The sequence below is a fragment of the Astatotilapia calliptera genome, chromosome 6 (assembly GCF_964374335.1).
Source record: "Astatotilapia calliptera chromosome 6, fAstCal68.1, whole genome shotgun sequence".
In the NCBI taxonomy this organism is placed as follows: domain Eukaryota; kingdom Metazoa; phylum Chordata; class Actinopteri; order Cichliformes; family Cichlidae; genus Astatotilapia; species Astatotilapia calliptera.
Window position 1 is genome coordinate 18,127,971 of NC_137427.1, and position 72,089 is coordinate 18,200,059.

At 40.5% G+C, this 72,089-nt stretch overlaps 3 protein-coding genes and 1 long non-coding RNA gene across 12 annotated transcripts in view; 3 read left to right on the forward strand and 1 right to left on the reverse strand.

Moving 5' to 3' along the window:
- Nucleotides 1–3,688: 3,688 nt before the first annotated feature.
- Nucleotides 3,689–35,227, forward strand: atf7ip (activating transcription factor 7 interacting protein). 8 transcript variants are annotated; one of them, XM_026170715.2, is made up of 15 exons: nt 3,689–4,630; nt 25,688–25,740; nt 26,638–27,153; nt 27,290–27,347; nt 27,531–27,740; nt 28,601–28,782; nt 29,014–29,151; nt 29,276–29,347; nt 29,438–29,508; nt 31,147–31,211; nt 32,744–33,424; nt 33,513–33,614; nt 33,702–33,779; nt 33,943–34,028; nt 34,292–35,227. In XM_026170715.2, the coding sequence occupies exons 3-15, from the start codon at nt 26,644–26,646 to the stop codon at nt 34,751–34,753; spliced, it is 2,715 nt and encodes a 904-aa protein (XP_026026500.2). In that variant the 5' UTR covers nt 3,689–4,630; nt 25,688–25,740; nt 26,638–26,643; the 3' UTR covers nt 34,754–35,227. The 8 variants fall into 8 exon arrangements, with proteins under 8 accessions (XP_026026500.2, XP_080158994.1, XP_026026494.2 ...); XM_080302868.1 differs by having other exon boundaries at nt 3,689–4,640; nt 27,290–27,740; XM_026170709.2 differs by having other exon boundaries at nt 27,290–27,740.
- Nucleotides 35,228–41,407: 6,180 nt separating this feature from the next.
- LOC145429161 (uncharacterized) lies at nt 41,408–43,114 on the reverse strand. The gene is made up of 2 exons (XM_080302213.1): nt 43,000–43,114; nt 41,408–42,785 (listed from the first exon to the last, which is right to left on the reverse strand). Exons 1-2 carry the CDS (start codon nt 43,112–43,114, stop codon nt 41,614–41,616), a joined length of 1,287 nt encoding a protein of 428 aa, XP_080158339.1. The 3' UTR covers nt 41,408–41,613.
- A 236-nt stretch (nt 43,115–43,350) lies between these two features.
- Nucleotides 43,351–44,614, forward strand: LOC145429444 (uncharacterized). The gene is made up of 2 exons (XR_013909671.1): nt 43,351–43,909; nt 44,005–44,614. It is a non-coding gene; the product is annotated as an uncharacterized LOC145429444 (long non-coding RNA).
- A 13,429-nt stretch (nt 44,615–58,043) lies between these two features.
- grin2bb (glutamate receptor, ionotropic, N-methyl D-aspartate 2B, genome duplicate b) overlaps nt 58,044–72,089 on the forward strand; it is a 136,830-nt gene continuing 122,784 nt past the window's right edge. For both annotated transcript variants that reach the window (XM_026170716.2, XM_026170722.2), the window contains exon 1: nt 58,044–59,539. In XM_026170716.2, the coding sequence (XP_026026501.2) occupies nt 59,531–59,539 (9 nt within the window). In that variant the 5' untranslated portion in view covers nt 58,044–59,530. The remainder of the gene's footprint in view (nt 59,540–72,089) is intronic.

Sequence of the window (72,089 nt, forward strand, 5' to 3'; positions counted from 1 at the left end):
CCCTCTCAGAGTACCCCCTCTGTATGCTTGCAGAGACCCCTACAGTAGGGAAACATGCAAAACGGTGTCCAAACCTTTGTATTTTAGCTTTATTTATGTCTTACACAGCATCCCAACTCTTTAGCTAACTTAATAACTTTAGCTAAAGTGAATAGTTAGTCTAATTCATTAGTGCAGCATTACTGGATAACTTAAAAACTTTACCTATGAGATCAAGAGAAGGCGGGTCAATGCTGGGTGTGGTTTGAAAACTTTGTGTTATTGCATTTTATTTTTGCTCATATGTAGAGATATGTTCTCTACTCTTATAAAGGTCCATTTCAGTAACAGATTCAGTGTTTTACATAAGCTGTTTTCACAAATCCATATGGAATAACCAGTTATGGAAGTTAGGTCAGGCGTGATGCTGGCTTCCAGTACTGTATTTTTAACTTTAAATAGGAAAAAATTTGCCCTTGTTTGTGAGATTTTGAAAGCATGCCAAGTCTATGAGAACCGGTTTCAGCCAGTTGGAGCCGGTTCCTTTGCTTTGGGCTGAAAATGAGAGAGATGAGAAATGTGATCTAGGTTCAAAATTCTGTGTGCTGGTTATTCGTCGTTGATGTCTTGTTGTGCTGCTGATTAGAAATCTTGGTTGTTTCAGATGTAATGTTGTACTTCACACATAATAATAATGATGATGATAATAATAATAAAAAAGTGGTCAGGTTTTACACAGATTTTTATCCTATTAAAATGAGAATGTTTGTGCTTAAGACATGCTACACTTGCGTATTTTCCAGCTTCATATTTTGTTGTGGCTGTTTTTAATTATTTAATCCTGGTAGCTGTCTGGTAGCAATATGAGTACTAAGGGGATGTTACACAGAAGAGCAGTGATGTGGCAAATAAAGACTGAAATATCAGGAAAGTTATTTGTAAAATTACAGAAAAAATTGACCTTTTAACATTACCTAAAGCAGTGAATCTTACAATAGTTTTCAGACTAGGTGACTAAAGTCTTTCTCATGTATTCAAGTTACCTGTACAGGCCTCCTAGCTATATTTCAGTTATTTAGAAAGTTCAGTTGCTGCTACATAGGGATACGCGCGACTACTTAACTAGATGTATAGATGTTACTCCCCTTGCTAGTAGACATCAGAAACACTAGTTGGCTAGTAGGGCTGCCACAATTTGTTGACATAATCTATGACGTCGACTATTAAAAAGTGGTTAGTCCATCATTTTATTGTTGACGCGCCATATACATACCACATAAATGTGTTTTTGTAACTGCAGTACACTGCAGGAAGGTATGGGGGCAGTATCACATTTTCCATCTGCAGGACTGCACTCAGTTTGGGATGCTATTTACACTTCTCTGACATGAGGCACATGGGTGGAAACAGTCCTCTCCCCACATGCTTACACTACTGTAAATACCACACGGTTCGGGAAGGAAGCTGACTGAATGCAGGAAGCACATGACAACCAGACTATTACCAACACGTATTAGCGTAAACTGACCTTACGTGGACTTTGTCTTGGGAAGATGGCAAATTAAAGACTGTCTAAAGTTCGATTTGAAACTTTGCACCCTTTGTTGTGCTCATAAAGAACTTTAGTTAATTTTTAATATGATTTTCTGGCGTTCTCTTGTTTACGCGGAGACTCTAAAGGATCTGGCACACCATGTAGACAAATTGGCTGGCAGATCATGATTGTGGTTTACCGTGAGCTACAGTTTCTTTATCATTGGCTTTGTGGCTGACTTATCGTGTTCAGCTGAGGTTAAAAACAGTGTGTGCGGATGGTGGTTAAAGCTAAATTTAATGTGGGCTTTGGTATTAAACTAATATTTTTAATATAATGATATTAAAAATGATCCTCCAGAATTGTTTGTCCTTCCAGAATTGTTTCTATTTGAAACAGACTACATAGCTTTTGTGGAGATTTATATATTTAGCTTGTTAGTTTAAGGTTAGCTTCACAAAGTCAATAAAATTATACACTGAAAACAAGTGTCTGTTACTCATGCCTACCCAAAATCTCCTTCTGCTATAAACAAGCACTACAATACATGCAGAAGTTTGGACACCTCAAGGCAAATTAAACGTTTATTAAATTTCAAAGTAAAAAGAAATGAATAAAGCCCTTCGGGGAAATAAGATGTGTCATTTCATTATATATTTAACTCCCATCCCAAACATTCAATGAAACTCTCAGAAGTCAGCATTAATTAACTCATTAGGTCTCATACAGTTCATGTATGTGTCTCGCCTGTCATCCTATGATAGCTGGGATAGGCTCCAGCGCTCGCTGGCGTCCCTGAAGAAAGTGGGTGAATGGACTTGTACCGACAAATTTTCTGACCACTCCAACTTTGCTCTCCTACTTAGGAAATCTCGAGTTAAGCTAACTGATGCTTAAAAGCCTATTATAATATCATTAATAACGGTAATTAACAGGAACACTGTAGAACTGCTGGGCAGAAAGGCCAATTGAAAACTCCATATGATGACAAGGGATCCGGCTCAGCATCGGTAAAGGGAGACCTTACCTATGCACAGATGACCTCTGGATAAGCCAACGCCTTTCTGAAAGCTCGATTAAGGTGAGAGACTGGTGGCAGCTGAGACTGCAACCTTGCAAATCTTACCAAAGGTATATTTGGAGGAAATGGGAACATGGAAAAATTCTGCTTTAAGGCTTGAGAAGAATGGACCCTGTTATAAATACATGTATACACAAACACCACTCAAGAACTCACAATTATCAACAAGTATTATGTGAAAGTGTGAGTACTTCAAACTAATGCATACAAATGTAGTTTTTTTATTACTGCAGGAAGTCAAGCCTGCTGTGGGTTTTAATAAGCAAATTTGTGGCTACAAATGAGTGTGTAAAGACAGAGTGAAACAAATGCGATTATTGAGATTTATTTTTTTTAAATAAAGAGGCATGTGTACAGACAGCTTTATAACTCTGCCGAAACATACAAGCTCACCTGCCGATATAGTGAGATTTCCAGCATTAGGAATTTTAAATAATCCCAACAAATAAATTGAAAAGTACTCTAATTTTAAAAGAATTTATTCCTTCACTTGCACGGGTAACTATGCAAAAATACTTCTACCATCAAAGCAGCGTGTTATGATTTATTGAGGACTCTAAACGGTGATTCACCAAACTGAGAGCTTCAGCTATGCAGGCTATTTTCAGGCTGCTTGTACTGCCTAAGCGAAGGAAAATGTAAACGTTTTTTATTGCTGTGTGTTCAATTTATGCCCCAATATCAATGTATGAGAACTAAGCTACAGTGTAGCCTAGCTGATTTGACCACAGGGGGTGACTTGTCTAAGCTCAAGGCTGCTTTCTCCAGCACTGCAGACATGTCGGTGTGCAAAAGGGTGTGAGAAAGAGAGAGACACGCAGGCTCTTGGAGAGCACAGATACCAGCTCCCCTGCTCCCGATCACATGGATTCTTCACAAGGGACTCAGACAACACGAGGTGCAAAGGTTTAAGCTATTCCTTTTCTGGAATACCAACAAACATGAGAATATAAGACCACTATAACTCACCCCCTGCTGGCCTCTTGGGGAACAGCAAGTTCCTCAAGCACAAGTGAGTGCACAAAATGGCTGACCTGAATTAATGCTTTGTGATCTCAGAAGGAAATGACTGCAAAAAGACTGTTGTTTCTAATAAATAGCATAACATAACATAACATAACTACTCGCTGGGACCTTCAGGTGGACTCTTCTCATGTGTGCACTTCCGCGTAGAAAGTGCAACACTTCAATGTACCTAACACCCTGCATAACCACCATGCTTGCCGATGCAGCAGGTCTGTGTAACTGTGAGTGTAGGTTTATAAAACTACAATCACACTACTGTCTGTAGTTAGGTTACAGACAAATTTTCAGGCTGTTGTTTGGCAGAAGGCTCCTCCCCCTCCCTATAACCCCTCCCCCTTAGCACTGTAATGTCTCTGGGCTCTGTCTGGACACCCCTCCCCCTCCATGCCAATGTTCAGCTGCCTGTTCTCTACCACTCATTGGCTCTGTGATTCTGTCTCAAACCTGCTCCTCCTGCTGCAGGGTAACTACAAGCTGCAGCACATTTTCTTTGAGTCCTGCATATCCTCCATACTAACCGACCTAAAACATCCTGCAGCGGTTCATATACATACCTTGCCTGCTTTTATCTACCGACTTCAGCACGGTGACCAACAGGATGCTTTAAAAAAAAAAAAACCGGGTGAACCACTCAGACTGCATCTCTGGACTGCGCGACCGTTAGTCGTTTAACGACCAAACCCCCTCTCCCCCGGTCGCAACGTCAGCCGTTGGAGTTTTTTTGTGCGTGCGCGAAAGGAGGAGGAGTCTGTTCGCGAGTCAGAGGGGGCGCGGAGCAGTCGGTTGAATCCGCGAACACAACAGTTGTTGTTGTGGCACAGCTCACTAGTTTCCCCGGTTCATCTTGAGAACGTGGACTTGATGCAGCACTCATAACGCATCCCGAGAGCATCGGCGCTTCACACAGGGGGTCTGTAAGAGTTGGTTTGGACACCAGCGGGTGAGGAGGGGACCGTACGGAACGAAGCTTAAAATCGCGGGAACGTCGGCGGACAGCGTAGAGAAATTCGGTGAGTCGAGGTACTGCAGTTAGCATGGTACCCAGACAGCTTATTTGTACTTTTATTTAATAGCAGTGAATGTCATCCTTTATGGAACTTGTGGTTCTGAACAGAAACATTTGATATGAATTAGGGGAAAAAATCTGTTACTGGTAGTTGGCTGCATACAATGCAACAGTGACCCCTACAGACCGGGATTACAGCAGACATGCATAATGAAAACCCTGTCAGCTAGCAGTGTCAGTGTTCGCTAAATGAATAATGGTATATTGATACTGTTTTGGTTTTTTTAATCGATATCACGGAGTGAAAACATTTTATTTGCAGCTTTTATTTACAGACATTTTTTTTAAAAAATTCTCTAATGGCTTATATTCGATTCGTTTTTTTGTGTGCTAGAAAAGTCGTTTGCATAACCAGTCTGGAGTCATAACATCCGTGTATGCTAGCATTAAACTGTGAATTGATTTGAATGCTGATATATCTTACATTTGTTATTCAGGTAGTTTTTTTTAAATTACATACAGCATATATTTTAGAACATTTGAGCTTTAAAAAAAATTACATGTCTATTCCTTGATTTCTGATAAACGTTGTGAAACAAGTCACCTTTATCTTTAGTTATATAAATCAGCAGTCCCCAACCTTTTTTGCGCCACGGACCGGTTTGTGCCCGACAATATTTTCACGGACTGGCCTTTAATGTGTCGCGGATAAATACAACAAAATAAAACTAGTACCGGTAACGAAAAAAAGATTTATTCATAACACAGGTGAAAAGACCCAGGAAAACCGAGTTAACGATAAAAACGATAACAAAATAACGCTGAAAACCGATAAAAACCCTGAAAACCATACATTTCACACCTGAGCCTCAACTCTTGCGACCCGGTACCAAACGACTCACGGACCGGTACCGGTTCGAGGCCCAGGGGTTGGGGACAGCTGATATAAATAATAGTCGCTTTACTATCTGCTGATTGAAGAAAGAGTTCTTACATCTCATCAGTAATCAAATACTTTAAGTTTGCTTCCCAATTCAGAATGTGGAAATGCACACTTGTGTCTCTGATGTTTTTGTACCTCATTTTATGGCTTTTTAGGTAAAGTTCTACAAAGTCAATGTAGCAACTGCGCCATGTTGGTGCTAGGAAGCAGCGAATATAATCAGCATGTTGACATAACAAAAAGCTTTGTGGCGTCCGTTATTGATCTTCTGTGGATGCTAAATGAAAATGTGGCTTTTATTTTAAAAATAATATCCACAAAAGTTTTTTAGCTCTTACTAGATGGTATCCCTAAATTCACTGCTACAGTATAATCTTTTTAACTTAGCTGTCTAAAGTGACTAGAAGTGAGTAGGAGAAAGCTGCATTCCTCATATTGAGCAGCTGAACCCGCCCCCTCCCCCTCTTGGTTTAAAGTGGTACAATCCAGTAATTTTCCATTTCACTCTCCTAGGATGTGGGTGTGGCCTAAAGTCAATGATCAGACAAGAGTTGAGCAGGTTTTGGTTTTTTTACCTGCCAGTGACTTTACTTGAAAACTGAAATCTCCACCTTTTATGGTTTTGGTGGAAAGATGGAAAGATGTACATGATCATTACACTGCACTAAAGATCAGACACCAAATGTCTTGGGCAATTTCTCAGTTTTCAGTGCTGTAGTCTTTCATCATATTTTCCAACATCTTACATATTTTTTTAAAAAAATCAGTTAATATAAAGTCAACAGTTTCATATTTGCTTTTAATTTTTTGAATCATGCCTTGTTTCTGGTTTCACCTCCCCCTCTTCACTTCTGCAGTGCTCACATGGTGCACTTGTAATTCATTACAGAGACTGTTGTTTCCCTACAGAACAGGAAGCAGCCCTTAAAGGCACAACCTATTTTTTTGTGTGTGTGTGTGTTTAAAGTTATATTTGACTTTGCTGTAGCTATTTATTGTGCTTTTCCTGTAATCCAGGTTTTTGCAATTACTGTAATAGTAATATGCTATGCTACAGTTTGTAGTTTTACCTGTGTTCGCTTTAAGATTGTATTCAGTTTGGATGTGTGTTTTAACCGGTGCCCTTTCGGTTGCAAAAAAACAGAATGCTCGATTAAGCCCTAAACTCCGCACGAAAATGTTTAGTGGTCAAAATAAACTTTTCCCCCCCCATAGATCTCTGTAGAACCAGAGGTTCTTTTTGCAACCACAACTGTCACCCTCTGGTGGCCGTCAGATAGAAGCCACTTCCAGGTTAGCTTCGTATATGTTAGAAATGCGTAAAACAAAAAATGTCAGCTAGCAGTGGCAGTGGCCAGTGATAAATTAATTACTTTCTAATACCATAGAATTGATAATATTACACTGGCAAATTTTTAAAATTCTGATTAATATGACATTAAATGTTAAAACAAACAGCAAAAAGCTACTTAAACATTGTCACTGTTTTTGTTCGTAACAAACTGTTTCAGGTGGGAAAAACTACAAAAATATAATGAATTTTCTCCCAAATTTCACAACTGGAAATGTACATTTGTGTCTTGGGTATGTTCATACCTCACTTCAAGACATTAAAAGCCAGTCCTACAACATCAGTGTAGCGACTGTGCCGTGTTGGTGCTAGGAAGCTGCAGACATAATCAGTGTCCTGCAAAGGTGGTAATTTGGGCGAGGGACAAAAAAAATGACAGATCTTAATGTGTAGTTGTTTATCTTGAGATAGAAACTAATGAAGAAAGTGCCAAAGTAATAAATGGACTATGTCACTCTGTTTTGTGTCGTTGGATTGGCAGCTTTACTGAAGAGTTAGCGATTTAAAAAATACACTTGCAGGAATCGCTGTAGCTTATCAAACTGCAATCTAGATAGAGCCTTCAATGTGATAGAATAGAAAAATATAATGGCTAATGTGAGTAAGAGGCAGCTGCACCCCTCCCCTCTTGGTTTAAAGTGGTACAGTCTAGTAATTTTCCATTCCACTGTCCTAGGATGTGGGTGTGGCCTAAAGTCGATCTCATCAGACAAGAATTAAGCAGGTTTTGTCTTTGACCTATCACACAAATTTACTACAAATGAGAAATCTCACTTTGTTTTTGGTTTTGGTGAACTGATGCGCAGAATAGATATAAGGCCAGCGGAGTGATTTCTGAACTGCATAAAATATCAGGCACCAAGTGGTTTGGGCAATTTCATCTGTCTTCAGATTTGGAGTCTTTCATATTTTCCAACTCCCCGTTATAATGTTATTGATAACCGTGTCCATAGAAACAGAGAAAATTAAGAGTTTAATATTTGGTTTTTACCCTTTTAGAACATGGTATGGCCTTGTTTTTGGTTTCACCTCCCCCGCTTCACCCAGCGGCAGTGCTCACATGGTGCACTTGTAATTCATTACAGTCTCTTTTTTTTTTTTATCTGCAGAAGAGGAAGCAGCCCTTAAAGGCGCCACATACATTTTTCAAAAGCTTTCTTGTAGATGTTATATTTGACTTTGCTGAATTTATTTAACTTCTTATACCGTGTAAGATTGTCTGTATTGAGTTTTATAAATCAGCAATTTGTAGAGCTAGCTTCATTAAGATTTTAAGATTGTAAATAAAAAAATATTTTGTTTTGTTTTCTATCATTAAAATCGAGACCTTCTGGGGAGCTCCATGTGGAGAAAAGGGGGAGTTAGTGTGACAGCAGTCCTGGTTTATACATGTTTGCTACCAGATGTAAGTCGGCACTGTGCAGCTGTTGGCTCATGACAACTATAGGCCAAGAGTTTTTGGCCTCAGTGATAAATATGAGCAGAATTTGATGACATAACTCAGATTCATCTGAAATTTTAATGTGTATATTAGACAAGGGCGTAAAGTGCCATTCAGGTAGGCCACATCACTGTACCATGTCACACAGAGCATACTTGTATCTTGCAGCATTTTCTGTAGAGAAATAATTAAAAATAATATATCACATTATATAACTGGTCAAGTGACAAAATGCATATTGATTCTCAATACTCTCAATACGTGCCACTGCTATTGTGTGACATTATTTGTTATGTATCTTAAATTCTTACAAAGCGGTGCACTTCAACATGAAATGGTATTCATGTTGGTATATCATAGTAGTTATGGTTAAAACCATGTCACCATGGTTATTTATTGAAATTTAAGCTAATTCTTAATAGATTGATCAAATAAATCAAATGTAGAAATATAGAGACATAACTGATTTGTCCACAATGAAAAGGCAAATCAGTTTGTGTGTTTCTCATTTAATTACAGATTCTGACATTTACATGTTATGTTATGAAATTATTCTTATGGAAGTTAGGTCAGGCGTGATGCTGGCTTCCAGTACTGTATTTTTAACTTTAAATAGGAAAAAATTTGCCCTTGTTTGTGAGATTTTGAAAGCATGCCAAGTCTATGAGAACCGGTTTCAGCCAGTTGGAGCCGGTTCCTTTGCTTTGGGCTGAAAATGAGAGAGATGAGAAATGTGATCTAGGTTCAAAATTCTGTGTGCTGGTTATTCGTCGTTGATGTCTTGTTGTGCTGCTGATTAGAAATCTTGGTTGTTTCAGATGTAATGTTGTACTTCACACATAATAATGATGATGATAATAACAATAAAAAAGTGGTCAGGTTTTACACAGATTTTTATCCTATTAAAATGAGAATGTTTGTGCTTAAGACATGCTACACTTGCGTATTTTCCAGCTTCATATTTTGTTGTGGCTGTTTGTAATTATTTAATCCTGGTAGCTGTCTGGTAGCAATATGAGTACTAAGGGGATGTTACACAGAAGAGCAGTGATGTGGCAAATAAAGACTGAAATATCAGGAAAGTTATTTGTAAAATTACAGAAAAAATTGACCTTTTAACATTACCTAAAGCAGTGAATCTTACAATAGTTTTCAGACTAGGCGACTAAAGTCTTTCTCATGTATTCAAGTTACCTGTACAGGCCTCCTAGCTATATTTCAGTTATTTAGAAAGTTCAGTTGCTGCTACATAGGGATATGCGCGACTACTTAACTAGATGTATAGATGTTACTCCCCTTGCTAGTAGACATCAGAAACACTAGTTGGCTAGTAGGGCTGCCACAATTTGTTGACATAATCTATGACATCGACTATTAAAAAGTGGTTAGTCCATCATTTTATTGTTGACGCGTCATATACATACCACATAAATGTGTTTTTGTAACTGCAATACACTGCAGGAAGGTATGGGGGCAGTATCACATTTTCCATCTGCAAGACTGCACTCAATATTAACAAAGAAGAAGTGTAGGCGAATGGCAAAGCAGGAAGACGGAAGAAAATGGAAACTGAGATTTTAAAAAATGCGAAAGCATTTCACAGAAAACAAACTTAAATGCAGACTGTGCAAAGTAGGGCTGCCACAAACGATTATTTTGCTAGTCGACTAGTCACCGATTATTTTTGCGATTAGTCGACTAATCAGATCATGCATCCATTGGACGTAAAACGTACAGCTTATTGCACTAGCATGCATCTGCTCTTGTTTAACTATCATTAGCTTACAGCTTTAAGTGTTTAAGGTATGTGCTAACTAAAAGTAGAGACAAGATGATAGTTTATTAAATTTTAATGAAATTTGCAGATTTTTTCGGTGGAGCTTAATTAGAGCTGGGCGATATGAGATTTTTTCATATCACGATATGTTTTTTTCATTTCAGGCGATAACGATATCTATCACGATATAAGCCAAATAACTATATTTGTAAGATTTAAATGTGCCGTTGCTCACAAGTAAAATGTGAAATAATCAGCAGCTTGTTTATATTTAAATATTTATTTCCCATAATAAGTTCAACAGGGTAGATGTACTTAAGGAACATGAGACTTTTTCAGATAAATAAAGGCAAATATTGCAAACTACACAAAAGGCAGCCGCTAAAGCGTTTAAGTTTCAAAATAGAACAAACGAAACAGACTAAATAGTCAATTCCACTTAGAAACAAAATATTAATTCTAAAAATAAATCTTAGTTTGTTTTACAGAAGAACAGACAAAACTGACTAACTTTTGTCAATATCAAATAAACTGAGAACTAAAAGGAAATTCTCAATCTCTCCTTGTTGTATAGCTTAGCTTTTCAAACAGTTTTAACAGTTACTTTAGTCTGACAAAAGCCGAATGACGAATTAGCGCTTCCAGTCAGAGACTGAGGCTACGTCCACACGTACACGGGTATTTTTGAAAACGGAGATTTTCCTTTTTCGTTTTAAAAAATAATCCCGTCCACACATAAAGGCAGAAATGAAGGAAAACGCTGCTATGAACATGCCAAAGCAGCAGGTGGCGCTAGATTCCTAACCGTGCAGAAATATTGGCCAATCAGAAGTCTAGAAGCCTCGGTGGGAAAAAGTAAACAAAGCTGGGGCATAGAAGCAGAACCGAGTCGTATGTGTGGAGGGACAGTAACTGTGTGTGTATGTAAGCATTTAAACACTGCAGAGAGTAGAATTAACAGTAACAGTATTGTAGAAATTCATTTCACCGAAACAATAACGTGGCGCACAGTGTGACGCATGCACCAGTTTATTGTATTTCCAGACTTGCTTTCGGCACAATTTACAGTGCACGCTACTCTGTTTTTTGTCAGACTTGAAATAGCCGAAATACCTTCACACTACGGAACTTCTATGGCTCTTCCGTTCGACAATCTCTCCGGCATTGGAACCATCATCTGTTTTCTCTTCGGTCACGCTCGGTTGATTTTTCTAGTCTGCACACTCATTTCCTCCATTACGCGCTGGCTCCATTACCCGCTGGCTGCTTCCCAAACAAACACACGTGCGGCTTGGCACTTGTGCTGTACGTAACAAGTCACGCCACGTGACGCTGCGGCTGTGATTGGTTCGGCTCTGCGCTACTTAATTTGGATTGGCTGACCTTTTTTTTTTTTTTTTTTTTTTTTTTAAAGAGGACAAGAGCGGCGAGGTCTATCGCGATAGCTTAATTTCTCTATCGAGTAAAAGTTATATCGCGATACATATCGTTATCGTTCTATCGCCCAGCTCTAAGCTTAATAATCTCAGTCGTCTGCTCCTTGCTATCTAAAATATAACAGGACACTGGAGTATATTCTCGAGCATCTCACACTTCTGATAATCAGTTGTCTGCTTGACGTTTATTCAGCTGTGTAAAAACTATAACTTTAATCTCAGCCAAACCGATTTACTCAGGAACAAAGAAAATACTGAAAAAAACCAAACAATAACATTTTAAGTTATCTAAGTGACTTATATATGTTTAACCTGAGTAGCGAAAGATGGCAGTGGGTTTGAAAACGATTTGCCGGGAGTCCGGTGTTCTCACCGGCTCTAGTGAGCCTTGAACCCGGGCTAGCTATCGAGCTGGTGGGTAACAGACGTCTCTGAAAACGTCGGAGCACTTTTGAAAATATGTGGTGTCTTGATACACTGAGCTGGTGTTTGAAGTTTACACAGCTACATTCTCGCCTGAAAATATGTTAAGTTTATTTTGTGACCCAGAAAGAATAATAAGAGTAATATTAAAACTAACTAGCTGCCGCTATTGTTGGAAACTGAGCTGGCATGCGCTATGAATTCTGGGACAGGGTTGGGCTACGAAGTATACACCCGACCCATCCTTCAAATCTTGGGAAATAAAGGACGCATTTGTTGGCGGCATTTGTCGGAGTCTTCGAATTTGGACAATCTTCGTCGTGTCGCTGTAACGTAATTGGCCTACTAATGCGGGCACAGGAAGATGCGGTTCCTGAATTTGGACACAGCTACGATACCGGACACTGCTTCTTCTTTGGGGTTTAAAGGCAGCTGGCATCGTTGTACATGCAGTGCTGCCAACTTCTGTTTCAGTCCGTTATTACACTCTTAAATCCTGCTACTTATTCCTGCGTCTTTTGGGATCTTACAAAGCTTCAAACAACGCATCGACTACTAAATTAGTTGTCGACGATTTTGATAGTCGACGTAATTGTGACTAGTTGACTAATCATGGCAGCCCTAGTGCAAAGCGACAGCAGTAGTTTAAATGCTCATAAACTGCAGTTCATAAATATTTAAATCCCCAGATTTGATCTATGATATCAAATCTGAATGGGTCAGTTTTATAGATTTACGTTAATGTGTTGCGTTGATACTTAATGTTATAATGTTATGACAATGCTTGCTAAGCGAACACCATTTTAGTTTTGTTAGCTAATAAGTGAAATGTGATAGTAAACCATTAAACAGGAGAAGCTACACTGTCTCCTAGTTTGGGGGGTTTTCCACACAATTGCAGCCGTAATGATTAGTTGGCTTTCCATTCGGTTTCTTAACAGAATAGATAAACATCTAGTCACCTAGTCAGGGTTTTGTGGTCTGTAGGGTTGTGTAATGTCATATTGTCTGCAATACCAGAATATATATTACATGATAAGTGTCATATCTCAATATCATTGCTGTAGCAAAACTATGGTTATACATTGTCTAGGTCATGCAACAAAGAGATAATCCCAGGCATGTCTGATAGCAAGAGCTGCCTGCCAGTCTCAGGTGATGATTTAATACTTAAAAAGGGAGCTACTTCAGCAACCTCCAATAAAGTAGTAGTGTAAAATATGTAAAGAATGTTGTTTCCACTGAAAATGGAAACAAGAAACTTGTTTCACCACTTAAAGAAGAACACACTGTCAAGTACAGCCAGATTATGAAGCAGGGGATGTGCGACCGAAATGTTAAAAAAAAAAAAAGACTCGACTGTGCATAACTGCACTCACTAGCTGCACTCCCTATGACAGAAGGAGCAAATGTTTGATGAATATTACCAATACTGTTACATGGTGGTCAAGGAATGCTTTAAGCAAACTGGTCAAAAAGCTTGAAGCAAGTTACAACTACCCAGGTAGAAAATATTTTTCATTGGCCACACTGAGCGAATTGTGCACTCTAGCCAGTAATAAAACTGTAAAACCTGTAATCTGTGTTCAGCTATTCTTTTCACAAACAGTTGGCACATTAAGTAACTCCCGATGTTTTATTTTGCATATTTTTACTGGATACCCTTCCTGATGCAGTCTCAGAGAGATTTGTGTCTCCTCCCTCTGACTACCTCCTCCAGCTTATTCAGGGAAACATCGAGCCTCTTCCAGGCCATCCAATAGACGTAATCTCTCCAGCATATCTTGGGTGTACGCCTGTGCCTTCTCCCGGCAGGTTCCTGGCCGGAATACCTTACCCAGGAGATGACAGATGTCTCAATGTGGAGGTGTAGGGGCTCTACTCTGAACCCCTCTCAGATGACAAACTCCTCACCCGATCACGAAGGGAAAGCTTATCCATGCTTCGGAGAAAGCTAATTTCCATGGCCTGTATCTGTGATCTCATTCTAATTTTGTTAACAAAAAGATCAGACCTAAATTAACAAATGTAAGGTGTTTCTAAACAACTATGCACCATCTTGTGGCAGGTGACTGCATTACATTTAGGACACAATCATTTCATGGGATTGGGAATCTATTAAAATTTTAACAATTTATTCAAACGACTAGTAACTCTGATAGAGAGTAGTGAAAACAGCAATGATTAGTTGACTACTATATATCTACTGAAGGAAATTTTGTCATAAGGCAGTTAGCTCGAGGGTCCATTCGGACACCCATGTGCCTTCTTGTTTTTTGTGACCATAGGGACTCATCCGCAGAAAACTTACTTTGCAGTGTACTAATTATACATGCTGCCCAGGCTGCGGATTTCAAAGAAATATAACAGGAATGGCTACTTAGCCGTCCGGTCTTCAGCTCCGCATCAGAGTATAATCATGATTAAAGCCTGGATAACCTTTTCCTTTTCCATCTGTTGATGCCTGAGAATTTCATCTTCAGTGAGTGAACATAAAGGTTGGTACATATGTCCGCATAACTCTCCATGTTGTGCAATTGTCCATGGACAAATTACATTACGATGCACCAACAACACATGGACTTGGCAGTGGACTTCAGGCTTGATTCCTGTTATACTTTAAAACATCCCTGAAAGTCAATAGATGACAGGTGTACAAACCAGCGTAATTCTGCAGCACTAGAAAATTAGCGACCGTGTTTCCTTTGTCAGAGTAACCAGGCCACTGCTGCAACGATTGCTAAGAGCATTAATCTGTTTTCTCCAGTCACAACAAATTTGCTGTCAAACGTGATTCTACTGCAGTATTGGTAACTGTGATGGAAGGCTCTTGGCCAAGGTGCTGTGAAAGATCACCATAGCCTTCCATGTCACTGAAGTTGTTGTGGGCTCTGTCAACCTAGTTAGTTATATTTCTCAGGAGGTCCATGTCAGGTTGTGTGCAAGGTTACAGTGTAGCATTAAAAGGAGTTTCTGGTTATGTCGTAACTTACAACGTAACTTCCTTCAGCTGATTCTGTTCCCAAGCGACCTAATGGTGTGTCCTTGGTCTATCTCAGGGACTTCTCGGAACACCTGAAAAACTTCATCTAGGATGTGTCAGAATAACCATCCAAGCCATCTCAATGGGCCCCTTTTGCATGGAGGAGTACTGTCCCTACCCTAAACCTCTCCTGAATGACTGAGCTCCTCATCCTGTCTCTAAAGCAGGAATTATACTCTCCTTGTCAGTGTGTCCGCTCCGATCTCAATTACATAAATTTTGAAGTCACATGTTTAGCATGAGGGTTTGTGTGCTTTCCCGTTTCACGTCCATGGAGAATTTACATTAAAATGCACCAACTACATATGCTCCTCAGGCAGCAGAATTCTAGCTGATGTCCAAGAAGTATAACAAGAATGACTTCTTGACTGTCAGGTCTCCAGCTGTCGATGTTCGCTTCTGCAACAGAGTAAAATCATGACTTAAGGGACAGGCCAGTCACCTGTTCAGCCTTGCAGGGTAACTTAAAAGCTATACGTGGGCCCATCACAGGAGGGAGCGTAGGGGTTTGGTGCTTTTTCAACTGGGAAGAGGTCTTGCCATTATAGTTTGAACATTTAATTATATGTGATATTTGATATGTGAATGTGAAATGGGTATGCTTGACCCAGCTAGGTTTGGTTCTAAATAAGAAGTAGAACTAGTGAAAGGGAAAATGTCTCCGCCTTTAATTTGGAGCACTTGGACTTTAACCACGTTCATAAAGGTGAGCTAGCCTTTACTACATTTACTAAATAGGCTAAGCCTAGGATTGTGCCATCGTCCATACATCATTTCAGTCAGTCCACTGAATCTGTATTGGTGTCTGCCAAGTGTCATCGAGTCTTCCAGCAAGAATCTGGAGCAAGGTAGGGTTGTTCCCAGCTATTAATTTCTTATCAGTCAAGCTTTAGATTTAGATTAATCCAACAATTTAAACACGAGAAAACGCATTCTCTTGAAAGTTAGTTGCAAAAGCAGGATTAGCTCTCTTACCTTACAGTTACCATTGTAATACTCGGTGTGCTTGTGGGTTGCTTCATGCCACCCACAAAGTACCAATATTTCACAAATATATTTTTCAGAAGTAAAAGAGAGAAATATATGGGAAAAAGTACTAGTACTTTACAAATACTATTATTTTATTGTAGCCTAGCCAAATAGGAATACTTTGAGACATTGCTAACAAATACATTTGCTATAAATACTGTCAAATTATGAAGCTGGCTAATTTATGTTAACATGTCAACAAATGCAATTGAAATGACCATTTACTGCTGTGGGTCCAATGAATGTTAATTAGAATATGTCTTCTCCTTTTATACTTAAAAAGAGTCTTCTGTTTATACAAACCAGCAGGGAGGGGAGAAACAAATATAGTTCTTTTTAAAATAGAGTGGTATTAAACAGGCGTATGTGGGGAAAGGCTAGCTATATTAATTACAAAAGGCATTCTCAGGCAGTCAGCCATTTTGTGCTCTAGCATTCACTGCAGCCCATCAAAGGAATAGAGTGGGGGATGGAAAAGTGTCAAAGTTGCTAGCTTGTTGACTTGTCTAAATTATCGAGTCAGGAAATTTTAGCTGTGTCCTGCAAAGTTTTTCACAGAAAACAGTGTGTGAGTTCCATGGCCTCTTTATGCTTGAATGTCTGTTTTTAGACAGAGAGGAGGAAGCTGTTAATACTGGATTTGTGAGTCCTTAATTCTGGACTTTATTACCACGCAGCAAACTTCCGAGAAAACCCACTTTTAGACATAAACAAGGATGAGTTATTGCAGAACAGACAGAAGTAAAATTTGATCAAAAAGCTTAAGGAGAATGAACAGGTCTTTCAAAGCCAAGGGTAAAATATCTGCCTCCACAAAAGGACTAGAACACACAGCAAATCTTTTCCTGTTCAGCATAGACTTATTTAGACCTGAATATGTAACTATAGAGTCTGAATCATTTAGGTAGGTTTGAAATTGTAATTTATCTTTATAGTTCCCTCCCTTTTTATGAGAACCCCCCTACTCCTGAAATGGTTTAGTCCATGCCTGGCTGTAAACCTCCAGAGAGCCGACTGCAGGTGTGGGGGAGGGGTTCGGTGCTCTGTTGTCAGGCTGTGGCTCTGACTTTGTGTGCTAGCTGTAGCTATTTCATACAATGTGACCTAAACTCAAATTATTCCACACAGCCTTCAGACTCTTGAAAAAATAAAATGGAGCAACTACATGCAGATGTTTTGGTTCTGCAGTTAACCAAAAGTGTGGGGTTATTGTTTTTGTTTATTTTTTGTTTATTTAATGCCTTAAAATTAACTTAAGGTCGACTTTATTTTGGTGGATGGTGTACTTCACTTTGTATTTGTAACCATCCATAGCATTTTTCTGTAGTCATTACACAAACCCCGCTCAGCTTGCCTGATTCACATGGATCTCCTGGTTCTCCCACCCCCACCCTTTCCCTAGTTTTCTTCCCTTTTTTCCTTTTACCCAGCTCTCGCTGGAGTCTAATTTGTCACAAGAAGGGGGGGGAGGCACAATCACGCGTACAATGTTTGAGAAATGGTAGGCAAAAAGTCAGTGCTTTTAAACGCAACAGTTAAAATCATGTCAAAAGAAATTTCCTTTCTTTTGACTACTTTTCAGAAATTGGTTTCTACAATACTACTACTACAATACTACTACAAGACTACTTTATTTATATTTTCTACTGTAATTTCCTTATTTTTTTACGTGTTGTTTTTATTACTATGCGCTTTGGGGTTTTCAGCTAAGGGAACAGTTAAAGGAACGTCACACACTGTCTTGATGGCAAATAGCTGGATATATGTAGATAAAGGAATCCCACTGGAGAGAGGAATGATCAAATATAGTGGCAATAGCTTGGTCCCCAAGTTGATCTGTCCACATGCCTGCTGAACAAAAGTGAAAACTAAATCCATAAGGAAAGCATAAAAACTGACTGTGGCAGGTGGCAGACTATACCTGATGGGCTGTGTTCAGTTTTATTGCTGTCGCTGAGTGAGTTCAAACTGCGACTGCATCCACTTATAGATGAATTATGAATTTGACAGCATATCGAGAATGTGTTCAAGGATAAAGTCTTGTAATTGCACCTGTTTCTCTGGAAAGTATCGTCAGTACCATCATGTGTACTTGAACACATTTTTTCCTTTTAACAGTTTTGGTATTGGACGTGCTCTTCCCTTCTAAAGTGTCCACGTTTGAATGTATCCATCTAAATGTTTTCTATACATCTCACCCTGTTCAAGGTCTTGGCAGACTGGAACCTCTCCTGGCATGCATACACTATCTCAGAGCAAACATCCGCGCACTTTTTCTCAAACCTCTGGGTGATTCAGATTTTCCAGTTCACCTGACTTTTCCATCCACTGTGGTTGGAAACTGGAGCTTCAGAGTCCTAGTATTATAATATTAAGAAAGCTTTGATTGAATTTGTGTACGAATATTTTAGATTGTGTGACAGCCATAGACCCAAGGTTGCTACCTGTTTAGGGGAATTTTGAAAGTTTTTTCCTGTGTTTAAGGATATAAAATCACTTCAGCTAACATTAAATGTTTTGGTCAGACTTTACCACATATGATTTTTTTTGTTATTGTTGTGGTTCCTACTAAACATGAGATCTTGTTGCCGGTGTAGCAGGCAGTAAGAGCTCAGTGTGCCTGCGCACAGCAGATCAGCGTGGCCATTTTAGGTTTCATTGAATCCAGATGCAGGAGGAGAGGGTGGGGGAAGGGAAGACTGCGCATTCTGCGCAGTAATGTAGGAATGCAGGCTCTGACCTCACTGGCTGACATCTATCCCCCCCCCCACCACAGTATTTAGCCTTCATAAAAATGTCTAATATCAGATAGCAGTTAATTGCTTTTTCAGTGTATAGTTAATCAGAAAATAAAACCAACAACATCTTGAGTGTCTGACAGGCTTAGACAGCGAAGTCTCAGGTTTACTGGTTGAAGGACATACGGCAGTCTGAAAGAGAAAAGGCGTTATTTTATTACCCAGTTCTTCAGACTTATAAAATATTTAGCAATATTTGAGGTTGTCGAGATTTTCTTAATTCTTCAATCCTAGCTTAGGGTGGTAGTGAGCAAGTGAGCACAAGACTTCTGGTCTCTTGTAACAAAAATAAGCTAAACCAGGATTTACAGTAGATCACTAACATGCAGAGATAACACTCAGTCGTCAAATTTGCTGTTTCCTCAAGATCTACGTATGCATATCAAGATTTCTGCAGATACGCATTGCTTTCCCCCCTCCCCCCTTCTTTTTTTGTGGGTGGGGCTTGTTATGTGATCTGATCCAGCTTGTACTCTGCATGCTCCTCGCAGCAGCGCTGGTGGCCATTTTGTGTTTCTGTCATGGAAGAAAGGAGGGTTAGGCAAAGAGTGCACTGCAAGCTTTTATTGACTCTGGCAAGAGGGCTGTTGATGAAGACAGGTGCAGGTTGAATATGAATGACAATTTAAATAAAATTGTATTTCTATCCTACTTCATCTTATTTTGTCATTTTTGTGTCAAATCAGGAAATTACCATAAATAGTTCTTTTTAATTTGATGAATCAAGTGATTAAAAAAATGAACCATGTAGGCTTTTGATTTTATATTTTTAGGTGTGTGTTCTTTGTTCCTCTTGAGTAGAGGAACCACCCCCGCATAGGAATGGTTTAGTCTCATTTAACAGCAGCCCTCCCTGCTGAGGGAGAGGCTGGGCGGGTAGAGGCTGCTTATTGTGTCAGACTCTGCTCTCTCTTTTTTTTTTTTTTTTTTTCTTACTGGATGCAGCTAGCATGATACTTTGGGGCTAAGAAAGCACCATTTATTCTCAATAAAAGATATATACACACACTTTCTTTCCTTTTTTGCTGAGATAATCTTTTAACATTCAATAAAAACAATAGACTGTATACACAGTTTGGTACAAAATTGCTTAACTGGCTTGTTTGATATGTTTTAGGAAGACATTAAAGACGTTTCAGCGGGTCTAGAACATTCTAGCGGTAGTATTTTAGATAAAACCAAAAAAAACTTCTGGTTTTCCCTTGGTAATTCTGAAAGTGCAGTATTACTTCAAAAAGAAATAAAGTAAAATTTTCTTTGTTTGAACGCCCCACCCCCACTTCCGCCCTACAGCAGAATGGTTCAGCCCATGAGCAAGAGGGAGAGGCTGTTCCAGAGAGAGCGCCTTTCTCTCTCTCTGTGTGTGTGTGTGTGTGTGTGTGTGTGTGTGTGTGTGTGTGTGTCTGTCTGTGTGAAAGAGACAGATGGAGAGAGGGGGAGGGTGGCTTCAGCTTGTTCTAGGTTGAGTGTCGAAAGTGTGCAATTTAGCGCTGGTTGTGCAGTGCTAGCTAAGCTGAGACTAAAGTGCACATTGTGCTGCTTTTTGTTGTGTTAGTGACTTTATTTGTTTTCTGTGTTGTTGCTTTTCATTTGGTTGTGTATATATAATGTAATGTCACTTCTTTTTTAACTTTTTTTTTTTTTACTGTTTGGTTTGTCTTTAGCACAGACTGCGTAGTAGCTTTAGAGGAAAAACATAGACTCCTCCCCTTTACCTTTGATCGTCCTCTGCTCAGTAATTTATCTGACCTTCAGTGGATGCCATATTTTCTAGAGTCATCCTGATAAAGGTGAACACATACAAAAAAATAATTTCTATCATTGTTTAGTATTGAGGCTTTTGTTAATTTTTTTTTTTTTTAGAGATTTGGCGCATTGAGCTGTTTGGGTTTGTTTGGTCCACTCAGTTTGATTTTCAGTTTCAGCCTTAACAGTCTAAAGGTTTAGTTTTTTTTTTTTTTCCAGTTCTGTTTTGAAAGTGTGAATACAGTGAATACTAAGCCAAAGGATGTCTGTGGAGATGGTGCAGGGCTCTAGGTTTTGAAATATTTCAACAAATTAAAAAAAATCAGTAAACCTTTTGGTGCCTCTACCTTTCATCGGATCTTAACACATCCTGCAAATGTATGGTCATCTTATCACTGAACAGAAAGGAAATGTGATCCTGATTAGCGTGTGCACACTGTCTACATTATACATGGCTTAAATTGTTTATATCTGAACAATATGAATTCATGTTTATTTAAGGTTTTTTGGAGGGTTTTTTTTTTTTTTGCATGTTTTGTCTTGAGGAAAACATTACAAAATTACTGCTTTCTGTGAGACCTATCCCTAAGGTACTAGTGCACCGCCTGTAAATACTTATGCGATGGAAAGAATTTAAAACAGCTATTGTTTCCCCCTCCCTGGTTTCTAATAAATTCAACATTTTGTGTGAAAGTGTGGCATTTAGCATGGCCAAGAAGAGTCCTGTGAGATTATGTTACAGTCTGACTCCGGTCCTCAGGAGTCATTAGAGAGCGTTGAAAACTGTGGCTAACACGGTGCTCAGCTCAAGAACAGCAAGTCCTCAGGTTATTGGAGTAAACCATGGCCGATCATATATGTATCCAGTTCAGATTAATTCTATCAAAGATTTAGCAGAGAGCCCAGAGGGAGCAGTAAAATTTTCCCTGAAAGGGCTTAATATTTTTAATTGCATAAAAACAGTGGATTGAAACAGTTTAATATTTTTAACACTGCAAGCACAGAACAGCATAAAATACTGTGCTTTCAAATAAACATAATGCCCTTAACCTTTTCATCATAAATGTCCTCTGCCGGTGATGTTTTTAATAAAAGGACAGATCCCCCCCCCCTGCCCTTTGTTAAAATGGTTTGTCCCGTGCTGGCTGTAGATTTCCATACAGTGGACTAGTTTGTGCTAGAGTTGGGGGATGGGTGTTGCCATGCAACAGTCTGTGCAGGGTACTTTCCCTCTGTCTGTGCGCTGCTAGCTAGTGTTGTCACTTTGAATCACCTTGTTGTTGAATTGTGCTATACAAATAAACTTGCCTTGCCTTGATAATCACTACGCTACATTTAAAAATGATAAAAGGATTAAACTTGCATGTATTTATGGCAAGCTGTAAATAAATCTTGCTACTGTGACAGCAGGAAGGGAGGAAAAAATTTAGCGGCTCATGTTATGCAACAAGACACGTTGCTGTGTCAGGAGTGCTCAACAGGCTTTTCATTTGAAAATGGTTTAATTAATAGCTAGTACAGACTTTATAAAGACTTTATATGACTGCAATGTGCTTGATGGACTGGTCCTAACTGAGCCCCTCCTCTCTTTTGTAGTCTGCTGTTGGCCTCTTACCCAGTGCCTGCTTCACAGTCAGTAGGCCCCAATCCTACATAACCTGCTTTTAAATTGTGGGTTTTTAAATTAGTTTTTAAAGTATTTCAACAGTTAGAGTCTCTCTGTTATTTAAGTTGACGTCTTTTTAAGAGATCTCAAGTTCTCCTAATGAGATTTTTTAACTTGAAGATCTAGAAGATCTTTTAATTATGTTTTATTTTAATAGAAAGAAAGATTTTTTACTTCACTCAAAAAGGTAGCATTTCGACAGTCTGTCATCATCCCCTCAAAATGTAAGTTGTAAATCTCAAATAACAATATACTGTAATAACACAGCTGCCCAACTGTGTTGTCTTAGTCCAAAGCGGGCTTTCTTGGCTTGAGTTGCTGATAAACACGTGTGTTTTCTTTGAACTCACTGGTTTATTTGTTCATGCTGACCCGTGGTACACTCACACACTGTTTCTAGTGTTTAATGGTGCACAGTGGACAAACAAACAAAGTAACGAGGGATTTAACATTAACTGAAATCTGTAGGTCAGCCAGAGATGTGACGATGAATAACTTCGCGCTTCGTCACAAACATGCTCGACAGCGTGTGTTGGTGGAAAGGCCAAGATGTTAAGCCAGGTTGTCTTATGTTGTCTTGAAAACTGATGATCAAGATGTCATTAAGTATGACCGTGTCTTCCATCTGTACCAGCGATGTTCTTCCATGTTCTGAAAGAGAAGGTTTTGATGTTGCATGTAACCACAAAGTATGAATGTCAAGTCTTGATTGTTTGCTTGGCTGCTAAAAGACTGAAGAAGGTTAGAGGTTTTCTTGCTGCAACACAAACTCCTCTCCAGTCTCTCAAAGCAAGTGACCTTGCTTCTGCTTTATTTGGAAGTAGTTATGCTTGTAGTCGAGATTGACAGAGTTTGTAATCGGCAGTTTAATGACCGCTTATCGGGGGCTGACACAGTGAGTTTCAAGGAATACTTCTAAAGGAATGAGCAGCTATTTTGTAACTTGGAGTAAAGATTTGTTTAAGTCCAAGGATGGAGTCTGAATATCTCTCCATGGCTCTTTCCTTTGATGCACCCTCTGTAGCTTCAAATAAATGAAGCAGTTGCTGTTCATATTTAGTAAGCTGTTAGTCATAGCCTGGCTTAGAAAACATTGCAAAAATAAAACGCAAGTGTTAAATTAAAAAGTGCATCTGTGCATAGTAAGATCCTTGAACTCGGTTTAATCACATAGTTGTGTTTTTAAGGACACAGAAACAGTGGGTGTCTGCTGTTTCAGTAGTCAGTGGATTCTCTCTTGGGAAACATTCACAACTTGTATGAATCGTCATTTAGTGATTTGAATTCCAATCTATAAACCTTCATGTGTTGGCTTTCCTATGGGTTTCTGTTGTGTGAAGTTTGATTAACGTTGTGCTGTTTCTGCTGATTTAGGATAAATAATTTTTTTAAAAATAGTGTTTACCTTTTTTGGCCTAATTTGGAGTGAAGATTAAATGCCACACCCTGATGCTACTCATACATGTTATGACTGCTTTCTGCACTTTACAGGGGCAAGATGACTAGTTCTCGTAGCTGCAAGCAACTATTAAAAATCTATGCACTGAGCGTTTATACACAGAACTGCGCTTTTTTACAGTCTGTGTACATTTTTAAAGACCATAACAATGATTAATAATAAAACCTGACAAAATCGACTCAATACTTTTTCTGCTTGTTTTATAGCAATAAAAAGGTTGGATTTAAAGATCACTTTAATAATATTATCAGCAAATAACTGAGATTATGTTTGGCTTAATTAGCACTTTCTTTAAATGTTCTACAATTTGTTCACAATGTGACAGCTTGCCGAAGTGTCAGGCTGAATAGAAAACTCTTGCTAAGCAGAGTTGTGCTGCAACCTGATACACCTGAATGAGAATCCTTCTCAGCTAGCTACTGAGAGCTCGGGCTGACATTAAACAACAGATCCAGCGGCCATTTTGAGTTCCTGCACTAAATCCAGGAGCAGTAAATGAGGCCGTGGGACGGGGGAGGGGGATAGTCGGCTCTGCGCAGTGTGCAGTAACACTGGAATGTGAAGCAAACCAATAATTGTTCTTGCAGTTTTCACTGCTCCACATATTTGTGAACGCTTTTTTAGGAGTTTTTTTTTTCTGATTCTTCTTGTTTTTCAGGTCAGATCTTTTTTAGGCAATTGTATTGAAATGCTGCCTTACTTATTTTTAGAACAATAGGAAGGAAAACAGCAAGAAACATGCATGCTCATGTAAAAACAGAGTAGGGAAGGCCTAACATATTGAACGTGTGTACAAACATCTCACTGTGCTGCTCAGCATTAAAGCTGGAGCTATACGCTCAGTCCACATTAGTCTTTGTGTTTTTCCATATACATGTGGCAGCCTGCTAAGCTTCAACATACACAAGGCTAAATGAGAGATTTTTGCAAGTTGAGGCTGTTTTCCCTCGGTTCTCTCTGCACCATGTGAGTACTGCAGTAGCAGTAAAGCTAACCAAGTTTACAGTGTGAAACTGACACGGCTTACTGCTCATTCCTGGTCGGAGTTTAAAGGTTTCTCATGTAGTAACCACTTTTTATGTTGTGTTTTTTGCACTGAAACCAGTATAAAGACATGGCTGTTTGAGGTTCCTACCATCTGAATGTCTGTTTTTGCTTTTTACCACTAGAAGCGACAGTCTGATCTTAGCAGCTGGGGGAAAAATAAGACCAAAAATATAACAAAACTGTCAGTGACTGCATGTTTTTGTTTTTTTCTTCTTACCTGTACATAATTATGTTTTGTTTTTTGGGTTTTTTTTTAAGTTCAACCTTTCTGCAGTAAAACATCTTTTTCTGTCCATCATTCTGGCAAACCACTTTCCTGTTTTGCGTCCTTTTGTGTTAACCTTTTGTGTGTTTGTCACCACTTTGGCGACCTTCACCAGTTTGTCACCACTCTATTGGTGTTCTTCTTAAGCCTCTTGCTTGCAGATAACTGAATAATCGCCCAAAATATAATTGTGATATTACGTTATTGTGTTTACCTTTGAGTAATTTTTGCCTTGTGAGTTACTGAATTTTGAAAAAAAAATAGTTTCGAGTTTTGTCACGTCATAAATACTATTCCTAAAAAATTCCAAATTAAGGCAATTTCATTTGCTTTACCAGCACGAGTAAGCGAAAGCTGGTCACGACCGATAATTTTACACTGCAGAAACAAATGTAAGGAAGAAGCATCAGTCTTATCAAAATCCGGGATTTAGTGTCCTTAGTCTACTTTACTGTATGCTATTTTAAATCTGGATATAAATAAGTATGTTAAAAAATACAGTAATTGACATAATTGCACTTTTAGTTGATGCAATTCATATTGACCTGGAAAAATATATCACTTTGAAGCCAAAGAGACAGTTAGAGCTCAAGTTACTAAGACATTTGCTAACAAATTATTCTCATTTGTCCTTCAGGTTGTCGACAAGTCCTGTATTAAGTCCATTGTCAGGAACCCTTTGGCTTGAAGGTGAGTTCTAAATACTTTTTCTATGCTACTTAATATTATAACACATGAGTGTAAAAGAAGAAAATTACTGCAAGTAAAGTATCTCCTGCACACAGCTCAGGTTCATTTTTACTTCTGACACCCATAAAATGAAGGTAAAATCAACACATGCTTCCACGCATATAAAATAAGTAGACATGAAATGAATCCTTGTAGAATGTGACAACTAGCCTTAACAGTAAATTGTGCACAACAATCACAACTATACGGAAAGTCCTTCATGTTTTGCATAACCCTTTTGCTGCTGCCAGCACAGCCTGAATGGGTCCGTTCTGATTTGCTGACGAGGGAACCAATAGGAGGATGGGGGGATGGGAGGAAGGTTGAGCTGCTGCTGTTGTTAACTCGTGCCACTTCTGTTCTCAGGATTGGGGCTTAGGTAAACATGAAATCCGTAGTTTTTCAGAAAAGTGAGGTAGAGGGGATTTGCAGAAGCAAGTTTAGCTTTTCTGACTACCATGAAAAAAGGTTTCCTGGCTTACTGAGCTGCTTGTTGACTTAAGTCACTGTAGGACAGATGAAGCAATGTGTAATCAGATGGATGAGTGTGATTTGGCTTGGATGCTGAGTTAAATTTGTAGTAAAGGAACGGGCTGCTAAGGAACCATCAGTTTGGTGCAGAGACAGCTGTGACAGAAGAACCTTCCAGAAAGAAAAAGCTAATGCCAAAGAGCTCTGCAGTGTCCTCTAGTGTTTTCTCGGAAACGGTGCACCCAATACTGTGCAATGCGTAAAGATCAGAATCAGGAAAGGTTAATTAGCGGAAGACACTGTGCCATTAACTTTTACAGCTCTGGGTGTTGTCTGTTCTCATTAATCCCTTCTGAATGCATGTTATCTATTATCTCTACTCCACAGGCAAAGATGGAAGTTATTGTGACAGAAGAGAAGAAGAAGATTTTCCGCGCCAGGAAAACCATGAAGATCAGTGATAGACATCAGCTGGAGAACCTGCACAGCACTTTGCTCACTGTGGGTACAAGTTTGTCCAACCCATCTCCACCACCTCTGATGAATGGAACACATAAAGAGGACGGACAAAAAGTGGGCGACAAAGAGCAAAACAACATCCTGGACTTGAACACTCCCCAGACTACACCACCCGTCTCTCCGACCGCTCTGAGCTCTCCCACACCGTCCCTGTCCCTAAATTTGTCTCCTTCCCCTCCCTCTTCAAGTCCAAAAGGACTCGAAGAAATGACTGCTCCGAGATCACCAGTGGATCCTCTAAATTTTGAACTGAAAAAGGTAGAAGAAGATGAGAAGAAAGATGGCACACCATCATCATCAAGTGAACCTGTCACAGCTAGAACAGACTGCAAGGGACAACAGGAAAAAGACACTGAGGTGATCCCAGCTGAGGAAAAGAAGAAGGTAAATGCATGGAAACATGAACAAAACTGTCAGATACCTTTATATTTATTTAAAAAAATTAGTTTATACTGTAGTTCGTATTGAAAGTGGAGAGCCCGAAAAACGTTTAATTGGTTATCATTTTTAATTTTCTCAGGAGGACCACACTGTAGAAGAGGACCCAGCTGTAGATTTGGCAGTGGACCCACTGAAAGGTTTGGATACACCTGTGCCACCTGCAGTATCTGACTTCACAGAACCAATGGAAACAGATAGTGACACTACAAAGGAAATGGACACTGAGGCTTCCACAGCCAAAGTACCAGATGAAAAGCCTTCTTCTCCTAAATGTACCACTTCCGATTCTTCCTCATCTTCTTGCTCTATACCCAATCCAGCTTCTTCTTGTGCGGACCAAAAACAATCAGTGGAAATCAAAGATGACATAAAAGAAGAAGAGACTGACAAAGCGGATGTGAAGAAAGGCTTGACGTGTGAGGAAAAGATGGAGGTGGGCTCTGTAAAAGTGGAGCCCAAAAAGGAAAAAACTAATGTGGGACAAGCCTCAAAGCCATCTCGACCATCGTCCACTCCACCATCTGATACAGGTATGAGATGGTGGATGTTGCAACGCAAAAAGCAATTATATACTACATGACATGTGAATAGGATAATGTAACACTGTACTCAAAACATAAATGATTTGATAAGATTTCAAGTCAGAATGCAGAATCCTTGCATACTTTACCATGGGATAAATCGGCTTCCTCTGATCCTGAAGGGAAAAGTTGGGTGGTTTCTTTTTCGGAAAATTGTCACAGGAAATTTATCATTTGAGGATTTTACTGCAATAAATTTCCTGGATGATATTGCAGTTTGATACGTGGAACTCTTTCGCAGTTCTTGGAGTTGGAGGAAGTTGTGCCTTTTTTCTGTGTGACTGCAGGAGTAGGAAAAGATTGCAGTTAGTACTCTATATTTGGTGTTGTTTTTACTTGAGGGTAGGGACTCATCCAGCACAAGAGGACCCTTTGTAAGTTTACAGGGATTCGTTTAGACTTCAGTTCATATGCTGATTGGTCAAACAAACAGAAGAAGAAAAAAACACCAGGTGTAAACACTGGAAAAATGTTAACCATGTAAACAACGGCTCTTATTGCTAGCTTGTAAAAACGGCGTCACAGAGTAAGGAACCACTGGTAAAGTCCATATGAATATGGACTCAGTTTATATTAGGACATGCCTTTGATTCAATTACTAACTAACCTCTGATCAGCTTTTACATAACTTCAGCGTTCATAATGGCAGTATCAATAGAAACAGAAAATAAAGCCTTCAGAGGTATGCAGTTCTTTTTGAGGGCCCCGGGTCACTGAAAGGGAGACCCAACAAATGTTCTTATTGAAAGTAACTGTTACTGGTTCTGTGTTAAGTTTAAATATTTTGGTGTTTGTCTTTGTTTGCTAAGCAGTGAAAGAGGAGAGGAGCTCAACCTCGGGACTGAAACGCACTTTATCGGAGGGCTCTGAAAAAGATGGGCAAACTGTAAAAATAGAGGGTAAGAGGCCCAAGATGGACCGTGAGGAGTTGGAGGCCCAACTGGAACTTAAAATTACTACAAAAGCTGGCAGTCATCATAAACTCGGGAAGGTTTGTATTCGAGTATTCAGATATGCTTTTACTCTAATAGCTTTTAAACACTGGTTGCATTAAATCCATTCACACATACAGCATAATTGATGCCGACTTCATTTTTTTCACAGTGCTCTGTGGCCTTAATTATAATAATTTTGACTGATATAGCTGAGCTTGGATAAATATAAGTTTCTCTTCACCAATTTTCCTAACATTTCATCCCTTTCACCTCATTCTTCTTCGCAGATTGTGCAGCAGTTAGTGGAGGAGCGATTGAAGGTGTTGGAGCTCACCATTTTCGACAAACATTTCCAAGAGCTGAAGGACAGAGTAGACAAAATTGACTGCGCCACTAAACACCAAGCTGCCATTAACACACTCCAAGTGAGTGCAGGTTAACTTTTTATGTGAAATTAAATTTGTCCCATAAGGAGAACATGTTGGGCATTGGAAGATGCTCTGCTTCCATTTGACAAGTATCTAAAGTCTACTTGGTGTTTCTCTTCAGGCCAAGATTGCCCGACTATCAAAAAAGTTTGGAGAGGCTAATCAGGTATCGGAGAATAAAAGGAAACAGGAGGTAAGATGTTTTTTTTGTAACTTGTTAAAATGTTTCCATTTGGCATGCAGGTGATGAAAAATGTTGAAACTTCTTATTTGTTTTCTACAGGCACTTGCTGCTGTTGCTGCTGCTACTGCTGCCAAAACGGCAGCGGTTACGAATAACCCTCAAGCTCAGCGGTAAGTGTTCAGGACTCATTTTCAGTCTAGATCCCTGTCAGCTATGCTTTGTATGTTAAGTCATGTATTTGAGAGGCAAATCTCCATGGCTTTTTTAAAAGACATTTTAGTCCCTTCAGTGGAAGTTAACACCTTTTGACAGTCCACTTGTCAGTCTGATTTTGAGGTTTCAAAACTGACAGCATCAGTGTATTTAAACATGTAATCTTTGAATCATACAGCAGTTTGTGCATGATGATATTTTGTGTGAATATAATTTTGCTTTTGTATGAACGTGACAATACCGGACTAAAGCAAGTACTTACTACACACGAAACCGTTACACTGTGAATAGTTGACATTGTCCCGGGTTGCTAAGTGTAATCACTAGATTACAAACAAATGGACAGAATATCAATCTTTACGTCCTCTAAATCCATACTTTTTTGGAAACAAGAATCCATGTCCCTTGTTCGGTTTGTCAGGACCATCTTTTTGAAAGTCTTAATTTCGCTCCAAATATTTCTAAAGACTTGTTTGGAATAAACAAACACATGCCCCAGTGTGTGTTTTGCACCTGCAAAGTAACCCCACATGGGTCCAGGTCCTGAGTCTTGTGACGTTCTACAATATGAAGCCTGAGCGTTTCTTCAGGCAGTGCAGAGTGTAGTTAAAACTGCACCTCTCCTCCCAACAGCGTGCTCCGTCGACAGACAATAGAGCCGCAGCCTGAGGTGCCCAGAGAGGGATTGGTGCCCTCTGTTGATAAGACTCCGGCACTGTCTGTCAAGATGGAGGGAGAAGACGAGGAAATGGAGGAGGAAGAGGAAGCAGATATGTCCCGCCATGTTGCCATGGCGAGAAAGCTGGCAGAGTACAATGAAGGGAAATGCAGAGCAGACATTAAACTCCGCACGATTCCCTCGCACTTGGAAAACGTGCTCTACCACAACTGCAAGAGAAGCTCAGGGAACCCAAGACCTGACCGCTACGCCTCGTACATTTTCCGCTACTTAGTGCCATACGATGTCTACTGTGACTGGGTCGCAAAGGTCAACTACGTTGGATTATTGGGCAAAGAGGCCTTGCCCGTAAACTTGAGGAGGGCGATGAGGATGTACATTGAGCGTCGATTTCCTGTGCTGTCTTGTGAGAAGTGGAGAGAAATTCGAGACGTTATCAATGAAATACTGCGAGTAAAGAGAAGGCCGGAGTTTTTTCGAGAGTACGAGGAAAGAACTGGCATGTCATTTTGACGCTTGAACGCCACAGGAACTGAAGCATACTGGGACAATTGTCATTATTCGTGGTAGAACATATATAAACATTTTGTCAAAATATCACCCTCCAGTCACTTAGATCTTTGTAGGTGTTCTTAAAAATTATCATGTTGAAAAGGATATTAATCTCTGCTGACAGACTTTGTGAAGTTGGCACCATGCTTGAAGAGAGCGAACTGCAGTTAAATACCGATGAATGATTTTGTGAAAACTCGGACACACGCTTTAAGTTTGATTCTCGTTCCTACCACAAAGATGACTGTGTTACATGGAATAAATCTAAATGTCAACACCTTACCTCATTCACTCTTCATCCTGTAAAGGACATAAGCAACTTCAAGTGTCAACAACTCTAAGTATCAGCAATCTTTCTAAACAGGCCAGGCTGGACTTCCATGGAGGTAAAGCAGACATCCACAACTGTTTCTTCATCCAGCACAGCAAGTGAGTAACAAAGATCTGTCTTTAATTTTTTTTATGGTAAATGTTGTGTACGTTTTGTTTGTTTGTTCTTTCACAGAATTAATGGCTTCTTGTGGGAGTTTTGAAACTTTAGCTTTTTTCTTCATGTGGGTTTGCATGTTGTTCGTTCTTTGTGTGTACTTGAAGCCTGACCAGTGTTGGATATTTGGGACCTATTCCCAGGTTTTAGGTAGTACAAATTCAGGTATTGGTGTATTGGCTAAACAATAAATGAAAATGGGATCCAGTGCAAGCTGTGACAGATAAAGCTAGGATTTGACACAACAATGCAGTCATTTCAGAACAGTTTAGAGTGATCTTCAAATAATAGACAAAGTATACTATATCCCTAATGCATACTTACACAGTTAAACAAATGGCACATTAGACTTGTCCTTATCTATTTACTTTCTAGCAACAGAAAGTTGCTTTTGTCTGCTTCGTTATTTATGAGCGGTTTCCATAGCAGAGATCCCTGCATGTTTGATTTGGCAGATTTCTTTATGGCAGATCTGATAGTTTACTTCACAAACCTAACTGTTGTGTTATTTTGAAGACATGGCTCAACTTTGCACCATAGTTTGCTCAGTTCTGATGCATACTCTGCTGCATGTGCTGCAAATAGTGGTGAGACTTTTGTAAACAGCAGAGTCAAAGCCTCTTTTTTTATTCTTTATTTTTTGTTTTTTTCTTCAGGAAAGTGTTATAGTTATTATAGTTCTGTATTTTCTAATTAGTTTTTATTTTTCTTTCATTTTAACCTTTTGTTTAAAATTCCGTCTAGTTAGTTTGTTTTAGTATTTATTTGTTTTACACTTAGTTTGGATCTTTATAATTATTTATGTCCGAGACAAGATTTAAGAAAATCAGTACAGCAGTTAGAATCAAAAAACACTGAACTTTCTGAAAATGGATACAATTTTTACCAAACATTATAAGTACTAAACTTTCTCCTACACTCTTTATTTTATTTTGATTAGTTTTCACAATTTTTTTTGGAGAAGTCTTGTTTTTATTTAGTTTTCACAATACACCGAAACCTTCAGAAATAAGAAAACAGTCGACTTCTTAGTAAGTGTTTACAATGTAGCCAATTATATATAGGAAAAAAATATTGCCTAGTTTTAATTTTCAGCAATGTTAATTGAGTTGGTTACAGAAACACCGCGAAAGTGAGCGTATCAAACTTCTGGCTGCTCTTTAATGTTTATTCCTGTTAAGAAGCCATGTTTGTAATTGGAAGTTTATTGACCATGACAGAATTACAGAAAATAGGTCATCTTACCTTTCATGTTTTCCAGGAGCAGTGTGGAAAAGTGTCATTGAATTTGTCTGCATGTTGTATTTTTGCATAGATGTCTCAAAATCTTTTGTCCATGTCATGCTGGGATGGGTTTTTAACTGCCATCACCTTTACTAGCAATTAACAAATGATTGACAGTCTTTTGAGCAAAAGTGTACCCTGTGCAGATATTTTCAAGTCTCTTCTAACAAGTCTCTTTCCCCCCCCCCAGTAGTTCCAGTTCCTACCGCAACCCCTGCCGCAGCTTCAGCCCCTGCTGCAGCTTCAGCTCCAACTCCCACCTCCACTTCAACTGCCATGGTTCAGCAGACCCCTATCCTCCAGCTGATCACTTCCAACTCTAATCCCACCTCCACCTTGGCCACTGGCATTACCACCCAGAGTCAAACGGGCACCCTCCTCTTGAAGACTGCCTCTGGGAGTAGCATGATGGCTACAGGCCAGCCGCTTCTCATCCAGTTGCCTTTATCAGTGAACGGCCAGGCAGGGACACTGGTCAACATCCCCGTCTCGTCTTTGTCTGCAGCCAGCTCACTGAACAAGTCCAAAACCACTGCTTCTACCGCCACGTTTATACTCAAGCCTGCACCTGTCACGACCACAGCCACAGCCTCGGCACCAGCCGTGGCCACTGTCCCAGCCCTCCATGGCTCCAGTGCCCAGATGTCCTCTGGCCAGATCTCTCTTGCTCGTGCTGTGTATCAAGGCGGTGCAAGTGGAATAACTACACCCCATGCTGGGGTATCTGTGACCACGGCCAGGACACCAGCTCAGTCTGTCTCTGTAGTCGGGGCCATGTCTTCAGTCTCTTCACCTACAACATCTGGGCCAGCAGCAACCGGATCCACTGCTCCGGGACCTCCACAGGGGATGTCTTTGACATCAAAGACAGGTGAGGATGACTGAAGAGCACGGAGGTGCTGCTGACATTTCATTTTCCTTAACTTGGTACTAAATTTAGATTGTTTTGTATTTCTCAGACAACCAAGTTACAGTAACCGCTGCATCTAAAGCAGCTGCACCAGCGGCACGACCCAAAGGCTCCGTAATTGACCTCACCGAGGACGATGATGATGTCCAAGGTTAGAGTTGGCGAACTTTTTGTTTTGTTTTTACTTCCCCTAATATATGTTATTAAGGCTAATTATGTTATGTTTTATGGTTTTCAGTGACTGGAGTGAAGAATGCTACTGTTACAACTCCCTCACCGAGCCCACGCACTAACCCAGTCATCAGCATCCACAACAGTAAGAGCACCAAATTACACTAAACAAATTTTATCACTCTGGCAAATTATAAAGTATCTAGTAATTTAGGCAGATGCCTATGCATATGTATCCTGTGCTTTAATTCTAACTTATACATATAATCTGAGTTTCTTGTTTTGTTTGCTTTTGTTTTTGTTTTCAGATACAGGAGCAAGAGCATCCCCTCTAAGCAATCAGAACAGTTCTGGCAATCCTCAGTTGACAGTACATCACCGCCCCCCAGTGGTGGTGAGCTTTTAGAACTGGATTCTAAATATTTCTCACACAGGCACTTCACTACTTTTCTGTTCTGTAACTTCAATGTTTAAGTCTTGGTGAATTGTTATTTTAACATGATTTGCTGATGGTTGGTTTCTAAAGCTATTATTAGATTTTTCTCTGTTGAAAACTACAGCTGTTAGCTGTTTTGGGAGTTATCCAAGCACGAATGATCCTTTTGCCACAACTAAAAGGAAAGAACAAGCTGTGACACCAGATTTCTTTTTTTGCAGGATACTCCATTAAAATCCCGCAGTGTAACCACTACTACTACACCAACTCGAGGCTCCAGCATGGCGCTTCCACCGCTCCCTCCTGCACCCGCACCATCACGCTTACCCCCAGAGGCTGAACGGACCTCACCTCCTCAACAACCTCAGCTAAAGCTGGTGCAGAGTCAGACTGGTATAGTGCTCTCCTGGTGTGTTGGAGAAGTTGATCGGACCTGCGCAGCTGTAGAAAGCTATCACCTTTATGCCTTTCATCAAGATAACTCTAACAGCAATGCATCTCAGCAGCACTGGAAGAAAATTGGGGAGGTGAAGGCCCTTCCACTGCCTATGGCCTGTACGCTGACCCAGTTCCAGTCTGGCTCCACGTATCACTTTGCTGTTCGAGCCAAAGATGTATATGGGCGCTTTGGCTCTTTCTGCGAACCTCAGTGCACAAATGTCATCAGTTCCAGCTCTAGTTGAACCGTTACAGAAAAGACATAGCGTTTTGCCTTTGATAGTTTATGACTTTTCACCTGTTTTGTGTTAGGAACTGAAATATTGTACGCTGGACAAAAACAAACACCTGTAAATGTCTTCCCACATAACAACTGGGCAACAAACTGACTTGGAGAGTTCAAGTGGCAAACGGTTGGTTTTGTCTGACTCATCATATGTAATGTGTTTTTTGTGACTTAAGCTGTTGTGTATATAAGTTGAAAAAGTTTGCCCCTCCTGCCAGATCAGGTATTTGTGTTGTTCGCTCCTGATCTTCAGACCCAGATCTTTTTTTTTTCTTTTTTTTTTCTTCCTCTTTTACTTGACAGGATTTTTTTTTTCCATGTAAACTAAATTGCACAGAAATGTATAAATGTGTGGTAGAAACAGAATGATAACTTTTGTAAGTTTTGTCTGGCAACCAGACTTTCACAAGCATAATAAAGAGGTTTTATTAAAGTCAGCGACAGGTTAAATATTCTGTATTTAATGCCATAGCACTCCTCTGCAGTTAGACTTTAGTCACCTAGGCCTAGAGAGCCTGGATGACTCCTTTGTAGTTCCCATAGGATTGGCAAGTTGTTCATAGAGGTTTGTGGGTGATGCTATGTGAAATCTGTTTCAAAGAGTGCTGCATCCACAACGTTCTTGTGATTGCCCAATTGGTGCAGACAAATCGTCACCGACACAGTGGCGACTGCCAGCAACCACTCACCAGCTGGTTGTGGGATACATACTTTTCCTAAACAACCTGGGGTTGCCAGTGGATCACTGACTGATCCCTAGGCCTATGTGAATGAGGCTTCAGCAATCGATGTCAAAGCATATATATATATATATATGTATATATATAATTTTTTTTTATTTTATTTTATTTTTTTTTAACCTCATTACCAGTGGTTGCCGGATGATTACAGAGTGGACATTAAGCCTGTGTGGCTCGGACCATACAGAAACCACAAAGCAGAAAACCAATGCCTAACAAAGACATGGACTTTGGTAACAGGATACAGAAAATATAGTCATGTGGGGACCAAAATCAAAAAGGTTATGTTATTGTCTCTGAATGTGCACAATAAACCTTGTCAGATGGCAGTCCTGTGACTCAGTGGATGTCTTATACTGGTGTTCTTCAAATGCGAGAACAAGATCAGAACAACTATTTGGATAAATCCTTGTGAAGGCATCAAGAGGATTATTGAAATGCTTTAAACAGCTGTAACCACTCCGTTATTTTGGCACAAGGCTGGCTGGCTGGTTTTAAGATTGGTCCCTGAAGCCATCCACTAGTCCATTTATTTTAAACAGCTGGGCTGGAGCCCTCTCTAAGATGAATTGAGCGACAGATAATTTGGAGATGCTACTTAACCTTAACAAAGCTGTCTCTGGACTGCAAATGGAAACCCAATGAACCACATGGAGAACATGCAGAGTGCACGGCTGACCATAACGTTCAAGCAGAGAACCTTGTTTCTGTGAGGCGACAGTGCGCTAACCACTGCTCAAATGTGCTACCTATCCTTCTCTAGTGGGACTAGCTGCACAGCCCCATTAAAATCAAAGCAGAAATTGATTCTCAGACTGCCTCGTTAAAGAGTTCTTGGGCTTTGACCTGTGGAAGCTGGTCAAAAGAAGAATACACTTGATTTTAGTCTTAGCGGAAAGAGGAACTGAAACGAACCATTCTGGTAAAGAAAATTGCCAGGCTGGTAGATGATCTGGTTTGGAATTTTAACAACAAGACAGTCTCATGTCTCCAGGAAACTGGCAATGCAATGTCTGGAAGAAAGGGAAGTAGAAACTAGCTCAGACTGAGACAAACTGTGTACATTGGCTGGCCATGAGCTCTGACTGACGTTGGCATGTCTCGGATGAGGATCTATAAACAGACTAGGTGGAAGAGGTGCAGTCTCATTCTTATAAAGTGCTTTTCTACTCCGAACACTCAAAGCACTACATACTAAAATCCTCATTCATCGATTCGCGCAAGCACGCAAGTGCTTTCTACGTAATATTCACACTCCAATGAATGCATCAAGGTTCACTAGTTGGCATGCAGATTTGAGCAGCCAGGGATCAAGCCACCAACTTTCTGATTAGTGTCCTGCTAATCTACTAAAAAGTCCTGGCTTCAGGGATGGTATATGGAAGTGCACTTCCCTGGTAAGATTAGATGAAAATGCTGACAGGGCATGTTGCACTGCTCTGATGAAGGATGGAGGAACTCAGTCCAGAAAATCTGAAGTGCAATAGACTAAGCTCACTGCAATATGATAAAATCAACTATGGTAAATCAAGACAGAAAAGCTAAGTGGTCCTCTGGAAGTGATTGGCAGAGGGAGAGACTGGTTCACCAGATTAGGCTGTGACAAGACATGCCTGGATCCAACAGTGCTGCATCAATATAAGCCTTGGAAGATGACATCTGAAATTTTTAAATCACTGTCAAAGTCTTTAGTATCATTGCATTTTTAACTTTTTCATGGACCTCAAATTTGCGCAGTGAGCAAAATAGGTGTCAAGCTCAATCTTCATGTTGAGGATCATCACTGGTGATAAGCTGTGCCTTCAAGAGACGGACAGTCCTCAGTGGATGAGTGGAATTTTGAGGGCATTGCATCAAGAGATAAAACTAGACCTGGAAAATATCTCTAGACTGTAACATTATGAAAGGTCCGAGAGAGAAAATTTGGGACAAAAGATCTGAACTGTGGCACTTTCCCATTGTACAGTTGTGCACATTCATCACAGAACCACCTTCCTCGCTCAGATCCAGGTTTGAGGCCCACTGTTTTGATGGATATGATACAATGTGCACTGAAAATGTGAACATGCAGTTGGTCAGTACAGAACATCCATAGAAAAAAAAATGGAAGTAGCAAGGTTGCTGGAAGTGGCGCAGCACTGCTCATAAAAAGTACCTTGAAGGGAATAGTGACAAAATTGAAATTGGAGCTTAATGGAGTCTTAATGGAGTCTTCTCGATGGTCTGTACGAGCCAGTGTTGGAACTTTGAGCTGTACAGGCTATAACATCACATTCACTGGCTTCACCTGGGATGGGTACCAGCCTTCATGGAAACATTTAATTAGGTCCGACCTTAGTGATGGCTTTGGTTCTTCCAGGTCATACAGAGGCTTGATTCAATCTCCACACTTACAGACTTTGACTCAGGGGCTTTTTACGGTTACTGCATTGGTTCTACCACTCACAAACAATAATGTCACTACAGCCCATCACCATTTGAGAACTGAGGACGTGAGAATTTGCTGAAGTATTCTTTTACAAATGATAGGTGTCGCCACCCAGACAAGCAGCGTGCAGGTATAATTGGCCTTTGAGTCTTCTCAGTCCATGAAGGCTGAGGGTTGAATGAGTGTTTCTGCAAATTTTGCCTAAAGTCCTTGCCCACATGTTATGCCATACAGGAGTGAGTAGATGTCTTAGAAAAAACTGTGGAAAATTACGATGTAAACAAGCTCACATCCAGGTAGATATTTAAAACCAACAAAGAGATTACAGATGACTGTAGCGTGCCCTTCATTACATTTTGAGTTTGTTTACCTTTTTTCTTCATTGGCTCGTCATTGATGTTTGACATTTATTTGCTATCCACGTAAACAAGGCAAGGTTTCAAATGGAACAATTAAATTCTTTCACCATAAAGAAAGTAAACAATCTTAACTTCCAATCCAACTGCAAGTATCAAGAAACTATTGGGGTTGTCGAGATTCATATCATTCTGAGCCCTTATGAATTCACACTCAAATACTACTGAGACAGCACCATTTGCTGCCTTAAAAGATTTAGTGCTTAGGCCTTCAGTCAGATCCTGGGTTGAAGTTAAGGGTTTTGCCATAAGCTAGAAAAATAAAAACAGCAAGATGGCCAGCAGCAATGTGTCATTGTTGGAAGGCAACAATAACTCAAATATCCACTTGTTACAAGCAAAGTATACAAAAGAGCGTATCTGAACACAACATTTGTCGAGCCTATAAGCAGATGGGCTACAGCAGCAGAAGACCACAACTTCTGCCATACCTGTCCGCTAAGAACAGGAAACCGAGGCTACAATTTACGTGGGCTCATCAAAATTATGTGAGGGGTCTGCAGAGATGTTTTCTGTCCTTCTGGAGGGAAAATCCACAGCGATGATCCTGTCTCCAGACTGATCGTCTGTTGCACTCTGGCGCTGTCCTGCTTCGTGGCTGAGCCGAACCAGACAGCGATAGATCTGCACAGGACTGTCTGGATGAAGGCAGTGAAGAAGATGACCCTATGACAGGGTTAAGTTTCTGACTTGCCACAACTTTTTCCAGACAAATTCTATATGTGAGGAGCACTTTAGATCACGTGAAGTGGTAGATCCTAGGAATCTGAAGTGATCCACAGTAGGGCTGCCACAAACGATTATTTTGATAGTCGACTAGTCACCGAGTATTTATGCGATTAGTCGACTAATCAGATCATCATCCACTGGACGTAAAACTACAGCTTATTGCACCAGCAGCATCTGCTCTTATATAACTATCATTAGCTTACAGCTTTAAGCTTTTAAGGTGCTAACTAAAAATAAAGACAAGATGATAGTTTATTCAATTTTAATGAAATTTGCAGATTGTTTCGGTGAAGTTTAATAAACTCCTTGCTATCTAAAATATAACAGGACAACGGAGTATATTCTCCAGCATCTCACACTTCTGATAATCAGTTGTCTGCTTGACGTTTATTCAGCTGTGTAAAAACTATAACTTTAATCTCAGACAAACCGATTTACTCAGGAACAAATAAAATACTAAAAAAAAAAAAAAGCCAAACAACAACATTTTTAATTTATCTAAGTGACTCATATATATTTAACCTGAGTAGCGAAAGACGGCGGTGGGTTTGAAAACAATTTGCCGGGAGTCCGGTGTTCTCACCGCGCTAGTGACCTAGCCCCCGGCTAGCTATCGAGCTAGTGGGTAACAGACGTCTCCGAAAACGTCGGAGCGCTTTTGAAAATATGTGGTGTCCTGATAAACTGAGCCAATATTTGAGGTTTACACAGCTACATTCTCGGCTGAAAATATGTTAAACGTTTATTTTGTGACCCAGAAAGAATAATAAGAGTAATATTAAAACTAACTATCTGCCGCCATCGTTGGAAACTAAGCTGGGCCGCGCTATGAATTCTGGGACACAGCTGCTTCTTCTTCTTCTTCGGGTTTTAACGGCAGCTGACATCCTTGTACATGCAGTGCTGCCATCTTCTGTTTCAGTCCGTTATTACACTCTTAAATCCTGCTACTTATTCCTGCGTCTTTTGGGATCTTACAAAGCTTCAAACGACGCGTCGACTATTAAATCAGTCGTCGACGATTTTGATAGTCGACGTAATCGTGACTAGTCGACTAATCGTGGCAGCCCTAATCCACAGTAACTACTGTATTGTTGAGGATGGCAAAAGGTGGGAAGGTTTTTTGGGTTCTTCAAAAGTCCACCGTCATCTCCACAGTTTTGAGCGGGTTCAACTTCAGGTGGTTCTAACTGCACCAGTGGACCAGTTTATCTGCTTCCCTAACTATACACGGATTTATCCTCATTTTGGATCAGACCAATGATAGTGGTGTCATCCACAAACTTTAGGAGTTTCACAGATGGTTCTTCTGAGGTGCAGTGATTACTGTAGAGGTAGAAAAGCAGCAGTCAAACTGTGAGTACGTCGTTTTTCAAACAAAGGTAAGTCAGCTTGAGTCTAGTTGAATGCGATTGATCGATTGACCTTGGCCTTTCTGATCTACAGCTGCACTGTGTAAGGTATAAAAATGCTGCAACAGTTACTGGAGAGCAGGCAGAAGCTATTGAAGGACACACAAGACTTCAGCACAAGAGCCCTGATTGGTTCCGATGGCGTGCCGGGAGAATCACAGCTTCGGTGAGGCACGCTGTATTTGCCACAAGTTTAGAAACTCCCGCCCAAAGCGTGGTTAATCATGTGTGCTACCCTGAAAAGTCTATGTGTATTGTGCAAACAAGATGGGGACTGGAACATGAGGAGGACGCACGAAAGGCCTACACTGAAAAAATTGCAGCACTTCACCACTATCTGCAGGTTCGTTTGTGCGGTTTTATTGTGAACACACGTTTTCCTGAACTTGGAGCATCTCCTGATGGACTCACTATGCGTGAATGTTGTGGGAAAGGGTGCTTTTAAATACAGAACGGACAGCATTAAGCAAGCAGTGGATGCGCAGGATAAAGACTTCTGCCTGGAGTTAGCTGCAAATGGACTTCACTTTTAAAGAGGACGCACTCTTACTACTGTCAAGTGCAAACACAAATCTTCGTGACCAGCGCCAAGCACTGTGACCTCATTGTATGGACCCAAAGAGACATGGCTGTGGTTAGCATCTTCCCTGATGTAGACTTCTGTGAACCACGATTGAAGAAAGCACAGGAGTTAATCAAAAAAAAAAAAAGTGCCTTCCTGAACTTCGAATATTTTTCTCTATGTGTAGTGCAGCTCTGAATATCTAATTCTTTCTTTCTGGGGTCTACTTTTATGCCTGATGTGCGTAGACATGTTCACAATTTGCTTTCACTACTTTTGTACTAACAAAATACCACTTTACAAAATGTAAATAAAGAAACAAAAGATTTTTTTCTTGCCTTTCATTACTTTTATTACAACAACGTCAAAGGCGATCAAAGTAGTTACAGTGACGAATAAGTGTCAGTTACAGTTTACAAATACATTAATGTAATGACAACGTTTTTATAACATAACGCACTACCAACTGTCTTGAAATTACTATGTCTTAAGAGAAATAATCACAATACATACAGCACACGTTTACGAATTTTTAACAAGAGCAAGTTTCAGTTGTCCCTGGTTTTACCACCACACTGGGACACATGTTCACCAAAACGCAGCAAACCTTCACTATTTTATCAAGAAGGGTCACATCTTCACCTTCACATGGAAGAAGTAGACGGATTGGCATGGTGGTATGCAGCATTTTGAACTTATTGCGCAAAGTACCTATTACTCGCTCAACATGAATTCTTAGGTGGGCAATGGCTCTCTTATCTTCTATGTCCCTGGCATCGAGTTGACAGAAGCCCTTTGTATATGCAGGGATCTTAACCTCTGCACACATCATTCCCACAGGATTTCTGATGGCAAAGCCTCTGTCAGCCAAAACTACATCCCCTGGTAACAGCCTTTGAAGAATACCACAGTTCTCTGTGATATGTCTGTCTGATGCACTCCCACCCCACCCCTTGGAAATGAATGAAATTGCACCAAGAGGTGTAATCCCAACGAGGTATTTCATGGTGTGTGTACCCTTATACTGAGAGTATGTTTGTGCATGTGCCTTTAAATTTGATGGTCTTTCTGTACAAATTTCAAAACAATCTACAATGATGGCTACCCGTTTTCCAAAAATTTCAATAAATTGAGGGGGCATTGTGGCCTGTAAACAGTGCCTCTCTGGCCAGTGCACCAAGGCTCCTAAGCGGGCATACAAAACATCAATGGTATCGGTAAAGACAGAAGACAGAGTTTTGTGGGAAACATTGAATAGATCACAAAGATGCTGGACAGGAAGATCAAGTCTGAGACGCATGAGTGTGAGTAATAGCATTTGGAAATGCGACAGTTTCTGTGACGCTGGCAGGAAAGCTTTTACATTGTCAAACACGGCCAGTAAAATTGCAAAACAAGGTAGTCCAGTGTAATATCTTACTTTTTCCGTGTCATCCTTTAAAAAATGTTCATTCAGCTCTGTCTTTTTCAGTTGTGATTGAAGCTTCCTGTTCTCCTCCAACAGCCGGTTTACTTCTGCTCTGCTCTGTTCACAGCACACACAATCCTTCGTCTGTCTTGTAGCCTCTGTGTGTCTTACTGTCAGATCAAGATTTTCTACATTTGCAGTTGCTAACTCGGCCTCCACTTGTCCAACACAACTCTGGCCCACAGCCTCCTTGGCAAGGTGACTATGGTGTTGGTCTTCTGTCTGTCCAACTTGAGCTGCTCTTCATGTGTAACTGCTGCACAGGCCTCACCTTCACACTCTACTACTCCTTTATGAAAGCCTGTCAGATACAAAGAGTACACACACAAAAGGGAAATGTTCAGCAGTATTCCAAATAAGGGCGCATGATTAATTAAAACGCTATGTGATGATTGCCGGACAGTGAGAGCACTTTTTTTAATTTTAGGATGGGGTGGTGGTGTTCTTTACCTCCGACTGCCGCTCTTTGTTGCGTTCGCCGTCTGTGACGGTCAGAATTAGATGTTAGGATTTCGGAGTGCCCCATATGGAGCGTTGGAACCCAGTCAGGATTTGTCTCATCCATTACATAGGCTGGTTTACCTACAATTACGCAAAAATAATATTAGCGTATCTATACATAGAAAGTATGTCTGCGAATTTACTCAGTAGGATGTTTGACCTCTGAGCGCATCAACATTAAAACTAATAGGCTATAAAGCTTGATTTGTACATATTTAGAACTTACCGGACTGAAAATGTCTGGAGCACACCAACAGATGTTTGGAAATGGAAGAGAACTTGATATCAGGGGCCCGTTCTTCGTACGTCGCTTACTACATCCAAGATCAAATGACACATCCAAGATCAAATCATCGCGCTAACCGTGAGCTCGCTAATCCGGTTCCCCGAACACACCTGCTGTTTACGATTACTACAGCTGGACGCAGGAATGTGACATCACTGGGCGTAGTAAAAGGGGCTACGCATCGATAGTAGAAACATTGATCGGCAACCCGCTGATTGGTCGGCGAAAATGTCGAAGGGGCGTGCTCGGTATTTTCCGGCAGCAGAGCAAGAACTCTTGAGTGAGGGATTTCAGGAGTTTCAGAGTTTAATTAAAACGCAAGAGAACACTGCAAAGGCTGCAAAAGCAAGGAGAGAGGGCTGGCAGAAAGTTGCTGACAAATCAAACTCGTAGGTAATTTAATAATAATAATAATAATGGATTGGATTTATATAGCGCTTTCCAAGGCACCCAAAGCGCTTTACGATACCACTATTCATTCACTCCCACATTCACACACTGGTGGAGGCAGCTACGGTTGTAGCCAGGCTGCCATATCGCGCCATCGGCCCCTCTGGCCAACACCAGTAGGCGGTAGGGTAGATCTATCATATGACACTATATTGTCCAATATCATATGGCATTATATTATATTATAATATGTTATATTATATCCCCTTTCACATTAGAGCCACAACAGGACCCACAAGAACATGGGAACAAGTAAAAGTGGAATACAGGAGTATTCTACAGAATGGTAATATTTATCTCTGAGATTGCTTTGCGTCTCTTGGCAAGGTAATACTGGCCTGTAATACTCTGTTAGTTTGTTCATAACAGCAACCAAGAAAAGGGCAGAGGAAAAAAAGACAGGTGGTGGTCCTGCACCCCCTCGTCAACAAGTTGGTTAAGTAAATAATACCCTCACGGGAAAATCGATATCTCTCTATGAGCACACTGTCGCGCTGAGCTAAAGGATCCTGTCTATCCCGCAATATACGCTGAATTCTGAGGACTCTCCTTATCAATCTTGCACCTTCCGCAATGGGCTGCTCGCGTATACGGACAGGACATGGCTGCGACAGACTTCCCAAATCCACCTTCGCTTTTATAGCTGTGGTCTCTCATCTTGATTACACGAAGTAATTTACAATTACTACTCTGAAATATGAATTACATCTGTAATAATCACATACATGTAATAGAATGTTAATAGTACATTTCCCTTTTTTAGGGAATGACCTGTATGTATCTGTGTGAAATCAATAAATGGATCAGGTGCTGCATTGTCTTTAGTTACATTGATGTTATTTATTTATGGTGAAACAGTGGTGGAATATCGCTGTTGCTTTCGTATGAATGACGCGGACATACCTGCGTGGCCGCGATCTAATCCTGTTTACATAAAGTGAACCTGCTCCCGAGCAGGTTTACGCTTACGGCTCTGTTGCTATGACAGCAAGTCCCGGATGAGCTTCGGGGAACCGACTGATCCAGGATCACGCGAAATCGTCAACAATCTAATCCGGCTAACCTACTTAGCGAGGTACGAAGAACGGGCCCCTGGTCTTCTCACAGCTGCTATCCAGGCTAGACGCCATCGTTTGGTTACATCAGCAACATGAGCTCCCTCATGTTGCTTCCAGGTGGGGAAAGAATGAAAAGATAAACCGTTTTCAGGCTTGTTCCTTTGCCGGTCGCGCGAACTAACGTTACAACCGATTACACAGCAAGTACGAACCATAGCTAATGTTCTCCGTGTGCTTTCGCTCCTCTTTCGCTAGCGCTTTTTTTGACCCAGAAATATGGCGCCTCAACCAAAAATCCTGACCACGCCCCCTCCCGTGACATCACGCTTGGAGCGTCTTTGGAGCAGTCGACTGCATCCTTGGTTCACCTGTTTGGCCAGTAGGCAAACTGCAGGGGTTCGAGCAGGATTTCTTTGATGTCTTTCAGGAGTGTTAACACCATACATGCCTCCCTGCCGATTTCAAACATGATATATAAGTCACTTTGACAACTTAAAAATGTTATTGTTTGGCTTTTTCAGTGTTTTATTTGTTCGTGAGTAACTCGGTTTGGCTGAGATTAAAGTTATTCGATTATATTAAATTAATTTAACTTTATTAATCCCTCGGGACGTTGTTTACAACGGTGACATTTAACGTTTTATGCGATAAATAAACACTGTAAAATGTATTTACCCCCCCCCCCCCCCCCCCCCACAACAGCCCTTTTGAATGTCTCACTAATTCTGAGGTTGGCAAGTATGGTTAACACTAGTCTTTCAAAGGACTTAATGACAACAGACATCATGGCGGCAGGATGATGGTGGAGATGATGGGGGGAGGGGGCAATAGGTCAGCACAGAGTCTCAGATACAAGGGGGGCAAACTGTCCTGGAACCCCGGTGTTCCGTCTCTGACAAAGCAGACAAACATCCTCTTCACAGATCTTTAATGTAAGCAGGGGGTCAGAGGGGAGGGAGTGAGGGCTGCTGATTCTTTTTGTGTGGATGTGAGGGTGAGCATAAGGGAGGTGTGAATAGTTGTCTTTCACATCTGCAGTAGAAGGTGTTAAGGTCGTCAGTCAATTGAGGATCCTCTTCACAGAGGGGGGATGGACTCCTGTTACTAGAATGTGCTGCAGGTCTCTCCAAACTGAAGCAGGGTCATTGGCTGAGAAGTAGTTTTTTTTTAACTTCTCATTGTAACTCCTCTTAGCGACCCTGATCTCCTTGCTCAGCTTGTTTGTGGCCTGCTTGTACAGGGCCCGGTTCCCGCTGCTGTAGGCCTCCTCCTTGGTCTGGCACTGCTTCCCCAGATTTGGACTAAACCATGGTTTGTTATTATTGTATGTGCAAAAGGTCTCAGTTTACACCCCCCACGCACGGGGCGATCTGCCCTAACTTGCTAACGGAGATTTGCAGCGTTAATGTGGTTATGGCGTTAACATCATTTTAACGAGATTAACACTGACAGCGCTAGAATAAATCTTCTTTTTTTGGTACTGGTACTGGTTTTATTTTGTTGTATTTATCGGCAATACCGTAAAAGCTGGTGCGTGAAAATATTGTTGGACATAAACCGGTCCGTGGCGCAAAAAAGGTTGGGGACTGCTGCTTTAATGTGGCCACAGTCAGACCAAGGCTCTCAGTAGCTGAGCTGCTTTGTATATCTTAGTGTTTCCTTTGTGCCTTTCTAGTGAGAATTGAAAAGATGAACACATCACATTAAGCACTGAAGTGAAATTCATTTTATATTCTCTTATATTATAAATAACATCTGGTCAGTTTGGGTTAAAAACATTCTGAAGTGCCATACATTTTGATTATTTGACTTCAACAGAGACCTTAAAGTTTCACATAGACAACCCAACATTTCCCATTTAGGAAGCACTTACCAAAAAGAAAGGAAAAAAAAACCCTCTGGCAGCTATTTACCTCAACAGACTGCAGAGTGAGGAAAACTGAGCACTGTAAAAACAACAGACAATAAACACTGAGCAGATCCAGTAGCCACCACAACTCTGGACCACACATTGCTGGCGCCACTGATACTGCAGAAAAGTGCAGGGAGGGAGAGGATAAAAGCATTAAAGCATAATCCACAGTGCAGAGAAAACAGTAGGTAAACGCATACATCAGTGGCATTAGAGTAAGCAGATGCCTAATGGAAACTTTAAGTTTCCATTGACAGAAAAAAACATTGCACGATAAGTAAAAGAGGTAAACTGGCCTAAAAGAAAATGATCTTACATATAAACTTCTTTGATTCAACAGCTCTGTAATGACAAAAAGAGAAGACACAGAGACTTAAAGGTGGATCTTTCCGGATTCTTGAATTATTATGGTTTTATTCAGCTCAGTGTTTTGTTTTGTTTTCTAAATTAAGCATGTGAGCTACTGTTAACATGAGCGTAAGAACTGCACATTAATGCTGCGACCTCCACACTAATGTCTGTGGTTATCATTGCAGTTGACAGGTTTTGCTGTGATATTATTTAATCCTAGCTACAATAAGTAATGATATGAAACGAAAAGTCAAGTTTGTGGCCACTGTTTGTTGCTGACCTGCAGTACTTTCAGTTGCCACAGAGGGGAGCCCTGGAGCCTTCAAAATCAAGTACTGCCAATACAGCTATTGCTGTCATGGCTACAATTCTAACAACTGGTAACTCACCAAACTGTATTATTCTTTGTTTTGTGCATCATGGTCTGCTCTCCTAATCACAATCGAGGTTTGCTGCAGATAATGTTTTGTTATATTGTGTATTTTATTTTAATATGCTACAGCTAAACAGCAAATCCACACAGTCCACACCAACAACATATCAGAAGAACACACAAAAGACAGAGAAGAAAAATCATGAGACTGGTGCTCTAATCTCTTATCATAATGCACGACACAATGCTAAAAGATTACTTTAGTGGAATTTTATGTCTCACAGATACATGGAAAATATTGTGGATCCTGTTACTGCCATCATGAAGTTTCAGTCTTTCTTTCTTTTTGTCTTTTTGGGATATTTGTCACACTTACATGTTTCATATTTAAATATTACACAAAGATAACCTAAGTAAATTCAAGATACAATTTTTAAATAATTACTTCATTTATCAAAGGAAAAAAGTTATACAAACCGACCTGGTCTTATGTGGAAAAAAAATGCTCCCTAAACATAATAACTAGTTGCAACAAGAACTGAAAACAATTTTTTTTTTATGAAATTAGCAGTAATCCACAGTTCCTTATTGCAGCTTCCTACAGTAAGTAAGTTCTCTGATAATGGTGTATTTTATGTATTTTATCCATACTGTCTTCCAAATCTGGCTCCAAACATCCATCCATCACCAGGCCAACCGCAAGATGTAATCTCTCCAACATATCCTGCATCTGCCCCGGGGGCTCCTCACACTAAGACATGCCTGGAACATTTAATCCCTCTGAGAGAGAAGATAAAACCACATGTTAGATGTGACAAAACTATCAGTGTCAAAAAAAAAAAAACAGAAAAAAAACCCCCACATGTTAGAAAGCTCCATTTTCTGTGTTGTTAGGTGAATCATACATGCACCTATACAAACTACCACTAGAGGTCTCTCACATAATCTACTGCTTTATATTTCCCACGGAATGAAACTGTAAATAACACACTTTCTGCACCAAAGAGAAGGTACAGAATCATACCTGTTTGTCTATTGAATTAACACAAGTCAGCGATGGAAAGAGTAAATGAATTTAAGAAAAAGAAGAAGAAAAACTACAAAATCATAACAACAAACCTATGTAAGTTATATTTTCACAATTAGAAAAACTTAGTTTCACACTGCAACAGTAATCCTAACATATATGTAACTAATACTCAAAATTCCCAGTTCTACCACTCATATTTAGTACAATAAGCTGAGTGTATATAAAGACTTCAAGCAAAATGTAACTTTTTTATATACTGATGAGTGTAAATAAGTGTAAATTCTATTTCACAGGCTGATTGCGTGCATATTTCTTATGTAAATAATTGAGCTGTAATATAAAAAGTGAACACACATCGAATACAGTAGATAACCCAATAATTGAAAAAAAGCTGCAGCCTACTGTGTGTAAGCAAAGAATTTCCATTAGCATTTTATTTGGGCCTTTACTGAGCTTTTATGGGGGTGAATGTACAAGCACAGGAACACAGAACACACTGTCAAATATACACTCACCTCTCACTTTATTAGGTACGCCTGGTTAACTGCTTAACTGCTTAATGCAATCAGATGACACAAACTTAAGCATGTAGACAGGGTCAGGACAGCCTGCTGAAGTTCAAACTGATGAGCATTAGAATAAGTAGGAGAGGTAATTTTGTAACTTTGATTGTGGCATGGTTGCTGGTGGCAGACAGCTTGGTCTGAGTATCTCTATTGTTTAATCTCTATTGTCATAGTGTTAACAGAGAATATCCACTAGCTCACTTATGAAAATGCCTTGTTGATGCCATTAGTCATAACCACTCGTTACAACCAACATGCGTAGAAGAGCACAAGTTGCCACTTCAGCTAACAACAGAAAAGTCAGGCAATACATTCACAGAGTAAAGCTGGGCAAACACTGTGCGATTTTTTTCAGTCGCGTTATTCAGCTTCTGCTCAAACTGTACGATTGACTCGCAGGGGTTAGAAATTGGTAGGTAACGATGCAGGGTCTCACACTATACGGCCCGATGCTCTGATGCGACCCGACTGCTCACACCGTGCGTCCATAAAAATGAAGGTTATAACAGAAAATCTGTCGCTCTATGGGATCAGAACGATGCCACCTTGAAATGAAACCGAGAAAAAATATTGTAACTGAAATAAATGTACTGAAAAATCTTGTATTGAAACTGAGAAAAAAATGATAGTGAAAAACAATGAATTGAAACTGTAAATTTTTTTGTTTTCGCGTACAATTTGTTTCAGTTGAGACCCTGCATCGTGACCTACGAACTTCTAACCCCTGCGAGTCAATCGTACAGTTTGAGCAGAAGCAATAACGCGACTGAAAAAAATCGCAGTGTTTGCCCAGCTTAATGTGCTAAAATAACTACTTTAGTCACTACAACACCACGATCACAAGGACTGCACGTATCCACAAGTTTTGGTAGCGGTACTTCAGCATGTAGATAGCCCTATGAAAAGTAGCGAGCATGAAGGAAGCAAGGTTTTTGTTTTGTTTATTTTGTCTGTCAGAACTGTTGTTTGGAGCGACGTTTTTTAAGTGGCAGGTCATTTCAAACGCTACGTTTCTTTCAACTCAACAAACATCAACAAACACGCGAACTGTTTGTGTGCAGTTTGTTGCTAGCTTAACGTCCAGCTGCTGTATTTCACAGGGAGAGAAAAGAAAGAGCCAACTTCACTCAGAGATGGAGAAAGATGGGGAGAGGAAGAAGAGAGGTTAGATGCAAAGGTAAGGACTGCTCAGTGAGATTTGACAAACTGAAAATTTAAAGTTTACATGTGAGATAATCTGTTTTCATATTGTGTGAAATGGCTAAACAAGCTGAGGTTGACTGTGTTATGGATCAAAATCATTAAAAGCATGAAAATCCTCTGCTGATTAGTGCAGGATTAACAGGTTAGATTGCTGTACTGTGATGGATTTAAAGTAAAGAACAAGTGTGGGACTGGTGCACAGTGACTGTCTAGTTAGTATAAACAGTGTACCCTCAGTGCAGAGGATGGAAATCAGCCAGGACAACTCATGAAACATCTGCTGACACCTGGTTGAGTCAGGTGTGTAAATTTGTAAAGAGCAAGAGGTCAGCTGATCACAGTCTGTACATTAAGACCCCCCCCCCCCCCCCCCCCACTGAATCCCACTTTAACTCTTGACACATTCCTGTTTTAAGTCAAAGAAAATGGAGCTCTCTCTTTTTCACATTTTCCTGCTATCTATCTATCTATCTATCTATCTATCTATCTATCTATCTATCTATCTATCTATCTATCTATCTATCTATCTATATGTGTGTGTATATATATATATATATATATATAAAAAATATATATATATATATATATATATATATATATATATATATATATATATATATATATATATATATATATATATATATATATATATATATGCTTGCTATTATTTTAGATACAGTAAACTAGTCTTAATGCCAAAATAGAGTTTAATACAGTTTTAAGTTGTGACTTTCGGCTTTGCAGAACTTTAGATTTTTACTTTTTTGTAAAAAGCATCATTAGCAGTCCTAATGTACTTTGAAATGCAGGTGTTTTACTTGTAATGGGGTATCGTTTCGCAGTGTGGCACTGTTCTTTCAGCTCGTTCCGCTGTCTCCCTCAGATGCTGCCGAGTCTAATCTCCAATTAAAACAGAGCAACAACAGAGGGAGCCATTGCTTTCTGTATTGGAAACAATTTTCTTGACAATTGTTGCAGCAGCCTGGCTTCACTGTAGCATATCTCTAATTCACAACCCTACAGAAGGACCCACCTCCACATCGCTCTCTCTTTCTCTCGCTCTCTTGGAAGGAGGGGGAGGAGAGCGAGCGCAGTTTGAGTTGCGCTCGCCGCTCTACGCCAGCCAGAGGTGTGTTTCGGCTCCACACTCTGTATCTCTGCGTAGCAGCACCCAACCATGCAGCCAGCCTGAGTGCCATGTCCAACAGCTGTGTTGGCAAAGGGTTACCGCTCATCTGAAGGGAAGGTAGCGTCTTGCTTTGAGGAGGACAGAAGATAAAAGAAGACTGACCAGTTGCAGAGAGAGAGAGAGGGGGGGATATAACTGAAAGCCCCCTCCTCGCCTCACTAAACAGAGCAAAAACGGAAGGCTTTGGAGTATTCAATTTTTTCTTTCGTTTTATATTTTTCTTATTCCTCATCGCAGTGCTGGGAGGTGCTTCATCTTTTCATATAGTCTCTCTCTCCGTCATTTGCCTCCTCATCTATTTCTCCATCTACCTGGTGTACAATTTCTTATATTTATGAGTGAGATAGAGGGGAAAGAAGGGAATTTTGTTTTTCCAATTTTTTTTGCCCTTTCTTTCTCCCTCTTCACTCTTCCTTCTTCTCTTTTCACCAAACCATATCATTCCTGTCATTCCCTCCTTTGCATTTCACATCAAAATGCTGCTCGTCAGGTCATCATACCCCATCCTACGCCTCTTTCTGTGTCTAAAGTCTGATGATTAATGATCTTGGATGATTTTTTTTTCAAAGACAACTAAAAAACTCCTCATGAATGACTATTTTTCCCCCCCTTTTCCTTCTCTTTTGGTCCCCTCCACACCCATTTCTTTTGCATCACACTCTTGCGGGATTCTTAATTGTTACTCTAGGTAGGTTCAATATCGTTTAGTGTCTGTCTATCTGTCTGTCTGTGTGTATTTGTGTGTGCTTTACGTATACATAAAACACACATTAACACACACATGCACTCGCACACTAAACTACGCCTAAAGGATGAGCGTTCAGTGAGTCGACATCGGTCTGGTCTCGCATCCTTCTCCTCATCTGTCCTCATCATCATGGCCAAGTGCGCCCATTTTTAATTGTTGTCTTTGAGAAATCTTTTTTTTTTTTATCTGTACACATGTCATGATTTAATAATAAACAAATCTTTATATATATTTATTTGTTTAGTAACACATTTGTAACACATTTGAAATGGAAAAAAATGAGTTTGCAGTCTCACTGGTGTAATTTTATTGACTTTGACAGCCGAATTTTGGCAAAGTTTGGGATATTTGTCCTAAAAGGAATGATATTCTTTTCACATGATCTGCTGAGCTGCATTCAAAGTTTGGCGCTAATGGCCATCTCAAGTCATTAATAGTGTATCCCATTTCATGCTTGATTTTGTGCTTATTTTGATTCTGCCAGTCCATCAGCAGCCATTAGTACTTTTACTGCCTCCCTGCCCCTTCCCATCCCATCCCACACACACACACACACACACACACACCAACGCACACAGACACACAATCTTCCCTCTTCAGCATGTTTTCAGTTTTCCTCCCTCTTTTACCCAAATCTCTCCATTTTCTTTTATTCCCCGCTTTCATTCTCACTCCCTTTCGGGCCAACAGAGACCGGTTACCATTAGCTGGATGTTGATCAGTGGATTCAGCGGGTAATTCCTCGCTGTGGATTTAAGGTGTAATAGACAGCAGGTCTTTAGATAGAGACAGACTGATAGACAGATTAAAATAGGTAGAACTTCACGCGCCATTTCATCACTACCTTCCTCTTTTCCTCTGTCACATTTGTCCCCTTTCCCTCTGTGTTTTGTTTGACGCTACGTCTCTACTTCTCACCGCCACACCTTTTTTGGGAGAGCTGCTTTAAAGCGTTACCACTGCTAGTCTATTCTCAATTAGCCCATATACACATGGACATTTAACTGAAAATTGCCTGTGCACTCAGCCGTAAGGTGAAAAATTTTGCCTACTAGCATAGGCCCACACCAGCTACTTTAGTCTCACCGCCCACCCCCTTCTTATGGACTGATAAAGAGGCTTAATGAATCCCTCTTTCTTGATTGTTCTGAGAGTGGGATGTCGTCATGAAGGAATATGAAGGACCGCTCGTTTTGCTCTGTCTTTGCTTTTGTGTCTCAACTCTGCTCCTCTGTAAAACATCTCCACTACAGTCTATAAATTATGTGTTACAGAAAAGAGTTAATTAGGTGAGTAGTGAATTAATAAAGCACTCACTTCTTCTTTGCAAGTGAGCGTATGCACATGCATGAAAAGAAGGTGTGTACCCTAAATACGTGTGCAAGAGCACAGCTGACGGAGCAAGAGTGTGCATGCGTTTGTGTACATTCGGAAGTCTGCATGAAGCTGGTGGAAATGTATTCTGCATGAACTTTCATCTGCAGGTGATGGCTGTTTTTGTATTTTCCACCACAGTTGCTTGCACGGTTTCACCTTTCGTCGTCGCTCTGTGACTAATTGGTTGTTTATCCACTTAAAAAAAAAAGTCTGTATAATTGAGATTACATCTTCAAGAATTTCACACTCTCACACGTTCAGCTGCATTTCGGAGCACAAAATATCCCTCACTCATGCACTATTTCTAACGCGCAGAATGAAGCTTATACCAGGTGACTCACTCAGTTAGTCCAGTGCAGCGTGCAGGTGCATGGATTTACATCTGTTCATTACTATTCTCTCATTCCTTATTGTGCGCCTAAGCTGGTGGAGGTGCGTTAGCCAGTGCCAAACTGATGTCATCCTCCTCCTGTGTTACCTTTCTTCTTCTTGTTTCCTCCCCAGTGGGTCTGCGACAGATCGTTGACAGTGAATAAATCACAGACCTAATATCACTCATACACCAGCTTTGCTCTAATTGACTCTTCAGCAGGACTTTATTGAGTACAGTTCACACTAAAGGCGATGCAAAAGACTGTATGCTGGGAATTAGGCTATAAAGTCCCATTTCAAATTAAAATGGTTAGGTAAATAATACTAATATTTAACAAAGTTAGGAACTGCTTCACAGGAAGAAATTTATAAGCTTTAAAAAAACTCCTGGAAAAAAACAGAAAGGCAAATAATGAAAAATAAAAGAACATTGCTACCTTTTAAACATCCATGAAAGCTTTTCCATAAAAATGTTTTAAGAAGAGATTTAAAAGACAGTAAAGAAGTTCCCTTTTTGACCTCAAAGGTCGGACTGTGCCACAGTTTGGCAGCTCTGACAGCAAGCACCTGCTGACCTTTGTCTACTAGCAGAAACTTTGGGATAACCAGCAGATCGCCCTGTATACGCCCTGCCCTATGTAACAGGTTAATAAGCCCTTAATGTGCTTCAGATGAAAGATGTATGATCAGTGAGATTTTAAAATCAATACAAAGTGAGAATTTGCCTGTACTCAAGTAATGTGTTTATATTCTTGATGCCAGTTAGCTGTTAAAAAGTAAAAACAGAATAAATATCCTAAAAATGATTAAAATGCACCATTAGACAAAAGAGAGCAAAAGTGAACTGAGTCTGTAGGTAAGAATAACTACAGGATAACAATAACTAAATAATAAGAGTCACACCTTTTAATGATCTCCTATTAATGTAATCTGTTTTGTGTCAGTATGAAAACAGTTTCTAGGCATTTCTCATAAGCAGCTGTAAAATAGAACATGATTTTTAGGCAGTCTTCATACATGATGTTGGACGTTCTCTATATAGACCAAAGTACTGGGCCACACATTACACCAGCCAGTTGGTCATAGAAGCCAAAGCCATGAAGCTCCCGGCGCACAGTTTTTGTGCTGATGTTAATGAGTGTTGGCGACTTTTACGCACTGCTCTGTAACCTGGCACGGTCTAAGTCCTAAAGCCTTCACCTTTGCAATAATATATCTAACAGCTGATTGTGGGATATCTAGGAGGGATGAAATTTTAAAAACTGACAAAGTTTCCATGCTATCACAGTACCACGCTCAAACTCGGAGAGCTCGTTTAAAATTCTTTCACATATGTTTGTACAGGCAGGCTGGCCATGTGCTTGATTTAAACATCAGTGGCAACTGGGCTGAAAACACCTGAATTCAGATGTGTGGTTCAATACTTTGGTCCGTTAATGCTGTACATGAAAAACACAAAATCACCATTTAAAAACAAACTAATTTCACATGCCATAAAACAAGTAATCAGTTAGCCACTGTTCATTTTGAGTAATATTGAGTTACGTATACATAACCATAAAAGCATTCACATTTACATCCATAAAATGGCTCTCTGGGATTGCATAATTCAATATTTTGAGAAGCTGTTGGTTCATAGCGAGGATACTAAATGAATAAACAAATAAGCCTTGTCCAGTTGTTTAATGCAAAAGGTTTATGTAAGGATGTACCGCATTATTCTACGAGTCAAGCCATCAGAATCATATTAATGCCACTATGAGAGTCAGAGATAATTAGAAGGAGTCAGAGAGAAAGATGGATTTTTGTAAATAAAATTTGTTGAATGAATAATTCATTTCACTGCCAGACGGGATTAAAATTCTACACATGCACATATCCTCTGACAGTTTTCCTAAGGGCTAAACTCTGTGTACCTACATATCCTGCATCTACTTCAAGATGCAATAAATACGCACATGTTGCCAGAAATAGGCATATCCCATCTTATGAGCGTGTGCCAGTAAAGATCTGTTAAAGGATGAAAAACTAGACATAGCATACATTAGTCAGGCTACAGCTTAGATATTTTTAATACTGATGGATCATTACATCATTTTATACCACCACAAGGGAACTTAGTGATTTGAGACTGCGACCATGTGCAATGAACTTGCAGGTTTCTTGCCTTTGTAATGGTTATGCATAGATGGGGACCAGTTACTGTCCTCGATGCATCAAGACTGTAAATTAATAAGGTCAAATTGGGAATTTGACCTTATTAATGTGCAACATGTTTGTGATCAGTTGACTGTGATGAATCTCAAATGCGCAGCTATCTGCATACACAGCAATGCACATTAACTCCTTACATTCAGAGTTGAGCTCTAACCTCAGAGAGATAAAACAGAAATTTAAAAATTCCTCCGCAAACTGTGGTGGGCTGCGAATCTTTGGAGACAGGTTGCCTCCGCAGTCACCTTTCAATCTAAAGTGGTTGCCCAGATGATGAGGATGTTGCGTGCTCGATGTTTGGGTGACCTTGTCTTTGGTTGCAACTGGGAACCGCTGATTTTTCCAGGTCACAAGCTGGTGGTCATCTAATGTGACCAAGCCATCACAGAGCACGAGACTGATGCGCTGCAGCAACTCTGGTCCTTAGTGGAGCTTTTACTCGATACACAAAAACATTTTGCAATTTTGAATTGCAGTCCGTTAAAACTTAATCAGTGTTTTGAAGTTTGTCAGTGGTGGCCGGTGAATCTTATTCAATTTTTTTATGCGATGTCCGACCCAGAGTGAGGAAAAACCATTTAATTCAGCTTACAAACCAAATGTAACATTCATTTAATATATGAATGTACAATTAATGCCAACATTAAAAAGAAGTTCACGTAGTTCTGTATAAAAAAACAACTCACCGTGAACATTTAACTATGATTTCTAACACTTCTTAAACACTTCCTTGTAAAAAATAACTTACTTTCAAAGTTATTTGTACATATTAAGTAAAATGTTCCTGTAGTGTGTAAATAATAATTAGTTGCTCTGCTTGTTCTTTCGTAGAATAATGCACAGTGCTGTTAATTTCCTCCCATAAATGTTTCATGTCTCTAACAGCCTAGGCTTTATCCGTTCCCGCTGTTTTAAAAAGCAAGCACGGAAAGCTAAATAATGCATCTGCATGGCTGCATCCAACTTTTGCTGCACCAGTTAGAAGTCCTGCGTATATACTGTGTTTTTCAACCTGCTGTCTGATGATGACGTCCACTTGTTTTTTACTTGTACCTTCTTCTCCCCTTTAAGACACCACGTAGGAGTCCAAAAGATCAGCTGACGATGATTTAGGGTCAAATTAAAATCCACAACCTGAGTCACAATGCTGCGCCCAAATTTAGCCTAGCCTCAATACAAAGCCTGTCACTTCGACTCTTTAATCTCCACCTTCTGTGTTCTCTCTCCCTGATTTTGTTCTTGATTGTATCTCTGCCACTTTGGCCTTTCTTTCAAAGTTTGGTCCACTCTATGCCACTACTCTTAGTCCACTTGCAGAATAAGTTACGCCTCTAGTAGTTCGCCCAAAGAGCGTTGTCCTAGATACCTCAAAGCCAATCCTGCTTTTTATTTTTATATTTTTATTCATAGAAACAATAGCAAAATCAACAAAATAGATAAAGGTAAAGGCATGCAATATCTGAAGCTTATAATCTGCATGACAATGTCGCTGTTTAATGAATGCAGGACAGGACAAGCAGAAAGTCAGAGCTCTCTGGTTCAAAAGAACTTTAGCCCTAATTTTATTTTCACCATTGATGCAAACGACAGGGAGGTAATACAGAGAGAGAGAGAGAGACAGAGAGCTGCCTGGCATGAGGAGAGAGCCCAAACAACCAGATCACACTTTTTTAACTTAAATGACCCTGATAGTGTTGAGAATTTAAGCTGTCATCCCTGAAAGGATATCATCTTTCAGTAATGTATGCAGATGTATGTCTTCAGACTCATGGGAAAGACAAAGTAGGGGTGATTTGCAGGCTTTTTATCCCTGAGACTGGTTTAGATCATTAAGGTTAGGAAAGTTTGGATTTATTTATTTATTTATTTATTTCCTGAAGCAGGCTGGATGATTCCTGTGATCAGCTGTTCATGTGCCAAATTACATCACAATTAAAAACACACCTTTCAGATTTTCATGTATTTTGAAACTGGGGTTGTTTTTTGTTTGGATACCTTGAATGTAAATGGCGCTGTCTCTAAAGCACTTTAGGTCAGCTTCTGTTGTTTAAATATGCTAAAAATAAAATAGACGTGACAGTCAACATAAAAAGATTTAAACATTTTTCATACTGCATGTCTGAGGTCTATTTTTTCAACACAATTCAACAGGCATACTGAAGTTAGAGGATAGAAACAAAGTATCGATCCTATTGTGCTAGTATCAGTCCGACACCTATACCAGCGTTGTTTTCAATACTGTCGATATTTGGGTTGATCCTCCCACCTTTAGCCTACGCTGCTTTACTCTGTCGGCCCTGGAAGATCTGTGTAAAAACAGGAAACAAACAAGTTTACCTAAAAAAATCAGTGTTGCATTGATTCATTAATTTAATAACGAGCCTTAAAGCCAGCGTGTTTATTGAGTACAGGCAGACCTTATAAAGGCCTGAGAAGGAAAAAAAACTACCAAAAGTATCTCCTGTGAAAAAACAACAACAACAACAATGTAACAACATTCAGCACATTCAGATTGCAGTGAAAGGGGCATGTAGACACAGCGGCTTGACTGAGTTAAGCCTTGACCTCAGAGGCAATTGACTTGTGTACACAGTGGCTTTCAGCCATCCGCAGCCTTACTCGGCCATCTGACTCTTTCCTTGTCTCTTTCAGACGAGGAGCGGGCCGGCAAGCCGAGGATCATGACTGGCTAAATTAAGCAAAGGCACAGAGCGACAGAAGAAGGAATAGAGGGAAGCAGGAGAAGAAGAAAAAGACGAAGAGTACGCGCACATATACACACACTGCTGCTCATCTCCTCATCTCCACGGCAACAGTATTCACACACTTGCAGACTTGAGGAAGGAGACCTGCATCACCAACTTTGGAGGAAGAGGAAAGACAATCAGATGGAAAAAGACGAATGAAAGTCCGCCCGTTCGACACTCTCCGTTCGCCATCATTCGGCTTTTCTTCCCCATAAGAGTGCTGACATTTTGAGTTGATGATCCGTTTTTAAATTCCTCTAAAACGCTCAGTGAAAAGCATTTTTCAGCCAGTTTGGATCTGGTTCTTTGCAGATTAGACTTTTTGTTCTTGGTTTTTTAAACCTTCCTGCTCTCCCCCACCCCACCACCACCACCACCACTACCACTACCCCCTCACACTGATAACAGCCCAAGCGTCACCCCTCTCCACCCATCAAGCACAACTCTGCTCATCCCTCAGCCTGCTAGACCTCACTTTTCAGCCCTCCGCGTGTGCCTTCGTCTGTCCACCATCCCTTCATCCGAGGCTATGAGAGGAGGAGTCGAATCCCAGATCACTCCATCATGCCAGTTCTGAAGAGTAGAGAGGAGATCCGGGCTGGCAATGTTCAAGGTAGGCCAGTGATTTAAGTAATTGGGGCTGTGCATATGTGTCCATGGGTATCGCTTAAAACTTCACCCCAAATTACATCTTTGATAAGCCGGGGAATCAGAAAATGGTGAATAAAATCTCTATCGCAGCAGCTCAGCGGAGTCTAAGGTGACACACACAAATATAAACGACGTGCAATTTAAAATGACATTTAGCAGCCATGCAAATGCAGATTCTTTCTATTTCAGAGGCTGCAAATGGGTGGCATTTCCCACTGAAAATTGACTTAGATTGCCTTGTTTTTCTCACATTTCACAGCTTTTACTACTTTAATCAACTTAATGAACTTTCACATGTACTGTAACATCTGAAACGCTGCCACCACTGTGACCGCTGATATCCGGCAGTTGCGATTAACTCAACCCTTATTTAACCTTCTTAGAAACTGCCCTCGTTCATGATAATTTCAGGTCATGTAAACTACGAGAGGAGGTGGAAATAATGGCTTAATGGCCGCTTTGTGAAATATGAAGGATTTCCTTCATGGTTTGATCGGGTCAAACTAAATGTATTTTTCCGTATAGTTAAAAAAAAAGGTCTGATAATAAAACACTGCACATTTTTCATGCAGTTTAAATAAATCTTCAGTTCTATTCATGCACATTGCTTAACAAAAGGCCTGTTTTAGAGGGTAAGTCACTTTCTGTGGCCATGTTTATTTTCAGTAAGAGTGAGCAATCACAAGAAACAGAAGAAACAAAACATTTATAGTGCAAAAGGAAAAAAAGTACAAATTGCGTGTGTGTGGGTTTTTTTTGTTTTTGTCACTTGTTCTTTCTCGTGGTGCTTTGTGAGGGAGCTCGGTGTTGAGATAAGGGATAACGAGACACTAGCTTCAATAAGCACCTCAAAACGAGGAGTTGTGCCGCTTTACGAGGGAAAACAGGTCTAGACAATAGTGACTGCATAAAGCAACAGAGTGGAGGAAGCTGAAGCCGATTTTATTGCTGAGCTCGTGCTCCTGGCAGCCGCTCAGGAGTTCGACCGATGAAAGGCATATTTAAAAGTTGGAGGGGCGCAGAAAGACAATGGAACGAGGTGTCTGAGAGGCTGCAAGTAAAATAAGCCTTTAAAGGAGAATTTGCATGGCTTTCATTAGCAACAGAGCGCACCGTTAGATCAGGGGAAAGTGCGTTCGTGTCTTCCTCGACAGTTTTGAAACAGAATATGTGCAAAATCCTTTGTTCTGTCACTGCGTCCGGCTCCTGCCAGCAGAGCAGCTCTAGGATTTGTCTCCTGGTGGCATCGCGGATTAGATTCTTGGCCGGATTGGTGTTTAGCAACGGGTGAGGCCAGTTTACGCTCCCAAATCTTTGAACTAATTTGCGCTCGCCGGCTCACAGGAGTCTGATGTAACTATCTGATTATGATGCACGTCTTTGCCGAAGCGTGACTTGGAGGAGGTGTGACAGCTGGTGTGTCCCTCCCTCGCAAAACACAACAGCTTCAACAATGTACCGGCTGTATTCTGCTCACTTATTAACATATGCTGTTCAGGCTCCGCGGTGTCCAAATTCCTGCCCACAGTATTTCAATCAAAACTTCGTTTTCCATTTCAACACTCTGATTTTCCGTTATGATGACAGCGAGCAGGAGAGGGGTTAAGGCGTGGCAGACAAAAAAGAAAAAGGAAGAAAAACAGGCAAAGATCCAGGCGCAGGCGCCAAATCCTGAGGGAGCTTCACTGACACTGGATGAAGGAGGCAGCTTTGTAGACAGATGTACCTCGGAGTGCATAAGCAGCAAGGCCTTGGAGGGGTGTGCGTTGTTGTTGTGCCGCTGTGATGCTGCGTGTTTTTCCGGAGGGCGGGTTGGGCAGAGAGGATTACTGGATCTGAGCACTGGCTCTCTTGTCAGGCGGGAAGCGTGGCCCTTAGTTTGATCGGTGAACCGTGAACGGAGTGGCAGCAGTGAACTGCCATGACTGTACCGAGCCGAGATCTTGATGCTGGAGCTCAGAGACAGCCGGCTGAGTCAGTTTTGGACGCGAGCCTCATGTGACCAGCTTTACAAATGTTGATTGAGTCGTCGAAGGATTACAGGTGCTGAGCAGCCTGGTGTTTATTGCTTACCCAGAGCCAGAGAGAGAGAGAGGGAGAGGCAGAAGTGCAAAGCAGCTAAGGTGCAGAAATTCCTCATCCACCCATGCATTTGTGGGGTTCTTCCTTCGTGTATAATGATAAAAAAAAAAAACCTCTGAAAAGATGCTCTTCACTCAGTCGCCAGTTCACAGCTGAAATCTGGATTCTTCCATGTGTATCCTGTTCGGTATTTTTTTTTCTGCTTCCATGCTTCCAATTAGTTTGCCTGGCACGCAGGTCCTCACAGCATCTTACTGTGTTAATATTTCAGGTAAATACAACAGTCCCGCCTGAAGGTAGAACTGACGCAACACCTAACAGCTCTGACACCTTATTAGAAACCAGATTGAACAGATAAGACGTGCTGCCACGTTATCAGTTTGAATGCATTTCAGTGCAGCCCCCTTCCACCGTGCTTATCGACGACCGGTGGGCTGACGAACGACAGCTTTAGATCCAAGTTTCATCAACTTTGAAACCAACAATTTAACATTCGCACTCACTCCACGCAGCGGTTGACCCGCTCAGTGCAGGTGAGAAACCCTCAGAGCGTAGCCATGTGAATTTCTAATAGTAATTGTACCTCCTCTCTTGAGATGACGGCCAGCTTTTCACTTCACCTTCAAGTGAGGCCCTTCAGAGCTGATTAGGTAGGACGACATGTAGCGAAAGCTCTTTAGTCTGACTTTCCTTCTAAATTACGCTGTAGGAGTAACATTGTTCTGTTCTGGTTGCGGCACCTCTGCTCGCTCGCTTGATCGACGGTACGAGTAGCTGTACGGGAGTTGCCTTTTTACGGTCAACAAACAGCCTAATTTTTCATTGTTATGCAGAGCGACTGGTTCCTCGCGTCATCTCTCAGGTGATTTGTTGTTCTTTTTATTTATTCGTCAGAATTTGTAAAGTCCCTGGGCCGACCCACTGAGCAGTTTCCCGGTGATTAGGTGTCTAAATGGTAGACAAACAGTGAGGTTAAAATTGCTTTTTGTTGGTGTAAAAGTGATGTCAAACTCACACCCAGCTGCTGTTTTGTCATCGCATCAAAAAGAAATCTTGCAACAGGGAACAAAGAGAGAGAAGCTTAGGTGAGACTCATGTCTGTGACACATGAACTGTGAAGTCATACTTTCTAATATTTAGCACACAGCAGGCTACTGCTAAAAAACACTTCAGCGTGTCTTAGGTGAGGGTGCTGCTTGCATCGAGTACAGGAGGCAAGAATCAGAATGTTCAATAAGTGCTCAGAGAGTTTGAGCCATGTTGACACGATAGCATCTCACAGTTACTGCAGATGTGTCAGCCGCACCATGATGTGAATCTCCCACTTCACCAATTCCCAAAGGTGGTCTACTGAACTGTGATCTGGTGAGATGATTTGAGCCTTGTGACACGATGCTTTCCTGCTGGAATCAGCGATCAGAAGATGAGTGCACTGTGGTCACAAAGGTTTGGACATGGTCAGCAACAGTACGCAGGCAGGCTGTGGCGTTTAAATGATGCTCAGTTGGTACTAAAGGGCCCAAAGGTATGCCGAGAAATTAGACGACCTGACAGCAGGCGATGCTGAGTGAACAGCAGCCTCACTTTCTGTTCATGGGGGACAGGAATGACACCCGGTCTTCTGCTGCTGTAGCACATCTCCTTCAAGGTCTGACAGGTTTCAGAGATGCTCTTCTGCATACCTTGGTTGCAACAAGTGGTTATTTAAGTTCCTGTTTCTATCAGCTCAAATCCATTCTCTAGCAAACAAGAGAAATATATACAAATATGAGAGAAAACAAGAGACATTGTCACCCCATAATAAGAACCCATTGTGTTGAGGTTCTGATTATATGCGCTGTCAACCAGATGTTACTTTTACATCCAATAAATTTCATTTATTGGTCTTTATCTGCGCATATAAGCTCTTAGCCCAGAAACCATCTGGCTGTGAGAATCAGCTTTTAGATAACCAGCTATTTCACATCTTTATCGAGCATCTTTTGATATTTACGGCTGTATTGGTGTTACATCATTTGTAATGCCTGGCCTAACCTGTGCTACATCTAGCTTTGGCAACATAAAATGGCAATTTAAATGTGTTTACCGCAACATACGGGGTTCATATTTATACGTGTTTGTGTGGCATGTAAATTAAGCGATGAATAATTAAACTGCCCGGGCCAAAAGTGGTCTGTATTTAGCTGGAGAAATAGCATAGCAATAGAAAACAATGGCAGCCCAGCGTAGAACTTTGTCATTTGGACAGTCAGTTGCACTTTTATACATTCACATGATAAAAAAAATAAAAGATAGATTAAAATGGTGATTGGTGGTTCATACAGACAGTGTGATAACACAAAGTGTACACGCAATCTCATTTTTATTAGAGAGTGAGAGAAACCCAAGATGCCTCTTCTACCTCTCCTCTTCAGTACCTAGTCATGTGTGACTGCGAGAGAAGGAGGAAGAGCTAAGAATAGAGAAAAGGGGGCCCGATGCTGTGATGCCGCCGCTACCCACGTTCTGTAACTGAGCGTGCTCTCGACACCATTTCTGCTGGCCTGTTTGTGCAGGCTCTGCTCACCATATACACTGCAGCTACCTCAGTGGAAATACTTTTCTTTTCGTCAAGGTATCAGATGCAGAAGTTCAGCTAGAAATGGCTCTTTCATCCTTCCTGTGTTCAATAATAACACGATCTGACTGTCACACATGGAGAGATTTAATCAGAAACAGTCACTCTTTATGTCATGCCAAGGGGAGCCTGTTTGAAGCTCCTCCACCGACAGGCAGGGACTAGAGCGAGAGGCTTTTTTAATCGGTTTTCTTTTTAAAACACAGATAGAAGAGACTGAAACAAAAGACAAGATCTGGCACCGAGGGCCGAGGTGCAGAGACAAGTAGAACTGATGGAGGGTTAGATAGCAGAATAAGATTGAGTCATATTTGATGATATTGTCCTCAAAAGGCTCACAAGAAAGAGACACCGGGACTCCCGAGAAATCACGTTGTGCAGATGACTTCGCTAAGAGGGGATTATAAGGCGATAATTATGTTTTCAAAGAGGGAGATGATGAAAGATAGAGAAGGAACAAATATATTAGAATCAAAAGAAGAAATAGGTTTGTGTGATGGCACTCATCAGAACACAAAACTTGCTGCCAGATGGCTAATTTATTTACAGATATGCTAGAAACACCACCTGCTGGATAAGAAAGTAACATAGTTTCCATCTTCTGTAAGGTAAAATCAGGATTTTACTGCAGGGCTTGCTGTGCCGTGCCGTCTTGTTTATATTTAGCAGTGTTAACAGCAGGTGGTATCTACTTGCCAAACCTGTTCAAAGTGTCAGTGAATCTGTCTCCATTTGACCCTCAGTGGGGGCAACTTGTCAATTAATTAGCCGTGACTTGAGACCGAGAGTGGGTTTGAAGCGCAGACAGCTGCAGGAATGAGGAGGAAAATGCCCCCGCTCAAATACAGAGCCGAACAAGAAGCAGCGAGATGTACTTATTGGGGAAGGAGCTGCGGCTGTCAGCGTTTTTTCTTCTTCTTCTCCCCTTAATGAAGCTGTGGAACAGGTGATCAGTGAGACAGAGAGGAGGATTAAAGGTAGAGTTAACCTCTCGGGAGGGTAAACTGGAAGGTGAGCGCTTCTGCGAGATTTAGGTCTAAGTGTAGGAGTGTGTGTGAGCCAAGCGCAGAGGGCAGATCACATCCTCAGTGTATAAAAGATTTCAATTTGCCCCTCCCGACATTTGTTGCAATCAGTCATCAAATGCCTCCAAGAGCTGAAAGAAAGCTCTCACATTAATATTCAAACTAGAAAACGCACTGATGTTTCCTGAAAACCTCCAGCAACAGCAGCCGTGCACGCCTGCGATGCACTCACAGGTGAACTTCACGGGTAAAACACTGACCTGATGTTATGATTCACTGAAGAGAACATTGGAGATCCAAGTGCAGGGCTCCGTAGGCCAAATAATTCAACAAAAAAAACCCCCAAAACAATCTTTTAGCATTCATTACATACTTTTATTTAACCAGGAAGCCCCATTAAGCTGAGATTTCCTGACAAAGCGAAACATGGCCAAGGTAGCAGCCATACAAACGCAATACATTTTACAAATGCCACAGATACAACATAAAATGCAAGCTCTACAACATGATATACAATACACAAATACCCGCAACAAAGAAACACAAGTTGCCTTTCAGGAAAAAAACCACAAGTCTCCTTCACCACATTCTGGGTGATGCTTTTAGATTCAGCAATAGAGTTTTTCCCACATCTGTTGAAACCCTCAGCCCATCAAAAACCATCCATTTGGAGGAGAATAGCAGGAAAATATTGGAGCTGAGACATAACAAAGGCTCAGAAGTAAACTGGAAGTACACCCAGTATCGCTTTACAGATACTATTTTTATTTAAAACCAGTTTCCTGTTTCCTGAGAGTTTTCAGTAAAGGCCAACCCAAATGATGGAGAATGTACTGGTGGGAAGGTTTTTAACAGAAAAATACTATGTGTGTACACTTTCAGTGGATTTACCCTCAGATATAACAATTCTAAAATCATCAACCCTGATTGCTGATTGCACTTACTGTAATGTACTCAGTCGACAGTGTTTACAAGAAAAGTTTAATCCAAAGAGTCCAGGAATGCACAGCGGACCATCGTGACACAAAGCAGATGACAAAGGGAAAGACAGGACTGTGCAGCGTACACACTCAGAGATGACTGTGGATGAGACGCAGATGAAAGCAGTTCAGCTCATCTATTAGACGTAGGTGGATCAATCTAAATATCGATAGTATTGATAACAATGCTGACAGTGATATTGGATTGATACTAGCATGATAGCATCGATAAATTGTTACTGAACAAAGTCCATCAGGTTCAGTAGCCCACTGAATTGTGCTAAATAAATTGTTCCTTTTAAAATGAAAGAAATATACGTGTTTTGACTGTCACCTCTGTTTTATTTATTGCCTATAGCACAGTTAAGCAGAAGCTGACCCAGAGGGATTCAAAGACAGACACATTTACATTCAAGGTCACCAAAAAAAATCCAGGTTCAAAATACATCACACAAGTGATGATGGTTCATCTCATAAACCATGACACACTGCTCTGCCCTGCATAAACTGGCGTTATAGGCTTAAGGTATTAGCATCGGTACTGGTATCTGCAATTCCCTGCATTTACTTGATACTGATTGATACTAAAATGTGCAGTATGGCACAGCACTATGAACTATACGATGACAAAAGGTGGGAAAAGAACAGGACGTGAAACCAAAACCTTCAAAGTAAAACAGGAAGTAACAGACTGGGATATTTTGGAAAATGCAGCTTTTTCTTAGCTTTTTGGATTTTCATCTACACATAAATTGTGTTTTAGGTCAATGAAAATGGAGCTTTTGAAAAAATAAAAGACTCCAAAAAGGACTTTTAAGATGAAGATTTTCAGAAACTCTATATAATCCAAGAAACCCAAAATAAAGATTTTGTTGTACAAGGTGCACACTTTATCTGTTCTTTTCTTCACATCGGCCTGTGTTGTTGTTTATAGGCTTCTGATAAGCCAGACGTTTTTTAGTGTTCTGATTATATTACCTGTTTGTTTGATATGCTCTCGTGCATTCATGTAGACTAGATTAAAAATCTCTCATTTAAAAAATAACCGTATACGTGTGGATGCAGCCTGACACTAAACAGCGTGTGGATGTGGTAAATATAAAATATAAAGTGGTAAATATAAAACCACTGTGTTACAGCTGGTCACAGTAAAGCCTTGGCGGTACTGCATGGAGGTTATTTACCTCTAAGATATGTTGTTAAGCTTACTGGGTTTTAATTAAATACACACATGTTCACAGTTGGAATACGTTTTATTAAAAAGCCACCATGTAGTTGTAGTTATTCTTAAAAAACAGCCCCACAGAAATAGAATGTTTCATCCTTACAGGAGATACTGTACACAGACTGTGAAGACCATTTTTAAACAAAGAGGAGCTGATTAGAAATTACCAACAGTTTGATTAACTGATGGGTTTTTTTCCCTCTGTAAAAATGCCCATTATGAGATAGTCTCTCAGTTGTGGGGATTTGCTGCTCAGTTTTAATTTAACTGTAAGCCTAATATCATTGGATTATGAGTTGTTTGGACAGCAATTTGAAGAAAACTTGCAGATCAGTTAGTAATAAAAATAACTGTTGCCCTAGTTGGATAAATCCCCTAAAGCCGTTTCACTGTGTAATCACGACAATCTCAAACTAAACTGAAACAACAGAAACGGAACCTTTTAAAGAATAAATATATAATATATTAATACTGAACACCATAATCTTCTAATACTGCAAATATCTGCTATCCACATTTAAGCGTAACACTTCATGCGGTGCTCATGTGTTAATCTGAATGTTTCAGCTGATGTGTTGCATTGTGCAGCTTGTCTGTATGCAGTGTCCTCATCATTAGCAGCTCTGTCACTGTGTTGTCACGTTTTAAGGAATAAGCTTGTCTGTCTCTGCTGGATCTGCAGAACTCCACAGTCTTTTCTTCTGTCTGTGGCCAAGATTTTTAATGACTGTACTTCAGAAACTCTGGTTAGATAATCACAAAAAAACAAGCAAAACAGTGTTGTCTGGCAGGTTCAGAGTCACAAGCTTTGTCCTTCTGATTTTCTTTCGATGGAAAGTCAAAACTCTTTTAGAGATGCTAAAATTTCCACCTTTTGCCACGTGCAAGGGAGAAAACAAAACAGAAACACACCATAGCCCTCGGTGTGACACGTGCATCCGCACACTGAGGAAAACTTGGCCAGAGGTTGGAGCAGATGTTTTCTGGATGTTATTTGAATGGTGACCAGCTGACAGAGCTGAGAGGTTTGGTGCCGAGCGTTTAGACTCGCTCTAAGACACATCAAGGACATTTTTTCCTGTAATATTTGTTATCAGTGGTTGACAGTCTGGGTATTATATTTGCACAACAGCTCAGTAAATCCAACAAAATGACTTGTCTTCTTGGCACAGAGAGGGCAGACCAGCTGCCGATGCTGGAGGAGGTATGACGATGTGTAGTAGAGGAATTCAAAGGTCTGTGGCCTCAGGTAATTAAGGGGAATTATAAAACAGACAGAGTGGATAGCCACTGAGTTATTTTATCTACTCCCTTGATGCCACAGGCTTGCTATCAAATCCTCAAGAGAGCTGTAGCTGTTCAACACTCAGATTGTGCCACCAGAGAAGCAGTTGAGACCAAAATTGCTTGTGGATGGAAAACTACGGTATCATGTTTCTGCTTTTCAGAAAGGCCACTAAAAGAAACCTGCGAAAATACATTTCAGCCGAGGTTGAAAACATGGTGTGAGTGGCTTTTTATACACTGTGCTGTGGGTAGCACATTGTATCAGAGTGAGTTACAAGACCCTTTTTAAAAAGAAAAAGAAAAAACAGTGTGCACTGTAGGCTATTGTACCATTACATACATATTGCAGAAGCATGCACCGACGAAACAGAGGTGGTCCAGACCCTATGAGGCTCTAAAGGACCTGGACTGCTGTGGCAGTGTAACCTCAGTGGAATAAATGGCTTCAATGAGGTAATGAAGACCTCAGGGGATAGATGGATCCTGCCTCAACCCTGTGTTTGTCATCGTCCCTTTGCCTGAGTGTGTATATTCTGTTGTCCGCGTGTGCGCACTCTCTGTCCCAGTCAGTTTATTTGCCTCTGATGAAGAGACCATATAATGTTGTTTCGAGGGCTGAGGCAGCTTCAGTACAACAGTAGAGATCCACAGTGCGTCTCGTTATAAGTGCAATTAGCAGGGAGAGGATTCTCGACCAAACTAAAGTGCACTTAATGAAACACCCAAGACCCTCTTCAATAAGGCAGTGATTTTTCTCTGCCATTCTGGCCCGTATGCAACGCAGTGCGCAAGGTGACAGATTAGTCGGTAGGGAAGAAGTATTAAAGATTACTTAAACAGATTTTACTCCTCTCTTCTTTCCAACGTTCCTTAGGTTCATTGAAGTTTGTGGAGATTCACATTTGGAAAGCTGTCTTGAGCATTTCAAGTGATTTGAGGTCTGGACTTTCCAGTACGTTCATTCTTTTGTTTTCCAGCCATTCTGTTGCAGTATGCTGTGCTTGGCATCACTATCCTGTTGCATGACCATTTTCAGCCAAGCTTTAACTGCCGGACAGATGGTGTCACATTTGACTCTAGAATACTTTGGTATACAAAGGAGTTTGGGGTTGGACTCAGTGACAGCAAGGTGCACAGGTCCCGTGGCTGCAAAACAAGCCCAGATCATCACCTCACCGGCACTGTGCTTAACAGCTGCTGTGAGGTGTTTGTGCAGATATGGTTTTTGCAGAAGTCTTGTGTTCAGTTGCACCTTTGCAATCCTAAACTTTGCTGCTATGTTATTTTCAGAGAGAGAAGCCTTTCTCCTGGTAACCCTTCCAAATAAGCCATACATGTGCAGTCTCTTTCTAACTGTTCTGCCATGAACTTTAACATTTCATATGCTAACTGAGGCCTATGGAGTCTGTGAAGTGGCTCTCAAGGTTTTTTGCAATTCCTCTGAGGATTGCAGGGTTTGACCTTGTGGTAGGTTTCCTGGGACATCGACGCTTGGGAAGATGTTTCTAACTATACAAAGATTACAAATTGAAATAGTGTTATAAGCCTTCTGAGATTGATGGGTGGTTACAATTGCTACTAACTACCAAAACCGCTTTTGCTGCTTTCATGGAGGTCCTCACATTTGCTGATGATCAGGTAATCAAGTGCATTTGACTAGCAGCACCTTGGTGTTACTGACCCTCTCGTTTGTGAAGGTGTACTTAGATTTCACACACTGCTTCTGCTTCTTGGCTTAGGTATAATAGGCCATATTTTGTTGTTCATCTGAGGTTGTATTTTACAAACTGAAAGAGAAACATTTATTTTTATTGCTTTAATATGTAAAACCGTAGAACTTTCAGAGGGTCTACTTTCTTTTTCAAAACTATATATCTTTTTATCTGCTTTCTCTCAGCCTCTCTCATCCCACTCAGTGACTAAATTAAAATCTTGAAGCATCCAAAGTGTCAGCATGATTCAGTGCAAGAGGCTATTTATCTAATGGTCAATGCATTCCTGATATGAGGCAAAAACCAATTAACAAGTGCGATGTGGTTTACATGGTTTATTCCTTACAGACCCTCCGCTGTAATTTAAAAGAACACACGCATATCCACACAGCTGTAGCTGTTGACGTTTTTCTTTAGTCTTTAAATCACCATCCCGCAGCCTTAAATACTCATTTGAGGACCAAATTATTATTTGTGTTTAGTATTCGTCCACAGCTGGAAATAGTTCACGCAAATAAACAATTTGTTCATGTTTGAGAAATATTGGCTGAAAAATGAAAGGATCGGGCTGTTTTAATAAGGTCTTTCGTCTTTTAAAAAGATGTTTAGATTCCTGTTTAAGAGGGGTGAATAATATTTAGGAAAATGTAAACGGGAGTGGCACAGATAGAGCAGGGTGGGGAAGCGTTTAAAGATGGACCGAGGCATATTTGGTTCTGGTCATTTGATTTCACGGTGAACAAAAGCAGCTTAGTCTGTATCTTTTTATCCAGTTATGACTGTAACAGTACAGTGGGGAGGCAGGGTATTTTGCTGCTAACAGCCAGGCCTCGCTGACAGTTGACTTTGTGAGACTTTGTGAGAGTGAATTGAATAATTATAGAGGATGTAAATAGAACTTTTGTTAGCTTCCACCACCTCTGCAGGAGAGTCATTATAGCTGCATGATGTCTGATTACCTGAGTGAATACAACGGTGTCACATGAGTCTGACTGACACATCACTTTTTGGTGAAATACAAGCTGTTCCATGGAGCACACGTCTTTTCCATCTATGAAACAGCTCGTGAGTCAGTTTTCTAATTCTGTTAAAAATAAAAAGGGTTACATCCTAAAGAGCTGTGACATCGAAACGCCGAAAACGACTGTCCTCAAAATGAAAGTGAGAGTGAGTGCTCAAAACCCATTTTCAGAATTTCACTTCAATGTGTCGTTTAGCAGCTTAAATAACAAAAATTATGTCAGCAAAAAGTTAAAATAAATTAAAATACATATTATGTCACCAGCACATGAATGGAAGCATTGAGCTAAAACGTAAGATCAATAGGTACTTTCACTGTGGTCCCCAGTCACACAAGCTTGGAGATCGGTCAGTGACTGCCTGGCAACGACTGGTCGCTAGGCAAAAATGCCTGGCAGGAGGTTGCTTGGTGTCACTTGGTGACACTGGTCGCACAGAGGTTTCCTCCTTTCAAGTGCATTAGGTGGATTTTGCATGGAAGTAAAACACTCACCAACTACTTGCTATGCGGCTATGAAGGGTTCAACATTTACCTTGAATAAAGCATGACCAGAATTATTGCCA

Excerpts from the sequence above, each read along its gene's own strand:
- atf7ip (XM_080302868.1), top strand. The coding sequence starts at position 26,644 with ATGGAAGTTATTGTGACAGAAGAGAAGAAGAAGATTTTCCGCGCCAGG. Across the intron at positions 29,152-29,275 it reads CTGCCATTAACACACTCCAA|GCCAAGATTGCCCGACTATC; the intron begins GTGAGTGCAGGT and ends GTTTCTCTTCAG. Across the intron at positions 33,780-33,942 it reads AGTCATCAGCATCCACAACA|ATACAGGAGCAAGAGCATCC; the intron begins GTAAGAGCACCA and ends TTTTGTTTTCAG.
- LOC145429161 (XM_080302213.1), bottom strand. The coding sequence starts at position 43,114 with ATGGATGAGACAAATCCTGACTGGGTTCCAACGCTCCATATGGGGCAC. Across the intron at positions 42,786-42,999 it reads ACAAAGAGCGGCAGTCGGAG|CTCAAGTTGGACAGACAGAA; the intron begins GTAAAGAACACC and ends CATGAAGAGCAG.